Genomic DNA, 72,089 nt, shown 5'->3' with positions numbered 1-72,089 from the left:
GCCGAAGAAAAAAAGAGTGGCACAGCTAGCTGCCACTGGCGACCAGGCCGGCAGGGGCTGAAGAAAAGAAGAGAGGCACTGCCAGCCACCGCCGGAGACCAGGCTGGCAGGCTGAAGACGAGCTGTTCAGTTGGGGGCCTTTGTGTATGTGTGTATTTGAGATCGGAAGGATGTTTCTGTGTGTGGGTGGTGTATATGTGAGAAAGGGAGGGTGCTTCTGTGTGTGTGTATGTAGTGTGTATGTGAGAAACGGAGGGTGCTTCTGTGTGTGTGTATGTGAGAAAGGGAGGATGCTTCTGTGTGTGTTGAGTGGTGTGTATATGAGAAAGGGAGGGTGCTTCTGTGTGTGTGTGTGTGTGTATATGAGAGTGGAATGGTGCTTCTGTGTGTGAGACAGGGAAGGTGCTTCTGTGAGAGTGTAATGTGTATGTGAGAAAGGGATGGTGCTTCTATATGCGTGTGGTGTATATGTGAGTCAGGGAGGGTGCTTGTGTGTGTCAATGTGTGTGTGCAAAAGAGAGATGGAGCATGTTTTTGGCTGGCTGTGGCTATGAGAGAGAGGGGGCATGTATGTGATTGAGCCTGTTTGTAAGTGAGATTTATTTATTTATTTATTTTATTTATTTAACATTTTATATACCGGCATTCGTAGGACACATCATGTCGGTTCACAATTAACTGAGAAAGGAAATTACATTGAACAAGGGGGTTTAACTGGGAGAAATTGGATAATAATTGGATAAAAAGAACAAGGTAAAAAGCGAAGTACGAGAGAAAAGAGAAAGCAAGCATGGATAACTTAATTGGAAAGATATGGGTTTAAAATTACATATTACATATGTGAACATGTGTGTGATTGAAAGCCTGTGTATAAGTAAGAGAGAGTGAGAGCATTGTGTGATTGAGAAAGACTGGCCAGAGTGGTGACGTGTGTATGTGTGAGAAAGACTGATCAGGGAGATGACTGGTATGTGTGTGCTTGTGTATATGTGAGAGAGAGAAAGACTGGTTGGGGAGATGATTGGTATGTGAGAGACAGAAACTGGTCCTGAGGGTGTGACTGGTGTGTGTGTGTGTATGTGTGTGTGTGTGTGAGAGAGAGAAGAGACTGGTTGTGGTCCCTAAGGAAGAGGACCATGAGGACAGCTTCAGCAGCTACTGCTGCTTCTGGTGTGGCCTGCAAGGGAAAGGAGTAGGAGAACTGCTGGAAAGGGTAAGTAAAGGTAGCTTTTTAAGTTCATTTTTCTTGATTGTCTACCATTTTAATTATTGGATAATAAGTGATGTGTCTGCTATTTTGAAATATTTTTTTGGTGTTTGGTAAAGCTTTCAAAATTTGCATGAGTCTTTAATTATTGGATATTCTATTCATCAGCTGTTTTGAAATGATTTTATTAGTATGATTTTGCTATTATGATGATTTATATATCTTGATTTTATTGATTGTTTCATGAGAAATGGTGACATTTTTGTTTTTCCATTATTGCACTGTATAGAGTCTGGCGTGATATATTTTACAGTTTAGTTTTTGTCTGCACATTTCTATTTATACTTTATGTGGCTTTATTCTGTATTTGGTGAGGGTTTGTGTTCTGCATGCAAAGACTGAGATGAAGCATTCTTTTAACATGTGGTTTCTCTGTAGGGATCTGTAGTAGCTTGGCCTGTTCTGTTTTCCTGATAGGAGGCATATTGATATTTTAGATTCTGGTGTAATATTTGTGGTATTCTTTTTCATAGGTAGGGTTATTCTTTGAATGTTGGCAGATAGTACTGTGTTGATACGGAAGGACCATGCTGAAACATATCACAATAGGTATGATGCCATATGAATTCCAAGATGCAAAGTTTTCTTGTTGGCATCACAACAGTGCATGAAATTATCACAACAATGGGCCGGATTTTAAAAGGGTTACACACATAAGGTATGTGCCCCTGCGCGCGCCGAGCCTATTTTGCATAGGCTTCCGGCGTGTGCAAAGCCCCGGGACATGCGAAAGTCCCGGGGCTTTCCTGTGGGAGTGTGTCAGGGGGTGTGTCATGATCCGCTTGTCATCGGGGGCGTGTCGGGGGCATAGCGAGGCCGGCACGTCATCCGGGGTGGCGCCACGGGTGTGGTTTCAGCCCGAGGGCATTCCAGGGCATGGCTGCGGCATCCGGACCAGCCCCCGGACCAGAACATGGCGCTCGGCAGCCGGCCCGGCGCACACAAAGTTACGCCTGCCTTGAGCAGGCGTAACTTTCACGACAGAGGTAGGGGGGGTGGGTTAGGTAGGGGAAGGGAAGGTGGGGGGAGGCGGAAGAAAAGTTTCCTCCGAGGCCGCTCCGATTTTAGAGCAGCCTCGGAGGGAATGGAGGCAGGCTGCGCAGCTTGACGCACACAGGCTGCTGATTTTGGGCAGTCTTGCGCGCGCTGACCCAGGATTTTAATGGATACGCGCGTATCCATTGAAATCCTGTGTACTCTTGTTCGCACCTGGTGCGCGAACAAAAGTTCGCGTGTGCGCAAGTTTATGAAATCTACCCCAATGTGTATATTAATTTTACCTTAGAATGTCATTTTTCATGTAAAATATGTTATAAATGCATAATTTAAAATTGTGTATGGGGAGGTGGGGGGAGGGGGTGCCAGGCTGTAAAGTTTACCTAGGGTGCCCTTGCACCAGCCCTGGGAGAGGGGAAATGAGTGTGAGGGGATCTCTTTAAGTATAATTGAAATGCTTCCATAACTATATATAAGGTTTAGGTTGGTAGCTGCTTGAAGTCTATTTATTTATCTATTTATCTATTTATTTATTTATTTATTTATTTATTTATTTATTTATTGTGTTGGTTTTTTTGTATGCCGTCATTCGGTGTTGCCATCACAACGGTTAAAGCATGAGACATGCAATTTCTAGTACAAATAAAACAGTGCATAGTAAAAATAAAATACGATAACATTCATGATAAAAATAGGTTACAATTAAACACTAAAAGAAAAAATATATTAAAAACATAGAAAAAAGAATAAAATCTTGGGATGTTAGTGCAGGGTAGGTAGGACGGTGCGAGGATTATTATGAATCATGGTGTGTTAGCAAATAGCCAAGTCTTTAGCTCCTTCTTAAATGTTTTTAGTCTCGATTGTAGTCTTAATTCGGTGGGAAGTGTGTTCCATAATTTTGGACTGGCAAATATATTGATATCCTATGGCACTGGTAGCATGGCTACCAGAGATCTCATATACCATTAGCCTTTCATGAACTTTGACACTAAAAGATGACACTAAAAGATGAATGGATATTGGATTTCCATCCATTTGAATGTCGTATGTACTGAAGCAATGTCATATGTACTGAAGTAATTCCATTTGCTCACAAGTGAACTGATCCAGGGAGCTTTTGACACTAGAAAAAAAGTGTTTCCATTTAAAATTGTAAGCTCTTCTGGTTGAAGGCCTACTGGTGGAAACCAAAATGTCCTCAATTTACTTGGGTAGTAATAGCAAAGTGATTAGCAAGTGCTCAACATCCATTCTGTCAAGTTGAGAAAGGAAAGGTTAGGAAGACAGATAACACACTTCTTGTATTAATGCTGGATCAGATTTCAGATGTTTCAGAGGACATGGACAAATGGATGAGAAACAAGAACCATACTTATCTGGCCATGCTGGAACAATGAGTATCAAGCGAGCCCAATCCTTGAGCACTTTTTGCATTGTTCTGACTAGCAGTGGACAGGGTTGAAAGGTGTACCATCTACATCCCATTTGAGCAAAAAAGCACCCGGAGCAGATCTGAACTTGCTCTGAAGAATGGAGCAGATCTTTTTACTTTCCTGTGTATCTCAGATGCAAACAAATCGATCGAAAGGCATCCCCAAAGATCGAATAATCTATTTACCACTGTCTGATGCAGAAACCACTTATGAGGATTAAATACTCCGCTGAGGCAATCTGCCAATGTGTTGGAGATTCCAGGAAATTAGTCACTCCTTCATGCACATTGAGCAGCGCTAAGCAGGTGAGCACTGAGAGGAGAGGATCACCTTGCTGGTGGCTGAAAGGAATCAGTTTTTGCTTGGGAAATTTTCTTTTTTTAGAAGTATTGGGGCGAAGTTAACTATTTGGGAATATTATTTAGTGTGGTTGTACTTTTAATAGTCAGTAAGGCAGCGAATAAACAGAAGTTAGTGTGTTTATGTTTAATAGTCTGTAAGGCAGCTAATAAGCAGAAGTTAGAGTGTTTGTATATTAAAAAAAAAAAAGAAAGCTTTTATTATTAAAAGACCTAGGACTGCAGTAAAAGAAATATACATAAAGAGTTAACCATAGATAGATATGAATATAGATACACAGTCAAACCAATTTCCAGTGATACTTTGCCCTAGGGCAATAAACATATGTGGTCCCCTTCATCCTTTGGGATTAGCAGTAATGACAGAAGTAGCAAAGGATGGAATAGATTTTTTGAATAACAAAAAAATAAATGAGCCCTAATTCTAACAGATAAGAGGCAATGATAAAGCATTCAAAGAATTGAACTGCCATGTGCAAAGGGATGCTTTCTGTTCCCCATGGAGTACGGTAATGGAGCTGGGGATTGAATAATGAAAATAGGAAACAATAAAGAACTTGGGTATAACTGTAATCTGGTACAGATGAATAATTCTGCTTTTCTGGTGGTGGTGGATGTCACTGGAGTATAGTCTGATGGCTCACTGATTTCTGAAAAGGTCATGTACTCACACTTCCCAAACAACTCCTCTGAGTAGTGCTCTTCCTTCTGATTTATGGGCTTTTATCCTCCATGAGTAGGCTGCGACAAACAGTGCCCTGGACACAGATCACAGGGGGCCTGATGGCTGCTCTCTACAACAGGACTGACTCTGGTTCAGTACATAATTGGCAGTATAACTCCTAGTAAGTTACAGTCAATCTCTTTACAAGTCATGCATTATCTTCTGCCCATCTTAGGTGGGATGTTCACTGTGGGTAACTTGCAGGGGACAGCAGGCTTAACTGGGCAAGCAGCACATCAGCTTTTCTACTCTTTATCTCCAACTAAACTCAAAAGCCCAGTCAGAATTAAAATCATTATCCTCTCCAGTTTTCTGATAGACCAAATATTCCATTCCCACTGTCATTTAGAGTCAGGTGATTGGGGCATATTGCAGTCCCTTGAGAAAATGACAGGTTGAGGCAGCCATGTTGAGAAAGTCTGCAAATGCCCCAGAACAACAAGTCAACAGTGAAGTGAACTATTGATACAGGGATAAAAGTATAGGTGATTGAACAAAGAACAAGGTAAGAGACGTCTGTTGGTTGCAAATTTGGGCACTCTGCAGGTTCTTATGTTCCCATTGTTCCTCCTAGGGAAGGGAATTTGTGAAGGGAGGGCCTACAAGCACTTTGGAAAGTCTGAAAATTAACTTCAGCATATCTAATTTGCTAATCATATCTTTCTGCCCTTGTTAAAAATAAAGTATTGTCCCTGACAGGACAGTGCTCAGTCTTTTAATCCAAGAACATTTTCTTCAAACATTTTCCATATACTTAGGCAATTATGCAGTCAAGAAGTGAAGCTCTGCAATGTGTTTCCATGTTGAATTAGAAATTGACCATGTCATCAATCTTGCCCACTATGCCAGTGTGATTACAGAAAGGATCAAGAGGTGTCTTGGAAGGGTAAGATTTATTTATGAGGCTACAATACAACTAGAAGCTTAAAATGGGAGTAATGTGAACTCAAGGACTCTGAGATAATGGGAAAAGGTGGGAGAAACAGAGAGAGAAATGGTGTGGAACTTTAGTTCTACAAGTAGAAGAGTTAGCCGAGAAAATAATTTATGCAAATATGTGTTGGTAGGAGAAAGGAAATATTTTCTTTAATCTCTACTCTTAAATATTATTAACTATATATTTTATTACACCAAGGACACCATAAGCTAAGCACTATTTTATATTATTACAATCTATTACATTACATTGATCATTTGTCTATTATTTTGTTTAATCCTCATTTTCAAATGATCATTTTCATAATCTCTCAGATGATATATAAATGTATCAAAGAAATTTGCAGCACTCATCTAAGATTTCCAGCAATTGACAGCAAAAAACCCAACAATGTTGTTGCAGATTGACCTGGGGTGTGGAGTGTGGAAAGAAATGGCTGGGGAGGGGGAGCCAGTGCTTCAATTTTTACAAAGACAGATTTTTGTTTAAAACAAATGATATAAATTGGGATAATTTTCTCCCTAGAAATGTCCAGTATATTTTTGGAGCATGGAAATGGTAATTAAATTACTCATATCTCACAGAAAATAGAAGCTAATTAGTTTTATTAAAGATCTATTTAGGTGTTTTCAAATAAAATTGTTCTAAGGTGCTTGGTTCTCCAACTGAACTTTCTGTTCCATTATCTTTACCCATTCATTGTGAAAGTTGTTTATCTAGTAATGCTTTGGTTTCATTGCAGTCAGAGAAAATCTTTCACTTTCCTGGAAATTATTCTTAGGATCAGATTCATGGTGCGTTTTCTGATAGCCACAAAGGGCTGATTCATAGGGATCTGCAAAAGGAAAACATACATTTTGTTTAGTTATTTCATTACATGGGGGATCTCAATTTGTTTCATTTGTTTCAAAACAAAAAAAAATGTTTATTTATATGTTTTTCATTTGCCATTATGGACTCCAGAATTGGGATTTTCTCATCATTTCTCATGAAACTTGTTGGAAGAAATCATTTGCCATTAAAGTCAATAGGGAAGCAAGCATCACAGCCTATTATGGGCTCCAGAATTGGGGTTTTCTCATCAATTCTCATAAAACTTGTTGGAAGAAGTCATCAAAAAGGGGAAAGTACTTCCAAATACCTAGACTGTAGCAAAGTGGCACCAAAAGTGGCATGAATAGCCTAAGCCTCTGTAAGTGGGCATAGGAGTACCAGCAGTGGCATGAGTTTCTCTAAGGCACTGTCAAAATAGCAAAGATGCAACAAAAGTGGGAAGACCACACCAAAACTTTAAAAGAGGCACCAACAAGAATGACATGAATTTTCAAAGGCAGAATGAGAGACAAAGTGGCACCAAGCATGGCATCATACCCTAAGGAACCATGAAGGGGAAACAAAGCAGAAAAGGTGGCAGGAAAAAATCCAATGCACTAATAAATGTGAAAAGTAGCACAAAGAGTATGATCAACACACTAAAGCAACATGAGAGGTGCAAAGCAGTCCCCCTACCCCACCCAAAAGTGGCAGTAACACCTCAAGGTTTAAGGTCTGAGTATGATAACAAGGCAGAATAACTGAAAGAACTTCAAGGTGTAAAGTCTGGATACAGCAGGAAGGCTGAGTGGCACAAAACCCTCAATGTGTAGCATGAGAGGTATAGCAGCAAGGTATAGTGGCATATGAGATGTCAGTCATTCTGTTGAAGCAGCTGCCAATTGTCAGATTTAGTAGAAAAGAATGAACTGTGATAGCTTTCATTTTTATGACATACATTTTTATTATATTCCCTACTTTAACTTGATTAACCTGCTGGATAGAATTATGGACTTTTGTGAAATAGGCTTTTTGCATGAAACTTTTATCACATTCAGAATATGTAATTGGTTTCTAATCAGTGTTGCTTTCCTTTTAAAGCGTAAAGTCTGCTTTATTAATAAAGGTTTTCCCATATTCGGTAGCTGAATTCAAGCTGTTCAATTTCTTGATTTTCTGATTTTGCATGAGTTCTGTCTTTTATCACATTCTGAACATCAAATGTTTTCTCTTCAGGATATTTTCTCTTCTGCTTGTGCTTCTTTCTTCCTACTTAGGATATTTGTATGCTTTCTTTCTTCCTACTTAGGATATTTGTATGCTTTTCTCAGATTTAGCTGAACTTAGGCTGTTCCATTTCATGATTTTCTGGTTTTCTTGATTTTCTGGGACATGGCAGGTAGGCATGACGTTGCAAGTCATCTATTGTGGAATATGGAGCATGGCACATAAGCATGTGCCAGCAAGTCCCCTATGGTGAAATTAGGTTTATAGAAAGTAGGCATGTGCCTGCAAGTTCTCTATGGTGGAAATAGTTTTATGACAGATAGGTATGTTCCAGCAAGTCCCATACAGTGGAATAAGTGTATGGCAGGTAGGCATGAGGCAGGAAGGCCTCTAAGGTAGAATTTGGGGTATGGCAGGTAGACATGAGTCTGCAAGTCAAATAAGATGCATGGCAGGTAAGCATGTGCCAGCAAGTTCTCTATGGTAGCATAAGGGCATGGCAAATAGGCATTTTTATAGTAGAGTTATGGGTATGGTAGGTATTAATGAGAGAACAAGTCCCCTATGGTAGTATTAGGAGAATGGCAGGTAGGCAAGCAGAGAGATAGCATAAGGACCCCTAGGATTGTGTATCTGGGTCACGACAGGCAGACAGAATGGCAACAAAGCCTTCAAGGCATTTTCATTCATCTTGTCACTTGCATGGAAAATATGGAAACCCAAGCAAAGGTAGATTTATTTTTAAAAATATCAGCTTTTCCATCAACTATGGTACCAGCCTTAAGTGATAAGGGCTCACAATATCTCCTGACATCAAAAATACATGTCCACTGACACACTGGTTGCTGGGCAAGAAAGAAAGTGCATGCTACTTTGGCTAGATCTGGTCAGATGGTGGACTTGTATGCCCAATAAGCCAGTGCATTTATGTCAATTTCCTCAATAGACTCTGTGAGATAACATGTCACAGACTTTTGTGCTGAGCTCTTTTTTGCCAGCTGTGTTTGCTCTCGGTCTGTGCCAAGAAAGATGGTTCTTTGCTGGCAACATGGGTTTGGCATATTGTGTAGGATAAGTGCTAGCTGCCTGGGTGCTGCTCCTGATTGCACTACTCTCTGAGGTGGCCACTGTTTCCTCCTATGCTGCATCCCTACTCTGCCCATGCCTCTGGTGCTCCTGCTGATAGACTTTCCATTTCAGCATCTCCTTCATATGTGTTAGACACTGGGACTGGAGGGCAAGATGTAGTGCAGCAAGCATGAATACATTGTTTTCAATCAGAGGCTTCAAGCTCTCTTGCACCTGATGCTGCAAGAAGTGGACAAACTACAACCCCTCATCTTCTATTCTCTCATTCTGTGCTATTTTCAAAGGGCTTCAGGATTTCTATCAGCTGCCTCCTGACTGCTCAGACAAGATGCCCAGGGTGCAATTCACATTTGTCCCTATTTTCTGAGACTAGGGGTGTGCATACACATTTTTTTCATCCACGTTTCATTTTTGGGTCTGAGGAGGGTCATTTCGGTCCATTCCCTGGATTGGAAAACTTTTATCATGCTATTTCATGAAACAAAACAAAACAAAAACAAAAAAAATACCCCACCCCAACCCTTCAGATTTACTTAATTACAACCCCCCCACCCTCTCGACCCCCCCCCCCAAACTTTGTCTAAAGTCCCTGGTTGTCCAGCAGGGTCCCAGGAGTGATCTCCCACTCTCGGGCTGTCGGCTGCCAGTAAACAAAATGTCACCAGTGGCCCTTTGCCCTTATCATGTGACAGGGACTATCGGTGCCATTGGCCGGCCTCAGTCACATGATAGGAGCAATGAACGGCCAGCGCCATCTTAAAAAATGGCATGGGCCATCCATTGCTTCTATCATGTGACAGGGGCCAGCCAATGGCACCAATAGCTACTGTCACAAGGTAAGGGCAAAGGGCCATCGGCACCATTTTGATTAGTGGCAGCCGATGGCCCGAGAAGGGAGATCACTCCCAGGACCCCCGCTGGACCACCAGGGACTTTAGGCAAGTTTTGGGATGGTCGGGAGGGTAGGAGATTGTAATTAATTAAATATGAAGGGTTGGGATGAGCTTGGGTTTGGGTTTTTTTTTATGTGCCCTGTCTCCCCCCGCTGAAAATGATAAGAAAACCACACGAAATTTTGTGGGTTTCCTATCATTTTCGGGGACCCCTGAACCGCGACAAAATAGGAAATATCGTCTATATTTCCTATTTCATTGCAAATGAATGCACACCCCTATCTGAGACAGATAATGGAGAGGGTGTCTGCTGCTTCATTAACCTCTGGAGCAGCATGTAGGTAGAATTTCAGTTGGTGCCAGTATCATCAATGAGATGCTTGTAAGCCATCCTGAATTTCTCCTGCTTTTCCCAGAGAGGCTGTACCACCTTTACACTATTATGGGAGTGCCCTGCTATTTTCCTGCATTTCTCTAAAAGCTCCAGCAAGTATTCATTTTTGTGATCCTATAACCCCAGCCAGGTGCAGTGTGTGTGTAAAACATTGGATAACCTGAAATCCCCCATCATATATTGCCTTTATTATATTTGTGCCATTGTTTGTGACAAAAAAACCTTGCTCTGTGGTCTAGTTGCCAACCTTCCAGCATCTCTCTTATAGCTGATAGAATATTGGTTTAGGTATGGGGCTTATCCATTGACCGGGTGTGTAGCAATGCTCACCTACACCCTGATGCTCTTTCCCCACTAGAACTGCTGCTACTGTCCCTGACTCCACTAAGTTCCATCACTGTGCCTTCAGGGAGAGATAAGAGTGAATAGTGTTTGTGGAAACCCTGATTTTACTGGTGAAATTCATGCTACCCTCCTCTTCCTTAGCCAGTAGTGCCTGGATATGACTATGGCACTGGTTGTACAGACTGGGAATGACTTTCCTGCTAAAGGTGGTCCTGTAGGGGAATTTGTAATTTTCCACTACCACCTGTAGCAGATGCTTAAAGCCCATATTAACCACTACCTACAGGAGCTGTTCATCAAGGGCAATCATTTCCCCAATGCTCCTCTTTGCAACTTTTGTATGCTGCCTGCTTCTTACCCTGAGACACTGCTATTGAATGCCACCTCATTTCCTCCATGGTGGGTTGTCACTTCTGTCACATGGAAAAGGACTGCTGGTATGCCATCTGACTGCTAGAAGGGGCCAAGGGTTTGGAATCAGCTTTGGGAACACTTTTCCGTTTTCAACCACTTTCCTCTGCCTGGAAGAAGGGTGTCTTCTGGCTAATACTGCCACCCTACACAGATGCCAGTGCTAGTGGATGCTGCTGTTGCAGGTGAGCAGCATACCAGCATTTAAGATGCCTTACTTACTTCTCTCAGTTGATATCCTTGGCATAGTAAATACACTAAGCCAAATGAAGGTCCTCCCTGACTTTGAAAGTACCTCCCAATCACAGATTTCTTTCATGGTCCCTTCTCTGCATCCTTGGGGGTTGATGCTGGCACTGAGAAATAACACCAGGGGTATCCATCATGCTCACTACCTATGCTGCCTGCTCTTCCTCACCTCTGTCTTCTCCATTACTGAAATGATAGGTTGCTAATTTATTCTGATAGATCTCTAATTTATTCTTCAGAGAAACCCAAACAAGAAGATTTATTTTCGGAATCAGATGCAAATACTACTTAATTTGCTACCTCAACAGCATTAACTAAGGAAGAACATGCTGCTGGTTTTTTGCTTGCACTACTTCTATTTCTACTGCCCTATTATTATCTGCCTTGGATGGCTGTGCCACCTTTCCCCACCTCCAAGACAACAGGGAAAGAAACAGGTGGTATTGGCATATCTCTCCAAATTTTTGTTTCTTCTGGCTGGAGCTGCCTGTCTCTCCTTCCAATTTGCATATGAAAAAGTCCTTTTCAGTTTAGTTGAAGGACTCCTTGTCTTAGTGCCTCCTCTACCAACAACATTTTCCCCTTGGCCTCTGCCTTTCTCTGACATCATGGAACTTGAAGTTGTCACTGCCTACGGTGGAATCGGATAATACGATTATAATCTTTCTAAGTTGCTCTGAAACTGACTGTATGAATACCACTGACTACCACTCTGTATGTGAGTGTAGAGATAAGGCAGTGTCATTCTAGTGTATAGTAGTGCACAGCAGAGACTGCTCTGCTCACAGGCTGGACTCTCACTGAGGACTGCAGTGCTCACCTCACTGGACAAGACTGATGCAGCAATACCCACCCAGAGAGAAAAAAAACACTCTATACTGGTACCAATGGTTTGTTGTTACTCCACCCACTCTCTTCCACCTACATATAGACCCTGCTTGTGCCCTCCCCCAGGAAAGAAGAAAATCAGCAGCAAAGTGCCAATGCTGGCTGCCTGGCACTACTTTCCTTTCTCAGTGGATGAGGCCAGTGCAGCAGTACTGTAGCAGCTGTCAGCCAAAAATATTTTTTCTAAAGTTGAAGAATAAGTGAAGTTTAGTTTTGAACAAACACTTTATGAGAGCAGAGCTCAATACACATTCCTTCCAGAACAAAGTATCAGAAGAAATGCATAATACTCCTCACAGACACTCAAACTCCAGAAGCAGCATCACTGGATTCTAGAGATGTGATTCGGTTGAACCTTTCGGTTCGGTCTTCTTTATCGGCCCGCCATGGGAAATGTCATTTCCCGCGGTTCGGGCCGTTTTTTTTCTGCTGTCCTGAACTGAAAAAAAAAACCCCTCCCCAACCCTTAAGATTTAATTAAATACAATCCCCCACCCTCCTGACCTCCCAAAACTTGCCTAAAGTCCCTGGTGGTCCAGTGGGGTCCCGGGAGCGATCTCCTGCTCTCGGGCCATCAGCTGCCAGTAAACAAAATGGCGCCAGTGGCCCTTGGTTCTTACCTTGTGACAGGGGCTTTCGGTGCCATTGGCCAGCCTCTGTCACATGGTAGGAGCAATGGACAGCCGGTGCCATCTTAAAAAATGGCATGGGATATCCATTGCTCCTACCATGTTACAAGAGCCGGCCAATGGCACTGAGAGCCCCTGTCACATGGTAAGGGCAAAGGGCCATCAGCACCATTTTGATTAGTGGCAGCCGACAGCCCGAGAGGGGGAGATTGCTCCCGGGACCCTGCTGGACCACCAGGGACTTTCTGTAAGTTTTGTTGGGGGGTTCAGGCAAGTCTTGGGGGGTCGGGAGGGTGGGAGGTTGCAATTAATGAAATTTGAAAGGTTGGGATGGGTTTGGTTTGTTTTTTTTATGTGCCCTTTCTCCCCCCCAAAAAAAACAATAAGAAAACCACACGAAATTTCGTGAGTTTTCCTATCATTTCAGCGACCCCCCGAAATGCGACAAAATAGGAAATATCGTCTATATTTCCTATTTCATCGCAAACGAATACACATCCCTACTGGATTCAGAGAGCAGTGATAGGCTGAAATAGAAACATGCTTTACACTAATATGTTGTCTCTGTGATCTCCTTGCCAACAAGTCCCACCCAGTGCTCACCTTTCTATAATAAGGCTGCAAGGCGATACATAATTCACAGGGAAAGGCTAGTGGCTATGCCTATAAGGAAAATCTGGCTGGCTGCTTTAGTTGCAATAGCAATATTTTCTAACCTTAGTACACCTGTTGCCCAATTGATTCCTATGGCCCATAGTCTTCAGTTGCTCATAGAAGGGATTGGGGGATAAAACAAATGAAATTTATAGGTTATGTTTCATTTGTGGAAAGTCCCCATTTGTTTCATGGATCCTTTGAATTAAACAAATGGGACCCATTTGTTTTGGTTGTTGCATTCATTTTAAATGAATGCACATCCTTACTAATGGATTAAGTTAAACTTTGGCAGATTACTGTGGGTAACATTCCATATCAACCCAACTTGCTAAATTGATCTTTGGCACCCAGTTTATTTATATCATAGGCCCATTATGGCCACACTCAGATAACTTAGCTCCCCTTGTACCAACTTGCCGTGTCAAAAACCTGGCTAACATCAGTGACAAATTTAGATAAAGCAAGGGAATATCCCAGCCCTTATCAATAGATTAACTATTGTCCCTATGCAGGTAATTTCCAACTAACATAAAATACACTAAATAAAGTCCTTTACTTTAAATATCCCTACTCCTTTAGCAACCTTACAGGTCATTTATAAAAAAAAAAAAATTATGGTGTTAAGTACCCTTAATGCATGGTGTGATATATAAGAGAGAGAGAGAGAGAGAGAGAGAAAGAAAGAGAGAGACTAACCATAATACTTTTCTACAGATTAGGTATTTATATCTCTATGGGAGGCTAGGGATGTGCAGACCAAAAGTTTAAGTTCATAAGTCCATAAGTCGAAAGGGGGGGGTCATTTGCGGTCAATATGGACATATGGATAATTCCATAAGCTGAGTCTATGTCCATATGTGCAAATACAAATTTAAACCCCTCACCCGCCTTAATTCCCCCCCCCCCCAAGACTTACCAAAACTCCCTGGTGGTCCAGCGGGGTCAGGACGCCATTTCTGAACTCCTTTGCAAGGAGCACGTGACGTCGGCGTCACGTCGGAGTGACGCGGATGTCACGTGATTCCCCACGCGTCCGCTCCCGGACCCTCACGGAACTTTTGGCCAGCTTGGGGAGTTTTGGTAAGTCTTGGGGGGGGGGGATTAAGGAGGGTGAGGGGTTTAAATTTTTATTTAGATCAACAATCGTGATTTCCAACGTATTCAACATAGCTATGTTGAATAAGTTGGAAATCCGATCGTTTACGCCTCATCACTTTTTTAAGTTAAAAAAAAAATTAGTTGTGTTTTCCATTTAAGTTCAAAACGAATGCACACCCCTATGGGAGGCCCACCTAGTAACTCGAGGTGAGGTTTAGGTATTAGTGTAGGGGTTAGGAGCCACTTTAACATTCAAAGTAAGACGTACAAACAGAACAGTGCTCTCTTGTGAAGATTTGATGACCTTCGGAGTGAGGAAACTCACTCAAAGATGAGATTTGTGCAATGTTCTCTCAACCTAGCTTGATGTTACCTGGCCGTCCATTGCTCCTACCATGTGACAGGGGCCGGCCAAGATAGCCCCTGTCACATGGTAAGGGCAAAGGGCCATCGCGCCATTTTGTTTACTGGCAGCCGACAGCCCAAGAGCAGGAGATCGCTCCTGGGACCCCCGCTGGACCACCAGGTACTTTAGGAAAGCTTTAGGGGGGGGGGGGGGGGGTTGGGAGGGGGGGGTGTTTCTAAATAATTGGATTTAAAGAGGTTTTTTTTGTTCAGCTCGGGACAGCTGGAAAAAAGACGGTCAGAACCGCAGGAAACAAACATTTCCCGTGGTTCTACGAACACGATACCGGAAACGATTCCGGAAATGATTCACATCTCTAGTCCACTCCCTGCACTCTCTGTAACCTGTTACCTCAGATGGAAAACAAATGATGTTCTAACTGTGTTGTCCTTCCCGACACAGCCAGCTTGGTGAAACACGGGATCCGTGTCGGGGACCCTTGAATTGAATTGAGATATTATGCACTTAACAGTGGAGTTGCCATTTTAAAATCTTTGATATATGAAAAAGCTTTGGACCATCAGAGAATTCTTCTGCACTTGTCATGTATATTATTTGAAAGGTTTCATCAAGACATTGTCAAAATGGAGAAACGGTATCAAGGCAAGTAGAACCCCTCCATGCTGGACTCTCATCCATGAAGTATCGGACAGTGATTACAAATGAAATTCTGCGGCAAAACATTTTTAGTTTTGTTTTCTGGTGCCAACATTGCCATTATAGCTTATGCTGCTACAGACATGTAACAATACTTAATGTATATCGTACTTTTCTGGCAAATGGTACGTGATACAGACATAGTAAATGCATATTTGTGTTCTGCTTGTTAAAATCTACTTGTTTCACCGAAGGTTGTGGAGGAAACAAAATGTTCCCAGAAATTTGCTTACCAGTGTTATTCAACCATTTAAAAGGAATGTCTGGCAGTAAAATGGGCAGTAGAAAGCTTATGATACTACCTATGTGGAAGGAAATTCACATTAGTCACAAATCACACACCCCTCAAATGGTTGAATTTGATGAAAAATAGCAATGCCTGGCTGACAAAATGGTACTTGACATTAAAGGAATATAATTTTCAAGAAGTCCATAGAGCAGGGGGTGCAGACATTTTGTCCAGACAAATAGCAGACAGTGTGGAGAGTCATGGGTTTGACAAAAAGAGGGGGGGGGGGGGGGGGGGCTTGTCTGTGATGAAGCAAAACAGTACAGTTTAAACAAGTACAAGAAAAATGCCAACCCCCAACTAGGATGAGAAACACTTACTAAAAACCTGGTTAACCACACACTTAGGAAGGAGGAGAAGGCAGACAGACAGATGCCACCTTCTAGACTTACAGGAAGAGAATGGAATATGCAATGGGCTGGGAGGAGTCAGCCATCATGGAGAGAGAGAGAGGAGGGGGATACTGAAGTCCCCATGGAAACAGGAGTGATAAAGCAGGGAGGGTGAAAACAGGAAGGGGAGGAGGAGATGGAGTTCCTTCCAGCAGTAGTCATGAGGAAGGAGAGGAAGCCCAAACACAGAAAGAAGAGCATCCAGAGGAACTCATGGACACTGAGGAGTGCCATCAGGAGAATGCGGTTTGCAGAGGGAAGGAAGGAGGTCTGCAATAAGGCATATCAAAAATGATTAAATCAACCTTGTTTGCACGGGTGGTTGTGGTTTGTCCTGACACTGAAGACTAAGAGAGAGAGAGGTTTTAAGAATTAGATATACCAAAGAAGGGTGTAGGCAAACAACCCAGCTTCCATCAGGAATGGGTTAGTTGGGAATGCTGTGCATGGGCTCAGCAAGCCTGAGAGACTGAGGCGAGAAGCTTAATTATTCTTCCCTTGTGCTCTACTGCAGTACTTGGACACAGCCAGCTTCAGGAACTGAGGAGAGGAAAAATAATACCTGATTATGTTAAGATAGTTCATTGTTGAGTTTGTTTCAGTTGGATACCAGGGAACTAGCACTAGGCAAGCCCAGGAAGTAAACCAGGAAGGAAAGGTGATTTCCAGTGTGGTAGACAATTGAGGTTCACTTGTCATGTCTTCTTACCCTATGCCCAGCTGAACCACAAATGGGAAGGTCACAATCTTTCAGAGAGCTAATGGAACGATTTGTACTCTGTTCCTGGGAGAGCCAACATCAGATGAGTCTGAGATTTGGAGGCACGACAGCCACCTTTGCATCTGCAGCCACTGCCAGCTTCATACGGGGTCCCATATGCAACCCCGGCATCAAGTTAAGCAACCAGCTGTCACCTCCACAGGCTTAGGCAATTCATGCACCATCTCCCTGACATCATCTGGCTCTACCTTACCTAATCAGCATTTTCAAGCCTGGTCTTGGCATGCTGTCACCAACACCACCACCAGGTCTGGTCATGCCGCCACCATCGCAGCTGCCCATACAGCCGGTAGCATCACCTTCTGTAAGACCATCATGCAGCCATATTGTCATGCCTGAGCTCCCAGGTCCTGTGCCCTCTGAAGGCAGTGTCAGCATTGACAGGACTCCGCTGTGGAGGAGCTCACACATTCAGCAGACAAAGGCTTCTGCACATGCCTCACTCCTGAAAAAAAGAGGTCCAAAGAGGCATTCATTTTCTTTATGTAAAGAACTTCACAATTCACAATGTACTGTATGTAAATAAATGCAGCTTTACCAGTGAAAATATCTTTGTATCAGAATGTTCCTTGCCTGCCTAGCCTGCCTTTCACGGTGGCAATGTTTTTCTTGCAATTTCTCCTGACTGAGATTTTGTTCCTCCTCCTTTTCTCTTCATCTGTTTTCTCATCCATTCCCTCTGGAGGAGACGTGTATGGTTTTGTTCAAGTTATGTAGCATACCGAAGGTTAGAACGATCTTACAGACTTTAGGTGAGTTGTAGAAGAGGCATCCCCCAGATCTGTCCAGACAGCAGAAGAATGTTTTGAGTAGGCCAAATGTTCTCTTGATTGCTTTGGTCATTCATTGGACACTGTAAGGGAGAAGGCAGAGGAGAACATTACAATAGGCTTTCAGGTTGAACAGCACATTAGGGGATTAGGCTGGGTCTGAGCTGCCCTCTTGGGCAGGCAGTACAGCTAATGATGAGAGACACACAATAAAGAGGTTAGCTGAGATGTGGTGCTAGCGTTGGATGCATGCCAACCTGAAAGCCAGCCTCTGGTGATATGGCTTTCCTGGAAATGGTCATGAATTCCTGATTGAAAGAGGATATAGGTATGAGTGGATACAAAAAACATAAGCAAAATATCCAGGATGAGGGCCCTGGTTTCACAGACCACCTGCATATTGAGGGAGTGGAAGCCCTTGAGGTTGCAGTAGGTTTCCTCATCTCCTCCTGGTGTCCTTATGGGGATGAATGTACAATCCTTAGCACCCTTCAATATGTGTCTGATACTCACCCTCTAATCCCCTCCCCTGCCGCCATGGCCCTTTAGGTCTCTGTTTGCATCAATATGTTCCTCGAAACCCCAGTTAAATGCAGAAGGATACATGTAGCAACCTGATTGCCCTGGTCTATCCCTGGTAATCTCGCAGCATTCTCCCATCTCACCCTGGCTGCCCCTTTTCCCATGATGAACTGACAAAGCTTTACCAGTGTCCTCCAGTTGGTTCCAGCCCTCACCGGAAGGCCTCCCTCCCATTGGGCAGTTCCTACTTCAACTCCATGGAAGAAGGTCATCTGACAAACACTGCTGCAAATGAAAAGTCTCTCTGGCAGCTGTAGCAAATGACTGTGCCTACGGGTGAGCACCTCAGCATGTAGACCACTTTTAAAATATGGCATTATGCATGGTATATATAGTCACACTCAGGTCAGGCCCCTAGCACGCCCCCTTTTCTACACGTGTTAGGGGCATGTTAGGTCCCTGTATCTTGTGCAAATGTATGCATGCACGTAATTTGCAGGTTTTAAAATAAGAGTTACTCACGCTTGGCCCAGATGGTAATTGGCTTTGCGACTAGCTTGGAAAATGTGGTCAAACAAATATTTATCAATAAATAAATAAATAAAATAGATATGGAACAATTTTGTACAGTAAATTGGCAGCATAAAAATTCTTCCCATGTAGGACAACTTTTTGAATAGAAGGAATTTATTTTATGAATTGATTATTCCACTAATTACATATTATAGATACACATTCAGTTTCAATATGACTGTGATCCATCAATATACATTGTTTTTCATCCATACTCAATTGATTGTATATAGCATGGTCATTAGTGTGTTTGATAATATGTGTTAGCTCATGCACTAATGACAATGCACTTTAATGAAAACAACTCTTCAGTGCATATAGCTCTTAATTTAGCTGGATACAAGTTAGCAAATTATTTTTCCCTGCAAGCAAAGGATAAGCTTTGCAGGGATGAAAATTTAAACTCAACTAGGTATCTGGGAGGCAACAATCAGAAGTACAGATTGGATAGCTGATGAAACAGTTAATGGAAAAATAAGCAGAGCACAAAAGGCAATGAAGATAAAGTGTGACAGAGTAATGTGTTCCAATGCTAAAGTACTTGTTAACAAAATTATAGACCTAGAGGTGATGATGGCAGAGGAAGACTTGCATGTGGTTGGAATTACAGCCTTGGGAATCAGGATATTGAATGATGTGATCATCTGAGGACATAATCCTTTCAGAACAGATAAATTAAGGAAAAGGAAGGAGGCGTGGCTCTTTACATTATGAGCAGAACAGTCCATCACTGATATCCACTGACAGCAGGGAGATGTTGAATTATTATGTGCTGTTCTGGACCCCCCCCCCCCCCAACCCATAAAGATAGATTTTAAAAGCGTTGCGCATGAAAAAAAATGGTCACATGTGCGCGTATGTGGGCCACGTGCAATTATCACGAATTTTAAGAAGCGTAGATATCTGTGTGCGCATCAAGAATAAAGAGGCAGAAAAGGGGCAGTGCATGGGTGTTCTGGGGTGTGACCAAGACTTACGCATGTAACCCCAGTCATGGCACATGTTGGCATGTTACCTGCATAACTTTACTGCTGGTCCTGAAGAGGAGCAAGTCTGGAGATTTTGAGAATTTCGGGGAGGAGGGGAGGGGAGAGTGAGAGTGAGAGTGAGTGTGAGAGTGAGTGAGAGAGAGAGAGAAAATCTGACATGCTATATATATCTCCCACAGTAGGAGGGGCACTTTGAACTCAGGGTGGGATTTGGGGGTGCAGTGTTACAAGGATCTAAGACACTTGTGCCCTAGGCAGGCCAATGTAACACCACCCCCCAAAACCCACCTTGAGTTGAAAGTGCCCCTCTTACTGTAGGAGATATATAGAGTGTCAGATTGTTCTCTCTCTCTCTCTCCCTTCCCATACAGTCACGAGTGAGTATACGTGTACAGGCTGCACACATATGCATGGCAGGGATTTTTAAATGATACATGTGTACTTGTACGTACAGTATAAAATTAAGCGCATCTCTGCTCGTGTGCCAATTCACGCGTTTATGGGCGAAGTGCGTTTCTTTTAAAATTAGCCAGTAAAATTTCTGCTTACATGCAAGTAATATACAGACCATTATTACAAGGAAAAGGGGTAGATTCAGAAATGCCGGGCAAGCACATAAAGCAGAGATGCCGCCTAGGTAATGCCAGTCTACAAGTTTGTGAGCCTACCTACTGCTGCATAATTTAGGAATAAGGGTATATAAGGGCAATTTGTCAGACAGCAATTTGAAGGACCCATTAAAAGGGAGGCTATACAAAATCTCATCCACAAAGTAGAGATAGCATCACTGCCTTATAGGGCGATTCAGTAAAGTCCGCGGGAGAGCGGGCGAATGCCCGCTCTCCCAGCGCGCGCACAGGCCACTCGCCTGTGCACGCGATACAGTATTTAAATGAGGCCCGGTGGTAGAAACGGACAAAAGGAGGCGCTAGGGACTCTAGCGCGTCCCTAGTGCCTCCTTTTGACAGGAGCGGTGGGTTTGACAGCCAACGCTTAATTCTGCCGGCGTCGGTTCTCGAGCCCGCTGACAGCCACAGGCTCGGAAACCGGACGCCGGCAAAATTGAGCGTCCGGTTTTCGACCCGACAGCCGCCGGACGATTTCCAATTTTTTTCTTTTTTTTTAAACTTTTTTTACTCTTCGGGACCCCCGATTTAATATCACCATGATATTAAGTCAGAGGGTGCACTTTCCCGGTGCCGGAATAAATTAGCGCCGACCTTTGGGTAGGCGCTAATTTCTGAAAGTAAAATCTGCAGCTTGGCTGCAGGTTTTACTTTCTGAATCACGCGCGAATACCTTATAGGGCCATCAACATGCATTTGCATGTTGAGGGCGCTATTAGGTTCGGCGGATTGGACGCACGTTTTCCGCCTCTTACTGAATAAGAGGTAAGGGAAAATGCATGTCCAATGGCAGGTTAACAGTGCGCTCCGTCGGAGCGCACTTTACTGTATCGGCCTGATAGAAAGGAAAAACTAAAGTCTAGTGATTATTATTTCCACTGGTTCAATATTAAAACTCAGACCTGAAGTGAACAATACTAGGACAAGTCAAGGGTTGACCCTGGTTTGAGTCTCTGTGGTATCTCGAGAGGTAGCAGCTTGGGAACAGCCAGAGGGACAAAGGAGGTAGACTCAGGCTGTTGCTCAAGTATAGTTTATTGTAGTGCACAGTAAAACCAAACAACTTAAGCAGCTCACGTTGGCTTCAGGTATCTCCCAAATTACAAAGGATAATGCAAAACTAAAATAAAGTCTTCGAGGCAAACCTGACTTCAGACAAGTCCCAAACTTAAATAATAATGCCAGTCTCAAACTTAAATAATAATATCAGTCTCAAACCTTAAACATACCAGGTCTTCTCATATGGTGGGACTCTGTCTCTTCCCCAGAGCCAGCTTAACCCTTCTAGTCTCTGAGATCTTATACTCTGGTGATGTGTTCTTCCCTTCACCCAGGAATCCCTGTGGGTTTAAATCTTAAGAAGGACCAGGAGAGATAGCTTTGCCCAGTTGTTTAAGGTACTCTGAAGGAGTTTTCTGTGTTCTCCCTAAATACCTTCTTCCTCAGCTCAGCCTTGCTGGGATAAGCATCTGCCTGCACAAAGGGCATCTTATAGTTGTAGGGCTGTACGGCTGTATGGCCAGGAACTATCTCATCACCTTTGCATTGTGCTTCTTGTTCATATTTATTCATTGGAGTGGTTGGTTGTCTGTTATAAGTTTGTCCTGCTATCCCAGTAAGTAATAGCGCAAGAACCCTATAAGACTCATATGACCGCCAAGGCCTCTTTTTCCACTGCTAAATAATGTTTTTCTCGTGGCATCAACTTTTTGCGAATGTATACCACTGCATGTTCTTGACCATCCCTCTCTTGGACTAAGACGGATCCAAGCTGACCTCAACTGCTGTGCCTGTCTGTCCAGCCCTTATGCCAATACAAGGGTCTGACCTCAACCGTTGTCCCTTTCTGTCCGGCCTTTACCTCGCTACAAGGGCCTGACCTCAACTGCTGTGCCTGTCTGTCCAGCCCTTAAGTCTATACAAGGGCCTGACCTCAACCGCTGTGCCTGTCTATCCAGCCCTTAAGTCTATACAAGGGCCTGAACTCAACTGCTGTGCCTTTCAGCCCAGCCCTTAAGTCAATACAAGGGCCTGACCTCAACCGCTGTGCCTGTCTATCAAGCCCTTACGTCACTACAAGGGCCTGACCTCAACTGCTGTGCCTTTCTGCCCAGCCCTTAAGTCTATACAAGGGCCTGACATCAACTGCTGTGCCTGTCTATCCAACCCTTACGTCACTACAAGGGCCTGACCTCAACTGCTGTGCCTTTCTGCCCAGCCCTTAAATCAATACAAGGGCCTGACCTCAACCGCTGTGCCTGTCTATCAAGCCCTTACGTCAATACAAGGGTCTGACCTCAACCGCTGTGCCTGTCTATCAAGCCCTTACGTCAATACAAGGGTCTGACCTCAACCACTGTGCCTGTCTGTCTGGCCCTTGCCTCACTACAATGGCCTGACCTCAACTGCTGTACCTGTCTGTCCAGCCCTTAAGTCACTACAAGGGCATGACCTCAACCGCTGTGCCTGTCTGTCCAGCCTTTAAGTCACTACAAGGGCCTGACCTCAACCTCTGTGCCTGTCTGTCCAGCCCTTAAATGCATCAGTTATACATCAATAATGTTTTTGCATTATTGATGTATAACTGATGTGTTAAAGCAGGGGTCAGGAACCTATGGCTCGCGAGCCAGATGTGGCTCTTTTGATGGCTGCATCTGGCTCACAGACAAATCTTTAATAAAAAAGTAAAAATCTAACAAAACCCCCACCCTCCTGACGCCCCCCAAGACCTCCAAAATTAATTTACTACAACCCCCCACCCTCCTGACCCCCCAAGACCTGCCAAAAGTCCCTGGTGGTCCAGCGGGGGTCCGGGAGCGATCTCCTAGACTTGGGCTGTCGGCTGCCAGTAGTCAAAATGGCGCCGACGGCCCTTTGCCCTCACTATGTCACTGGGGTCGACCAATGGCGGCAGTAGCCCCTGTGACATAGTAAGGGCAAAGGGCCATCGGCTGCCAGTAATCAAAATGGCATAGACGGCCCTTTGCCCTTACTATGTCACATGGGCTACCGCCTCCATTGGTCGACCCCAATGACATAGTGAGGGAAAGGGCCATCGGCGCCATTTTGACTACTGGCAGCCGACAGCCCAAGTCCAGGAGATTGCTCCTGGACCCCCGCTGTACCACCAGGGACTTTTGGCAGGTCTTGAGGGGTCAGGAGGGTGGGGGGTTGTAGTAAATTAATTTTGGAGGTCTTGGGTGGCGTCAGGAGGGTGGGGGTTTTGTTAGATTTTTACTTTTTTATTAAAGATTTGTCAAAATGGCATCGACGGCCCTTTGCCCTTACTATGTCACAGGGGCTACCGCCTCCATTGGTCGACCCCAGTGACATAGTGAAGGCAAAGGGCCATCGGCGCCATTTTGACTACTGGCAGCCGACAGCCCAAGTCCAGGAGATTGCTCCTGGACCCCCGCTGGACCACCAGGGACTTTTGGCAGGTCTTGGGGGGTCAGGAGAGTAGGGGGTTGTAGTAAATTAATTTGGTAGGTCAAATCTTAAATATAGCAGGTCTTCTCATATGGTGGGACTGCATCTTTGTCAGAATCCGCTTAATCCTTCTAGACTCTGAATTCTTATACTCTGGTGATGGATTCCTCCCTTCACCCAGGATTCCCTGTGGGTCTCAATCTTAAGGAGGACCAAGTGAGACAGTTGTGCCTGGTCCTTTAAGGTAATCTGAGGGAGTTTTCTGTACACTCCCTCACAGTCCCCATCACCCTAACAGGCTTCTTCTCCAAAAATAGGGCAAACGTCCATGAGCCAACCACTTGCAGGTCTTACAGCTTCTACCCTGACACAACTGTTCCTTTGGTCTCAGTATACCTTTCTCCTCTCGTTCTCTTTTTTTTTTTCCTACAGAATTCTGGGTGTCACTACATTATACAACTGGAATAAACCCTTCAAGTACCTCCCATGGTGCTTTGTTCATTATACCTACACTATCCAACCACAATATATCCATTTTGTGAGAACCAAATTCATTTGTAATGATCCAGAGGGTCCTTACATGTATATGCATATTTTCTACCTAATTTTGAAAGGAAAACTACCCAGGTAAGTTCCCTTTGAAAACTAGTTACAGGTACACTAAATACTTACAAAGTGCCCACGTACATTTCTTACTGCTCTTTCTGTGGGTGGTGGACCATAGTAGACAATAACAAATAAAGAACAAATTGTCCCATCCAGTCTGCCCAGCAAGACCTAGAAAGTCACATAAAAAATGGGCCATCACTTTCTTTTCAGGATATAATCTAGTTTGGATGCAATGGTGTAAAATTCAGACAGGATTGACCCTTCCAGGTTGAGATATATGACCAGTTTGCAATGGAAAAAAAAAGAGATTGGAAGAGCAATTTTCAAAGTTTTTATGTAAGTAGCTAACTGGGTAAAAATCTAGCACTGAACTTGTCTTCCCTCTCTGTGGGTGGAAGTACCACTGCTGCTTCACAGAGGGCAAGGCTGACAATGAACACATAAGGACTTCATTTTGAAATGTTGGGCCTGCCTGGCCATAGGCACAAATAGCAGGTGCAAAGTATGGGGAGGCTTTTGAAGTGCATACTTTGCACTTCCTAATTTTCAAAGAGAAGTAGTCTGGGTTGTCTCCCTATGAAAGAAGTGGTTTAATGTATGCTGGCTAAAACAGCCACATGTTTTCCGCAAACCAGGCTGTTGGGAATTGCTGCTTTTAGCTGTGCCTCTAGAGGTGTAAAAAGGAATTTCTGAAACTAGCACATCTCACTTTGGCAATCATTCTTACAACTGATGTTTCTATTGTCTGGAATTGCATGCTAGCGGGTACTTATTAGAGGGCATTTACTTGACCAAAAGATAATGCATCAGATGTTACATGTAAGAGCACTAGAAGAGTCTACAGATTTAAAGCAGTCCAATTCCAGTACGTCATTTCAGCTCAAACAAAAGGATGTGTTATGCTGTCGCATCACTGATAGATGATTCTTTTACACCGGATTCTATCTAGAGCAACGGAATCGCTCAAGGCATCAACTGATTTTAAAACAAATTTGCATAGGTATTAATTTTGAGATGTTCAATTTTGTATTGAGGGTCAACTGAATATATCAGAGCACTGGTTGAGCTTTTGAGATCACAGAAGCCCCTTCTTAAGATGTAACTCTCTCTTAATCTCCCAGTGACACACATGAACATTGAAACTTTTTTGGAGTGGTAGAATTAAAAGTAGGGTCATTGTTATATCCAAACTGAGTGATAACCTCTCCGAAAGAGGGATAGATGCTTCTCAAGGTGGATCATTGTTCTGGGGGTGGGATGGGAGACAGGAGGTTTAATTGTATCTGAACTTTGGTAATGAGGGTATTTTAACATCTACTCTGAAACAAATCATTCTTATAGATGCCAGCACTTATAAAATATCTACAGGGTAACAGACTGCAAAAGTGGAGACAATGGAGATGGACAATGGGGTGGAATACCGCATTTGTAAAGGAAAGTTCTCCTTTCTAAAAATGGATGAGAGATACTCGACCTCATTCAGTAATGGAGAGTGTGGATGCTACATGTTTCACAGGGAGATTTACTGTGGAATTCAGGATATATTTGATGCACTTGATGTCTAAAAGAATTGTTTGTGTTGCAACTTTGTAATGTGGCATAGGCAGAATTGTGCAAACTTAGGTGAGTGAAGGGGAAAATGCTGTCAAAATGCTGTCAAATATGGAAATTAAATATATTCTCTTAGAATACTCTTCCTTCTTGAAGAAGAATGTTTCGTTACATTTCAAAACATTCCAAACTCACTCCAAAACACATATAAATAATATTAACACATTTATAGCTTCAAAATCATAAGAATGTTAAGAAATGCCTTGCTGGGTCAGACCAGTAGTTCACTGCGCCCAGCATCTTGTCTCCAACAGTGACCAAACTTGATCAATTGGAAGCACCCGGCAGGTCTTTATGGGGAGGTCCATTACCTGTTGCTTCATAGCTGTTTTTAGAAGACATATTTTATTGGGGTCCAGAAATCCATATACTTTTGTGAAGAAATGTTACCTCTTATATTCATAACAAGCAAAGACTGAAGCAATTTGAAAGCTAGTAGACATTTCTTTTAGAGATTAGCTAATTTAACATTTGTAATCTATGAATCATGACCTATAAACTTCTGGGTAGTACCCTGTAATTTGTTCAGGTTTTTCAGATTTCATCCTGTGGTTTGCGATTTACATTATCATTTCTGGGGACTTTCATGTGGTTAATTTATTCAGCAGCAGACATTCTAGACTTGGTTAAAATAAATATAAGGATAATAAAAGCAAGGTGGTGAAAATACCACTCATTCTGAATCCTGGCAGTTATTTGACCATTCAGGATGCAAACCAGAATCTGTGATTTAAAGGTCATGGTGTGCTAAACTGCCTATTATTGATCTGCATTGACTTTCAACTCAACAACCCAGTGATTTGAGAAAAAATATGACACTCATATCATGGTTGAAAGGAAGATTAACATGGATTTATCTAGCTCATCTCTAGGTCTGTTATATTTGTGCCTATCATATTTGTATTTGGGGTTTGTGTCATTAAAGGCTGATTCATTAAACTGTGCAGGCATTCAGGTATACATTACCATTTACATTCACTAAAGCCTTTTCATAGCACATTTGCTACAGCAAAATGCTCCACAAGTGGTATATTATAATTAGGAATAAGCTATGCAAATGATCAGTTCTGCATGCCTTACAAAGTTGCATGGTTTTCACTAAAGTTCACAAACTTGTACAACAACGAACATGGACGCATTTCCTTCCTAAACTTTGCTCTGCCAAGGGACTTCATATTAGAAGGGGAAGACCACTGCTTCCTGCTTGCCTGGCCATGGAAAACAATATTTTACATTGCTTCAAAAGGGAGGATTCTGCAGTTACCTAGTTTTCCAGAATAGAAACATCTTTTGGGATCAGGAATTCATTCTGGCAGATGACAGAAAATTGGTCAAGGAGGTGGAAGAACCGACATGGTCAACACTGAAGAAGGAGAAAGAGTCACTGTACATCATACACATACCTGAGAAGGAAGAACTTTCAGCTTCTAAATCCTGGAAAGGTCTCAGTTACCCAAACATACTCAAGAAGTCCATTACCTGCTTAGAAACATAGAAACATAGAAATGATGGCAGAAGGCCAAATGGCCCATCCAGTCTGCCCAGCAAGCTTTCACACTTTTTTTTTCTCTCACATACTTATCTGTTTCTCTTGGCTCTTAGTAACCTTTTTTATTCTATTTCCCTTCCACCCCCGCCATTAATGTAGAGAGCAGTATAGGAACTGCATCTAAGTGAATAGCTTAATTAGTTAGGGGTATTAACCATTGCAATAAGCAAGCTACACCCATGCTTATCTGTTTATCCAGACTATGTAATTCAGTCCTTGTTGGTTGTTGCCTGATTATAGATCCACCTTTCTTCATTCCCCCCTGCCGTTGAAGCAGAGAGCTATGCTGGATATGCATTGAAAGTGAAGTATCAGTCTTGCTCCCCTGCCATTGAAGCAGAGAGCTATGCTGGATATGCGTGAATATGATATGCTGGATATGATGGATATGCTGGATATGCGTGACTTAGAAAATAGCCACTGTTATTACTAGCATCGGTAACATGGAATAGACCAGTTTTTGGGTACTTGCCAGGTTCTTATGGCCTGGATTGGCCACTGTTGGAAACAGGATACTGGGCTTGATGGACCCTTGGTCTGACCCAGTATGGCATGTTCTTAAGTTTTTAAGAACAACCAACACCTGAAATCTCAAACCAAAAATATATCTTCTTATTAGAATGCCTGAAAAAAGTATCAGTCTTACAATGTACTAACATTAGAGGCCACAATGTACAGGAAAACAATGATAAACAATAAAAATTAAATAAAGAATCCAAAAGTTGTAAATATGCAGATTTTTGGAAGAAATCTACATAGATGGTACAGACTACCCCAACATACAATGGATAGAAGTGACTAAACAGTCCAAAATTTATAGGCCAAGGATCATGCCCAATTCCTTACCAGGCAGCATCTCTGATATAAGGGAATAGCTCTGGGTACAAGAAGCCACAAACAGGATCCTCAATCATCGAAGTACTCATCAACTGTGCTTTCTGCCATCCTTTTTTTTTTTTTTTAGTTGATTCAAAGGTTACTTTCTGCCATTTTCATTCTTATACCCTTTAACCTGATCCAATTTTCTTCCTTGAATCTGCTGTCCATGTTGTTGCTGATTGTAGTGGGGTATGGCGATGTTAATCCTAGACTTCATCGTAATGGAAAAAGATGTTTGTGATCTAAGTAAATTAATGCCTTTCTGCAATATATGGACTATGTTACTCAGCATAAAACTGAATCTCTACAGCAATGCAGTTTGTGCATTACACAATGAATGTTTGCAGATTTTGTATCCTCTTTTAATTAGGTGCTGGATATCTTGGCAAAGACGAAACATCTCCTTGCATAGGTCCATAAAGACTGCACAGAATGTTTGGTACAAACTTTGCTGACGAAGGACGATGGAGTGCTTTGCCAAAGGGGGTGAAGACACCTGATTGATATGGTTGAAACAATAGTGGCAGATTGGGGCATGGGCTGGAGAATTCCACTAGAGTGTTTCTGACTTCCAATGTTAAATCTGCCCCTGAAGCTCCATTGCTGGCTTTCCTGCTGGGATCAATTCATCCACTTCAGCCTTGTGAAACTTCAGTTCCTCCAGAAGTCTGGATGTAGCTTGTATCTTTTCTGTTCTGCTGAGAGATCCAAAGGCAGGAGAATGGCATAAACAGATACTTAGGATGTCATGGGTGATATTTCTTAATTACGAAAAAGTCTAGCTAGAAAATGAAAGTATGTATTTTGAACTGGGGAAACCTCATAAAGTGCCAATATTGGGCTATATGAAGATGCCTCTTATGGCTACTTAATCCAACTCCAATGTACAGGTTGTTGGAGAAAGGTTATAATCATTGGAAAACCCCAGCAGTCCAGTGTAACTTAAGTGGTATACAGCTGAATGATGTTATACCACTTCACAACTCACAGTTCTGTCGCAAAGATGCTGAATCGAAAGTTTCATGCAATAAGTCTTTTAATCCCAACACTGCAATGTTTCGAGTGGACTCTCTTCATCAGGGAATGACTTTTAAGCATGGATGGTATCCATATGTCTAGGCTGTGAGAATTCACCAATGGAATGTTGTGCTTACGCTGAAATTGTGGCAATGCTATTTTTCTGGGTCAAAAAGATTCTTCTTCACTCAGAATGCGCGATGTGTGCTGTATTCTTATCACTGCTATGGCTGGGGTTTTCCAATGATTATAACCTTTCTCCAACAACCTGTACATTGGAGTTGGATTAAGTAGCCATAAGAGGCATCTTCATATAGCCCAATATTGGCACTTTATGAGGTTTCCCCAGTTCAAAATACATACTTTCATTTTCTAGCTAGACTTTTTCGTAATTTAGCATTTATCACATAAGTGTCTGGCACCATCTGGATTTATTATTTTGAGTATGGGTGATATTTCTGCAGGGTCAGCATCCTTCTGCATGTCACTCAAACCTGTACATCAGACAGAACACAGAGAAAGATGGACTCCTGGCATCCAGCATTGCTCTGATGCTAACAGTAATCAGGGCTACACTGGACTCTAGGCTGATAGAAAGTAAAAATGAGTTCTCTATCAAACTCAACTTTGAGGCATTTCTGTGTCTGGGGGATGGGGTCAAGAGCTGTTTCAGAGCAACCTAAAAACCTGTATTTTTGTTCTTTGCTTCTGTTTTAGCTAGGCATCATATGCTAACTATGTTGTGCTTTGGGATATTGATAGGATTGCCTTAGCTGTGGGAAGGTCTGTATTTAGGTCGAGGATGTTGGGATATGGGAGTATGGTAGGATTATGTTCATGCTAGGCTTTTTATTTTACATTCTCCCCATTTGCATTTAGATATATTATTAATTTTTGATTTATCCTAACTTTGGTTTGTTTAAATTCAGGATATTTAATATTAGAGATGTGCAAAGCCCGAACCTATTGGTTCAGGTTTCGGCCCGCTGCAGGAAATTTCATTTTTCCCATGGTTTGGGCTTTTTTTTTTTTAGGGAACCCGAAATTTGGAGATAACTCTGCGTTAGTACGTGCTAACTTTTAAAGTTTTAAAGTTAGCACGCACTAACGGGGAGTTAGTGCGTGCTAACTTGAAAAACAAATTTTTCAGAAATTTCGGAAAAATTATGTTCGTTTTTTGGGTTCCCGAAACAGAACAAATTAGGCAATTTTGTTGAAATTCCCTAATTCATCCACAACGAACGCACATCCCTATTTAAGATGTATTAATATGCTGTAATGATCTCAGATGCCTATGATATTACATATTTGATTTAGACGTGCATTTAGAATGTTTTTTTTTTGTGTGAAGTAATCTTCTTTGTATGAAGCAAAGTTTGAAAATGTAGAATATAATTGTTAAAATTACAATTAAATTAAAACTTGCATTTATGATCTGGTTAGTATGAAAGGGGATAGGGGAATTGGTGAACCAATGTCTGAATCATATCTCTTCTGTCTCATTTCCCTTCGGGGGAATACATATTAAGTTCTTTCAGGGTCATCTAATAAGGCTCTCCATACAAACCCTGCACTATTTTGGTTGCCCTTCTCTGGACCGTCTACAGACTTTCTATATCCTTTCTTAGATATGGAGAAGAAATGGCTTGAGGGGAGGGAGGGAGGGTATGATAGAGTCTACAAAATCATGAAAGGACTCGAGATGGAGCTCTTTCTCCAGCTGGTCCGAAAATATGGAATACATTGCCTCTAGACATAAGGCTAGATTCACATACACAATCATTTAAGAAAAAATTGAAGTCATGGATATTTGAGCAAGCTTTCGACCAGGCTTCAGCCTAAACAGACCCAGCCCCTGCTCTTTTCTTTTTCATATTTCTGATTTCTTACTGAGTTCATTCTATTTTACCTTGTATGTTTTTTTTTTGTTTCAATTTGTTTATTGTTCAAAGACAACATACAGTATATGTTACAGTGTCAGAAGGAGGTAAAACAAAGAAAAACTTATAAACAGTTACATTCACTGTATATACATAAAGAGAGAAAGAAAAATGCCTTTGAAAGAATAATTATGTGGAAAAAGAAAAGGAGAGGAAAGCAAGAAAGAAATATGTAGAAGAGTAGGAAAGGGAGATGAGAAAGATGAGAGCAGTGGAGAAGAGCAGGAATACATGGAATGATTAGTGAGTGCTTGTATTCTAAGAAGAGGAAGTCAATAAACCTTATATGAGATATTACATTACTAATGGATTCAACACCAGTCATTTGATGACCTTAGTAACATGTAGTCGTTGAGTGGTTTCCACACCCTACCCCAGGAAGCTAGTCTATTAAATTTAATAGTTTCCGCTTGTTCATATTTGCTATAAAGGCATACAGAATTCCACCATAGGTGTTCAGAAAGCAATTCACTGCATTTCCAATTGGATAAAATATTATGTACAGCCATAGTCAATAAAAAATCAAGCAGTTTAAGGAAGAGAGAGTAAGGTTAAGAGAAGGATCAGCTCCTTTAAGAATGACTATGGAATATGTAAGAGGTTGTGACAGACCTAATATTAAGGAGATTGAATGCCAGACATGGTCCCAAAATGAGAGAACCAAAGGACAGTGAAAAAGCATATGAGAGAGTGTACCATTACCAGAGTTGCAATACCAACACAGAGGAGAGGGAAGCAGGCCAGCCCGGTGTAATTTCCAAGGAGTCCATACTGCCCTGTGCATAACAAAAAGGCGGTTTGGGTTAGACTGGAGGACAGTGAAATACGAATAGAAGTCTTCCATATATATATCCATGTTGCAGGGGTCAATGTGCAAGTGAGTTCAGTTGACCACACTGAGCATAAGCCAGTGAGGGCGTGGGATTATATAGAAGAAGTTTTAAGAATTTTATAAAAACGGGACACTAAATGACCAAAGGTACCATATGTATGATATAGTTTTGGAAGTGTCAGGGACTGCCATGTAGAAGAGGTGATGGTGGAAGAGTTGATTAAAGCATGCCTGAGTTGTAACCAAGCGTAGTATTGTGATGATGGTAGGGCAAAAAGGTGTTGCAACTTTTCAAAGGGCACCATTGTTATGGGAGTCTCTGTTTAGTGGACCCTTGGGCCGACCTGCTGGAGATGGGGAAAGATGGTCAAAGTCTCTAGTGAGTAGTATGCCGGGAGGCAGATGTTCAGGCAGGATGTAGATGCTCTTCACCCTGGAAGCTGGTACTCCCCTGGGAGGAGCCCGTAGGAGCCCAACCGCTGGGACTTAGGTGGCTTTACCCTTGGAAGCTGAAGCCCCCCCAGGAGGAGCCCGTAGGGACCTGGCCGCTGGAACTTAGGCGGGTTGTGGATCAGGACAGGTAACTGGAACCAGACTAAGACAATAGCAATACTGTAACTGGTTTCGGGTTCTGGAACCAGACAGGAACTGTAGCGAGACCCGGGTACTGGAACCAGGCAGGAACTGTGGCAGGATTCGGGTACTGGGACCAGGCAGGAACAGCAGCAGGCACCGGGTACTGGGACCAGGCAGGGGCTGCACCAGGATTCAGGTACTGGAACCAGGCAAGAACTGTAGCAGGCGGACTGGGACCAACCGAGTACTGTAGCAGGCTGGCAGGAACCAAACCGGTACTGAGCAGACAGGCACAAACCAGCAGGTACTGTAGCAAGCAAGCAAGAACCAGCAGGTACTGTAGCAAGAGAGCAGGAACCAGCAGGTACTGTAGCAAGCAAGCAGGGACCAGCAGGTACTATAGCAGGCAGGCAGGAACCAAGCAGGTACTGTAGCAGGAATGGAGCGACGAAGCGAGGCGAGTCACTCCGGGGCACAGCGCAACAGGAAACCAGGAAGCTAACCCGTTGCAAGGCAAATACTGGATGGCTGTGGCCGGCTTATCAAGGCCGCGGCGTCTGACGTCAGAAGTTGGACGGAGTCGCCACTGGAGGGAAGGCCTAGAAAAGTGCCGAAGTGGCGTGTGCGCACGCCTAGGAGCCGGGTGTCCATGGAAGGGCTTGCAGCGGCACAGCCCCAGCGGTGCTCGCGGCCAGAACCACAACAGTACCTCCCCTCTTACCGTGTTTACTTGGGTGGTGCAAATGGAACTGCCATAATAAGACCTTGTCGAGGATGTTACGGGCCGGTTCCCAAGAATTATCCTCGGATCCGAAACCCTCCCAGGCAAGCAAGTATTCCCATCGGCGTTGATGAAACCGGACATCCAAAACTTCACGCACTTGATACGTGACCTCGTCTGGTACAGAAGGATCCAATGGTTCAGGAGCCCGGGAGTGGTACCTGGATAACACAAGAGGCTTCAGCAATGACACATGGAAGACGTCATGCGCATGGAGGGGGGTAGGTGCAGATGGTAAGAGACTGCTCCCACACGCTTGGCAACTCAAAAAGGCCCACAGAATTTCGGTGCTAGTCATCTGAACGGGATTCATAGCTGTAGATTTCTTGTGCTAAGCCAGACACGGTCTCCTGGAAGGAAGATGGGTGCTGGCTGACAATGCCTATCTGCCTACTTCTTAGCAAACAGGGCGGCCTTCCGGATTTTTTCCTGGGTAGAGATCCACAAAGAACAAAGCTGGCGAGCTGAGAGTTGCACTACCGGGAGTACACTAGGTTCAAGTGAGCTTCCAGTAGCAGCTTGCGTGTGTTTATTATACGAGAACTCCACCCATGGCGGTAGCTTAGCCCAATTATCTTGAGGTTCGTTCACAAAGGCACGAAGGGAAGTCTTCAAGGTTTGATTGGTTTGCCCTGTTTGCCCATTAAGTTGAGGATGGAACGCTAATGAAAGACTAAGTTGCAACAGACCCCTGGGCTTCCCGATGGGTGGATTTTGTACCGCACAAGTAGGGCATGAGCCCACAAAAGCTTGGACGTCCCGTCTCACCGTTGACCACCAGTAGAAATGGTTTAACAAATCTAAAGTCCCTTTCCTACCCGCATGACCCACAGGGAGGGAGTCATGGACCCAGGTGAGAACTGCTCTCCGAGAGCGACGTGGAACGACGGCATCCCTTGGGAGGACACGAAGGTTACAGCAAGATTTACTTTCTCGGGATTTAAAATGTATTGGGGTGTATCAGGAGTCTCTTCGACCTCAGAGGGGTGCGAGAGCGCATCAGCTCGAACGTTCTTCAAGCCGGACCGGTGGCATAACGTAAGGTCAAATCCGTCAAAAAACAGTGACCACCGGGCTTGTCTTGGATTCAGGTATTGGGTTTGCTTTAACAATGCTAGGTTCTTATGAATGGTATAAATCGTAACCGGATGGTTGGCTCCTTCCAACCACTGTCTCCATTCCTCCAGGGCAAGTTTCACGGCTAGCAACTCTTTGTCCCCTACACAGTAGTTGCTCTCTGCCGGGGAGAGTTTCCTTGAAAAATATGAACAGGGCAACAGCTGTCCGGAATCAGAGTACTGACTCAGTACAGCCCCGATGGCCGCACTGGAGGCATCAACTTCTACCATGAAGGGCCGGCTGGGATCCGGATGATGAAGGCAGGTATCCAACGAGAAGTTTTCTTTAAGGACCTCAAAAGCTTGACAGGCAGAAGCAGGCCAATCCACTGCGTTAGCCCCCTTATGGGTGAGGGCAGTTAACGGGGCCACAATACAAGAGTAATTGGAAATAAAGTGACGGTAAACATTAGAAAAGCCGAGGAAGCATAGCAATGCTTGATCACCCTTTGGCCGAGGACAATTCTTAATATCCACCACTTTCTCAGGATCCATTCGAAAGCCAGCTGCAGAGACTATGTAGCCTAGGAACGGCAAGGACGCCTTCTCAAAGCTACATCTTTCCAGCTTCGCATACAGGCCATGCTCCCTAAATACCTGGAGCACTTGACGGACATGCTGCTGGTGCGATGACCGGACCTGGGGGTACATTAAGACATCGTCGAGGTAAACCATTACACAGGTGTTCAGAAGGTCCCGCAACACCTCATTTCCGGGACGGGTTCTGACTGAATTGTATGCTCCTCACAAGTCCAATCTTGTGAAAATCCTCGCTACACGAAGCCGATCAAGGAGCTCCAGGATCGATGGGCGCGGGCAACGGTCTCGGTTGGTAATAGAATTTAGGCCTCGATAGCCCATGCACGGGCTCACTGAGCCGTCCTTCTTGCTAGATATGGGTAAGGGATCAGCCCTTCCTCGGGGGGGGGGGGGGGGGGCATAGTACCAGACAGCAAGTCCAAAGCACCGTCATATGGACGGTGCTGCGGGAGAAACTCCGCCTTGGTCTTGAAGAATACATCCGTAAAGTCCTCAATAGGTGCCAGAGGATTCATGGCAGCGTGCATCAAAGGTAGTGCAGGAGTCTTGCGCCCTGTCATACAATTATCTAGGCAAAAAGGACTCCATTTGACAATCTGTAGTGTATCCCACTGAATCGTGGGCGAATGTTTCTGCAACCACGGCAACCCTAGCACCACAGGATGGACAGCCTTTTCCAATACTAGGAAGGATATATCCTCCGAATGGATCACCCCGGTGCGGACCGGGGTGATCCATTCGGTGTTATGGGTGCTGTGGAAATCTGGACAGGTCCTGGAAGAAGCATCCCCTGGATAGAGGTAATTCGTATCGGGGCCTCCTGTCTACCGTGTTTCCCCTAAGACATCCCCCAAAAATAAGACCTAGTAGAGATTTTGCCGAATTCTTAAATATAAGACCTCCCCCGAAAGTAAGGTATCCCTTGTAAACAGGGGCGGATTGACCTATCGGGGGATCGGGCTTCCCCCGGTGGGCCGGTCAATCCTGTGACATCATTTAAAAATTTTTTTTTTTTTTAAATAAAGTTTCCAAAGTATTAGGGGCAGACGCGAGCAGTGGTATCCCAAGGGGAGCCAATGCCCCCGGGCACAAGGAGGCTCAAGCGGCCGCTGAGCCTCTTTCCCGAAGAAAAAGATCACGTTCAAATGCTCTGATGCTCTTTCTCCTTCCTGCCTATGCGGCCCCGGAAGTAAACGTTGCCGGAGCCGCGTGGGCAGGAAGAAGAAAGAGCATCAGCGCGTGCAGAAGAGGAGCCGCTGTGGGCTGCTGCGAATCCCAAGTCGCAGCGGCCCAAGAAGAGGAAGAGGCCCGGTAGCGAGGAAGAGGCCTGAGAAGTTCAGGGCCGCTGCAGAGCCCATCCTGCAGCGACCTGCGAAGAGGAGGCCTGCAGTGGTTTCCCGAGGGGAGCCGATGCGCCCGGGCGCAAGGAGGCTCATGCAGCCGCTGAGCCTCCTTGCCCGAAGAAAAAGATTGCGTTCAAACGCGTTGATGCTCTTCCTCCTTCCTGCCCGTGCGGCCCGGAAATAAACGTTGCCGGAGCCGCATGGGCAGGAAGGAGAAAGAGCATCAGCGCGTGCAGAAGAGGAGCTGCCATGGGCTGCTGCGAATCCCAAGTCGCAGCGGCCCAAGAAGAGGAAGAGGCCTGGTAGCAGGGCCGAGGAAGAGGCCCGAGAAGTTCAGGGCCGCGGCAGAGCCCATCCTGCGGCGACCCGCGAAGAGATGGCCCAGAGGTGAGAGAGAGGCTGAGGGTCTGTAGAGGGTGTGTGCGTGCGTGTATGAGATGAGTTGAGAGATTGTGTGTGGGAGTGAGGATCTGAATGTTTGCAGAGGCAGCAAGTGAGAGCCTCTGTGTGTGTGAGAGAGACAGCGTGTGACGGTGAGAGCCTATGCTTGAGCAAGACAGCATGTGGGAGTGAGAGAGAGCTGTGTGTATCAGCGTCAGACAGCAGGTGCCAGTGAGAGACTGTGTGTATGAATGATTGTATGAGAGACAGCATGTGACAGTGAGAGCCTGTGTGTGTGTGAGAGAGAGAAAAGCATGTGAGAATGAGAACCTGACTGTGCTTGAGGGAAGAAGACAGAAAGAAAAGAAATACGGAAGAAAAAAGGACAATATAAAAGGAATTGGCAAAAAAATAAGAAAGGGAAGGTGAAAAAAAAAAGCCTGTGACCAACCGATTAGAAAACTAACATCAGCCAGCAAAGGTAAAAAAAAAATAAATTACTTTTTAGTGATTGGCACATGTAATCTTTGGGAATGTGCAAGAATAGCACTTTCTCTATGCGGATCTCACAATGTACGAGATCAGCATGGAGAAAGTGGAAGCCCACGGGGCCTGCACAGAGAAGGCAGCAGAATGGGCTTCAGTGTCAATAGCAGCAATCGGCGCCTCCCCAATAGCCATGTGGCAGCAGTGGCAGTGGCATCAAGATTACAGACATCTGGGGATGGTGGCAGTACCAGTCGGGGGACCCCTTCCAAGCAGTGTGCAGAGGTTCAAAAGCAGCAGAGTCAGCCCAAGCTGACTACCATGAATGCTGCACACTCCTACCTCTCTCTGACAGCACACTGGTGAGGCATGGCTGATGCAGGGGCAGCCAGCAGCTCAACGGTATTAGACATCCCCTGAAAATAAGGCCTAGTGCATCTTTGGTAGCAAAAATTAATATAAGACACTGTCTTATTTTCGGGGAAACAGGGTATGCGTAAGGATTCGCAACTGGGAGACTAATTCCTGCAGGATGAAATTACTTCCGGCTCCGGAATCCAGGAACACCATCGACTCAAAGGAGCCTCCGGGATACTCCAAGGTAACAGGGACAGTACATTGAGGAGCTATAGTACACCCTAGGAGGAGCTCCTCCCGACCTCCTAGGCTCTCTGTGTTTTCCGCATGCTCCTGGCAGCGTGCCAAGAAGTGGCCCTTCTGGCCACAATACAAGCATAACTTCAGCAAACGGCGACGTTGCCTTTCTTCAGTGGAAAGCGGGGCCTGTCCCAGCTGCATAGGTTCGCAGGTGGGAGCATCTGGACGAGAACTCTCGGGCGAAGGCACCCGCCTAGGCCTTCAAGCCGGACTATGGCGGGAGGAGCATTGCTCCTTGGCCCGTTGTTGTAGGCGGCGATCATGCGGCCATCCATCTCAATCAAGGCATTGAGGTCCCCCGGCAGGTCTCGAGCAGCAATTTCATCCTTTATGCGTCCGGAGAGGCCTTCCAGAAAGATGGCCTTGAGGCTACCATCTTGCCAACCTACTTCTTGGGCTAAAGTCCGAAACTCCATTGCATGATCTGCCAAGGAGTGAGCCCCCTGACGAAGTTGCAGCAGGTCAGACGTAGCTGTGGTTACTCGGGCGGGCTCAAAGGCCTGGCGAAAGTTCGTGATGAACAGTTGTAAGTCCATTAGCGAAGAATCATTGTTTTCCCAGAGGGGAGAAGCCCAAATCAAGGCTTTCCCATCAAGCAGGGACAGGATATATGCCACTTTCACCGCATCCGAGAGGAACTGCCGAGGAAACAAGGAGAACCGTACAAAACATTGGTTCAAGAAGCCGCGGCAGGTCCTTAAATCCCCAGCGTAACAAGAGGGTGCGGGCAGCTAGGTCACTGACGAGTCCTGGGCCTCGAGTCCTGGTTCTGGGGCAGATGAAGCCCTGGCATCCAACCGGGCAGACAATTCCCCTACCGAACCGGCAAGGACCTCGAGGTACTGTTGTTGATACTGCAGCTGCTGGGCCAACCCCGGCAGGTCCAAGGGAGCAGGTGCATCCACCGAGTCCATGGCCTTGCAATCTGTTTGGGAGTCTCTGTTTAGTGGACCCTTGGGCCGACCTGCTGGAGATGGGGAAAGATGGTCAAAGTCTCTAGTGAGTAGCGAAGGATTTTGAATATGAGAAGTCACGGATATTGTGAGCCATGCAGTGGTTTTGAAGGTACTCGGTGGGCCCTTTCGATCTCAAACGGGTGAGTGACCTTACCTTCAAGCAGGTTGGGATAAGCCGTTCCAGAAAAGCCAACGCATCCGAGCCTTCGGCAGCCTCCGGAATTCCCAAGATCCTTAAATTGTTCCTGCGGTTCAGATTTGAGAGATCCTCAATGTCTTTTTGCAGCTGCACCATATCGTCGTTTATTTTTGAGATGGCCGCTACTGAGATTAGCAGAGAGGAAGCTTGTGATTCGACGTCTTCTAGCCGGGTCTGAAATGTAGTTACCTGCTGAGATAAACCTTGTAAGTCGGAGCAGATTGCAGTAGTGGCTTCCATATTGTGTTGGATAAGATCCTTTAGTTGTTTTAGTTCATCCAATACAATTTCGGCCGACGCCATATTTTTTAAAGCCACTGCCTTCTCCGGTGTCGGAGCGTCTTGTTTGGCACGTTTTGTTCCGGCCGCGGCCGCAAATGTGGCTTCTATTTTATTAGATTTTGTAGAGGACATCTCCCGTCCGGTGATGAACTGATACTTTGGGACCCACCCCCAGATTATTCAGTTTGTTAATGAACCTCCTATGCAGGATGTGTCCCAAAATAGTAGCCTGGATTAGAAACTGATTGAATAATAGAAGACAGAGGGTAATAGTAAATGGAATTCACTATGAAGAAAGAAGGGTGATAAGTGAAATACTATGGGTATTCGTCCTAGGGCTGGTGATAGTCAATATCTTTGTTAGCAATATTGTGGATGAGTTAGAGGGAAACATTTGCCTTTTTGAGGATAAAACTAAGATCTGTAACAGAGTGGACACATCTGAGGGAGTAGACAGAATGAAAAGTGATCTAAAAAAAGCATGAAGAGTGATCTAATACATGGCAGTTAAGATTCAATAATATGCAGGAAAGATGAGTGTAGCAATTTTGAATGTCCACTAAAATCATTTAAAGCAAGTCTTTAAATAGTGAATATATATATTTTTTAGAGCATCAAAATTATTTTTTCAGACAGTAAGCATGGCACTGCATATATTCTAGCTACCAGTATCTCCTTCATGTATGTTGGACACTGACACTGAAGAACAATACTCCATTTCACCCCAAAATGAATGCAGGGGTCTCACTAATAAAACAAATATTATGTGTCTCATATATTTGTTTCAAATTCATTTATATGGGCCTTTGAATTTAGTGGCATTACTTTATGGTAAAATCAATATAAGTAACTATAACAACCAGCCCTTCCCTTTATGACCTCATCACATTGTCAGAGTTGAGTCAGAGAACCTTAGCAAGGAAACTACACACATGACAAATTGAAGTGAAGCATTTTTCTAAATTAGCCTATTGCTGCTATCTGGATCAAATGATACTGGCCAGCAGAAGGTCTTAGTTTATACAAGAAGCACTGTTTTCCCTCTCTAACTTGGTCAGAAAAGGACATACTTGGAGAGAGCTCTCACTGAATTTTAAAATCATTAAGCTATCTGGATTTTTAGCACTGGTGGGCTACTTCTTATCTTCTCTGTGCTACACTGGTGATGCTCACTCTACCAGTCATCAGGGAAAGACAGACAGTGGCACTTGCTGTTCATATTTCTCTTCACGTTTGGATTGTGTGGGCTTTGTGTGATAGACAGTGTGGGCAGCAGTGCTAGTGGGTTTGTTTGTCTGCCTGTGGCCCCCATACCAGTGCAGTGACTGATAATTGCACAGAAACTGAAATAAAGAGTCTATACCAGTCTGTCATTCTTTTTTATTTGTGTGCGGATTATGTGTTAGCACTAGAGGCATGCTTGCATGGCACTGCATGAAGAACAGGGCATATACATGTAGTGTCTATGTGTGAGGTTTGTGACAGATGGATCTCAACACAAACACACACATAGTTACAGTAATTTACAGTACCAATACATAAAAAATAATTTGTAACATCCAAACCCCCAATAGACAGTGCACTAACATGACTAAATTCCATCAAGTCAGGAAAAGGAAGAGGACTTGGCAGGGGCAGCATAAGAAAGGCAGTAAAGGGGACTAAATTGAAGAGGGACTTTTTAAAATCCAGAATGGCAGGAAAGGAAGGCAGCTCCAACCAGAAGAAATTCAAATTTGGAGAGGATGTGCTACTGCTTCCTGTTCCTCTCTCTGTTGTTATGGAACAGAGGAAAAAGGAGGGAAAGATATCCAAGGCAGATAGTTGCAGGGCAGCAGAAGTAGGAGATGTGCAGTGCCCAGAACCATCAGCACACTCTTCTTTAGTTACACCAACCTGTGTACCCAATGAAGGTATCTTCTTAATGGCAGGGGAAATCATGAGTTCTCATTGTTCAAAGCTGATGTCAAACTTGATGGAACATTTTCTGTTTTTTAATTTGCTGGGCTTTCTAGAATTTCCATATAAGTGGCAAGATGGCTGAAAGTACTTGCAAGTCCTGCTGCCACTCTGCCTACTTTCCATGCTACAAATTTACCAATTTGGGAGTCTTACTCCCAATATGCCTACCTGAAATGGCCCAGATATCCCATCTTGGAGTGTGTGCCACTATGCGTAACTACCATGCCACAGATATACCACTTTGGGGGTCTTGCTTCTACTATGCCTACCTGCCATATCCCTGATGTACCACTTTGGGACTTTTACTGCCACTATGCCTATCTGCCATGCCTCAGATATTCCATCTTGGGGTTCTTGTTGCTACTATTCCTGGCTGCCAAGTTCCAGATCTACCATCTTGGGGGTCTTGCTGATACTACCTACTATGCCCCTGATGTACCACCTGAAACTCTGACTGGCTGCCATGCCCAAGATATATAACCTTGGGGTCTCAATGCCTCTATGTCTATGTGACATGCCCCAGATATACAACCTTAGAATCTTGCTGCTATTATGCCTACCTGCTATGCCCTGATGTACCTAGCTTGATGGACTCTCTACCTGGGTAACATCAAGCTAGGTTGAGAGAATATTGTACAAATCTCATCTTTCTGTGAGTTTCCTCACTCTGAAGGACATCAAATCTTCACAAGAGTGTACTGTTATGCTCATATATCTCACTCTGCATGCAAAAGTGACCTCTGATCCCTACACTACTACCTAAACCTCACCTTGAGTTACTAGGTGGGCCTCCTAAGATAGAATAAATAGCTGCTTACTATGCTATTATCTCAGAGTCTCTCTCTCTCTCTCTCTCTCTCTCTCTCTCTCTCTCTCTCTCTCTCTCTCAACAAATTGCATCATGGGCTTATAACACAGCTTAAAGTTATTTTTAGCATTGATATTGTGTGTTATGGCTTCACGAAGCCAGCCCACTTTTTCAGAAATCTCACCTCAGACTCCTACCCTTTTAAAAATTTGCATCGCACCGTGCGTTATGGTGCTTATTGTGTGCATTGAGGCATATTTGCATGCGTTAAGACATTTTTTGCATGCAAAAGTTCCATAATGCGATTTGAAAAATGACCCTATAAGCCTAATTGCCCCACCCTACTTCTATTTTAAATTAATAGGAGATTAGCTACTATGTATTTTTGTGAGACCTTAGCTACTATGTATTTTTGTGGGACCTTGGTAAAAATACCATGACCCTGTGAGGAGAGGTCCCACAAAAATACATAGTAGCTAATCTCCTATTAATTTAAAATAGATGAACAGGTGTACCTATTATTTAATATTTTGTTGACAGTCATAAGAACATAAGAAGTTGCCATACTGGGTCAAACCGAGGGTCCTTCAAGCACATCATCCTGTTTACAACAGTGGCCAATCCAGCTTACAAGTACCTGGTAATAATATTTACAATTTTCATTGTAAATATTAGTACCCTTAACATACGGCTTGGAAAAACCTGCATGGAGCGGCAGTTGCTGCCCTTGATAGAGGGCTTAGGGTGTTCTGCATAGAGCGCCAGTTGCCACTATGTATAGCTTGCTGGGAAGACTGGATGAACCATTCTGTCTTGTTCTGGTGACGGTTACTATGATACTATGGGCTAGATTTTAAAAGCCCTGCGCGCGTAAATCCTGTCGAATTTATGCGCGCAGGGCACTCGCATGCCGGCGCGCCTATTTTGCATAGGCCGCCGGTGTGCGCAAAGCCCTGGGACGCATGTAAGTCCCGGGGCTTCGTAAAAGGGGCACGAGGGGGCGAGTCCGGGGGGCATGTTGGCAGGCCGGGGGTGTGTCCGGGGGCATGTCCAGGGTCGGGGCAGTCCGGGGCGGTTCCGGGGGCGTGGTGACGGTTCGGGGGCGGGCCAGGAGGGCGGTCCCAAGTCCCCCGGCACTGCGGCCTGTGCCGGGGATGCCGAGGCAGCGTGCGCAAGTTACGCCTGCCTCAAGCAGGCATAACTTGCACAACAAAGGTAGATGGCGGAATTTAGGTAGGGCTGGGGGGTGGGTTGCATAGGGGAAGGGAGGGGAAGGTGGGGGGATGCAGAAGGAAAGTTCCCTCCGAGGCCGTTCCGATTTCAGAGCGGCCTCAGGGGGAACGGAGGCAGGCTGCGCGGCTCGACGCGCGCAGGCTGCCAATTTTGCACAGCTTTGCGCGCGCCGACTCCGGATTTTTGTTTGCTCCGGTTGCGCGAACAAAAGTACGCACGCGCGTACTTTTTTAAGATCTACCTCTATGTTTGCAATTCCCTGAACTATGCCATAGGGGTCAAGTCCCTCCACATAGTAATGCATAGCACTTGACTCAGATTCACCAGGTCAGTCCTTATTTTTTACTCTGATTTTTCTGTCTCATTGACTTCTTGAGTTTCTCATGCTCTGGAACCCTGTCCTCTCATCCTTATCTGCATGAAAATGCTCTGGAACCCAGCTCTCTCATCTTTATCTGCATGAAAATGTTTACTTTCCTTATTTGATTGGCCTCTAAACCTTAGCACATATTTCTGAGTTTATTTCTCTACTGCCCCACATAACTGAAGCATAAGTTGGCATTTCTCATACTTTTTCTTTTATTTATTTATTTATTTATTTAAGTTTTTTTATATACCAACTTTCAAGACGATAGTCCCATCATGCTGGTTCACAAGAAACAGGGGTGCGATTATAATAAACTTTACAATTTGAACAATAGTGCAGAAAAGCAGTTACATGTAACAAGGAAATCAATAACTTGGAGTAAGAAGGGAAATGTAGATCAGATAATTATATAAATATAACAACATTCTAAGAGGAGGCTATTAATGCTAATGCTAGCGAAGTGTGTTGATTGATGGAAGTTAAATAATGTTGGAGTTAGGAAAGGCCTGTGTGAACAGCCACGTCTTGAGTCTTTTCTTGAAGATTGAGATGCTGGGTTCCATTCTAAGATCTGGGGGAATGGAGTTCCATATAGTTGGACCGGCTGTGGAGAAGGCCCGATCTCTAAGCGTGATGTGTCTGGTAGTTTTAGCTGGAGGTACTTGAAGTGTTCCTTTGTAAGCTTCTCTTGTCGGTCTTGTTGAGTTGTGTAATCGTAGTGGGATATGGAGATCAATTGGGGCTAATTGATGGATGTTTTTGAAAATGGTGAGAATGGCCTTGTAGATTATTCTGAAGTGGATGGGCAGCCAGTGGAGGCCCATCAGGATAGGGGTTATGTGTTCTCTTCTCCTGGTGTTAGTGAGTATATGGGCGGAGGCATTTTGGACCATTTGCAGTGGTTTGGTGTGTGATGAAGGGAGACCAAGCAAGGTGGTGTTACAATAGTCCAGCTATTTTTGTTAAGATCTTCTTGTTTTCCCTATCTCTTTCCCTCTTGGCTGCAGTTAACACAAATGTGTCCTTAGTGGGCCTGCCACTGCATGGCTATCTCTGCTTACAGCACTGTTTTTTTGTTTGTTTGTTTCATCTGCTGCTGCAGCAAGGGCCTAGCCTTCATGCCTTTCCTAGTACAGTCTCGGATGTTTCCTCTACCTCTTCCTATGTTTAGTTTAGTTTATTGAGTTTTATATACCGTCGTATCAGATATACCATCACAACGGTTTACAATATAATAAGAATAATAAAATACAATTACAGGTATAAAATCAATAAAACAGTTTTAAAGCAGATATATAATCTACAATAGTAACAAATAAATAGAAATTAATAAAAAAAAATTTTAAGCAATAAAAATAATAGAAAAATAAAAGATAAAAGACCTCTCAATAGTAAAACCAAGAGTTAGGCTGGCCATTCTCAATTGGGTTCTGCATAAGCACGGCTGAATAAACATGTTTTAAGCTCTGTCTTTAATTTTTTAGTATCGGTTTGTAGTCTCAAGTCCACTGGCAATGTGTTCCAGAATTCGGGGCCTGCTAAAGATATTGCTCGTTCTCTTACTTGACTTAGATGTGCTGCGTTCACCGAATGAATTGTTAATAGGACCTTCTTGGCCAACCTAAGGTTTCTTTGGGGGTATGTAGTCGGATAGCCGCGTTTAACCAGTCAGTTTGTTCACCGTAAATAGTTCTATGTAGGATGCAGGCTGTTTTGTATTGTATACGATATTTGACAGGTAACCAGTGTAACAAAATTAAAATGGGCGTTATGTGATCACATTTTCTGCTACCAGTTAAAACTCTGGCGGCTGCATTCTATTTGGTCTTCCTTTATCCACAATTTGCCCTCTACACAATTTGTACAGGGCAAATTGTGGATAAAGGAAGACCAAATAGAAGGGAATTATGTTTTCAATCTCCAACAGAGCTTCTACACCTCAGCAGGCCTGGCTTTATAATTGTTTGCTGCACATAAGGCTTTCACATTATGTTTTGAATTTGAGTCTTATTTTTTTGTTTAGCTTAACTGATTTTTTTCTGAAGAAGGAAAATGATTTTTGTTCCCAAGTTTTTTTCTTTGCATTTATCCCTCACAGCCATGCCAATCAGTCTGTATCCTCTTTTCCTCACAGCCCTTCCAAAAATGCACTACTTCCATTATATGCAAATCTATATCATACAGTTTCATTGTGGATATCTTGAAAACCTGACTAGCTAGGTGTGCTCCAAGGACTGTGTTGAGAAGCACTTGTTTAGTGATTGCCATGTCCTAGCAAAATATAAAATATTTCCCTCCCCTGTCCCAGGATAGGATTCTAAAAGAAAATAGTTTACTGGGGTATGTAGTGCAGATGAAGGAAACCGTACCAAATAAACCAGCAGATGGTGTCCTATGATAAAAAGCAATCTATTAAAAAAAAAAAAAAAAAATCCAAAAACAGCACACAATCTATTAAACAGTCACAAATATCTTGTGCACTAGGAAATTCTTTCCTCCAAATCCCTTTCAGTGTACTCTTTAGAAATTATATAGGGAAATTAATTAATTGCAACTCCCACCCTCCCAACCCGCCCCCCCCCCCCCCTGAGACTTGCCCGACCCCCTCCCCAAGACTTACCGAAAGTCCCTAGTGGTCCAGTGGGGTCCCGGGAGCGATCTCCCCCTCTCGGGCCATCGGCTGCCACAAATCAAAATGGCGCCGATGGCCCTTTGCCCTTACTATGTGACTGGGCTATTGGTGTCATTGGCCGGCCACTGTCATATGGTAGGAGCAATGGATGGCCCGCACCATTTTGATTAGTGGCAGCCGACGGCCCGAGAGGGGGAGATTGCTCTCAAGACCCCGCTGGACTACCAGGGACTTTCGGTAAGTTTTGGGGGGCATCAGGCAAGTCTTGGGGGGGTCGGGAGCGTGGGGAGTTGCAATTAATTAAATTTTAAGGTGGGTTTGGGCTTTTATTTTTTAATCTGAAGGGTTGGGGCGGGTTCCGGGAATCATTTCGGGGGGCAGACAAAATAAAATTGGCCCGAACCGCGGGAAAACACAATTTCCCACGGCGGGCCGATAACGAAGGACAAACTGAAAGGTTCGGCTGAATCACATCTCTAGTACAGAGTAGGATATTTTTTTATCTGAGTGGGTACTGCAGCACATGCCTGACTGCCTGCCATGCCCCTAATTCTACCATAGGGGGCTTCCTAGTACACCCTTCTTGCTATACCCCTAATACAACCATAGTGAACTTGCTGCCACATGTTTACATGCCATACCCTTAATACCACCTTAGGGGGCTTACTGTTACATGCCCACCTGCCATGACTATTATTCCTCCCTAGGGTACTTACTGCCACATGCGTACCTGCTATACCCCTAATGCCATTATAAAGTACTTTCTGCTTCATGCCTACCTGCTATACTCCTAATACCACCATAGGGGACTTGCTGGCACATGCCATACCCATAATACCATATTAAAAAAAACCCTCAACAGCAGAAAATATTAACTATCAAAAATAAAAAATTCTGTTCACATCTTGCTGAAACAAAAATGAATCACAGTTAAATGATCCTAATAATACTAAGACACAGACTGCAGAAAAATGTGACTGATGTCTTTTCATGTGCGTCAATTGGTATAATCTTTGGTCATTTTTGAGGTCTTTTGAATTTGCAAATAAAGTATCTTTTTAATGAATGTCTTCAATTACCTTTTTTTAAATAGTGTTTTCCTTGTAGTTCAATAATGAAGATGCAGTTCTAAGGCCTGACACATCAGTGTTTTGAAAATCAGTATCTGCAAAAGGGGCACAAGGATAACAAAAATCAGCAAACAATTCAGGAACAAGGTGGAATAAATATCACAAAGAAAAGTGGACTTCTTGATTTGAACACACAAGGAGAAACTGCATAGTTTTACGAGGTGCAAAAAACTTTAAGAAATGGAGAGCCTGATGTTTGAATAGTACCTTATAGAGAAAATATAAACTGAATGTGTACATGGATATATAATACATAACAAGTTAAAAATAATTTCAGGTTTATATAACAAGATGAATCATCCATGCTTACTAGTTGGTCTGTGCAGACAAGCACATCAACATCCTGGAATTGAGCAAGATTGTTTCTTTCTTGGTGTCTGAAACATGGATGCCATTTTTAAAGATGCAATTTAGATAGTAGAAAAGCAACCAATCAAAATGCAGAAAATTAATTTGTCATGCATATGACCAATATGATATACAGAATCTGCACTATTCACTATAGTGTTCCACTCCATTAAGACCTTGATGGGAGACCTTGTTAAGTGAATAGATCCAATACTGTTCCTGTCTGTTCAAGATGTTTAGTGTATCACACCCTCTCAAAGAAAGCTTTATAACTTGCAAGACCATTTCATTTGAGCAAAGTATTTCATTTGAAGATAATGTACCATAGGGACAGTGATTTTAGCAGTATTAGTGCAACTATGATATTCTATGAATCTCACTTAAATAGGTCTGCTGGTCCTATGCACATAGGGCCGGATTTTAAAAGGGTTACGCGCGTAACCAGCCTTATGTGCGCCGGGACTATTTTCAAAAGGCACGGCGATGCACGTAATGCCCCAGGACGTGTGTAAGTCCCGGGGCTTTACAAAAGGGGCAGTCCGGGGGCAGAGGTGAGGGTGGGACAGGGTAGTCCGGGGAGGGGCGGGGCCGGAGGCCTCCGACAGCGTGGCCATTGCCATTGTGTCGGAGGATCTCATGCCAGCAGCTTGCCGGTGCGTGCAACTAGTGCCTGCCCAGAGGCAGGCGCAAAAGGTAAGACAAAGGAAGGGGGGGTTAGAGTAGGTCTAGGGGGCAGAAAGGTTAGGGGAAGGGGTGGGAAGGTCAGGTTAGGGGGAAGGGAATGGGGGAAGGCAGCGTGGCTCGGCGCACATAAGGTGCATAATTGTGTACCCCCTTGCACGCGCCAACCCCTGATTTAATAACATGCTCGCGCCTGCACATGCATGTTATAAAATCAGGCGTACATGTGCGCGTGCCGGGTAGTGCACGCACATTTAGGCTGCACACGCTTCTTTTAAAATCCGGCCCCATAGGGCCGGATTTTAAAAAGGTTTCGCAAGCCGGGCCTATTTTAAAAAGGCCCAGCGATGCGTGTAAGTCCCAGGGCTTCACAAAAGGGGCAGGGAGGGGGCAGGGCTGGGCGGTCTGGGAGCAGTACAGGGGCAAGGCTAGAGGCCTCCGACAGAGCGGCCATTGCCGCTTTGTTGGTGGATCGCGCGCCGGCAGCGCAACATGCGCCTGCCCAGAGGCAGGTGCAAAAGGTAAGAAAAGGATGGGGTGGTTAAAGTAGGGCTGGGGGGGGGGGGGGAAGGTTAGGGGAAGGGGTGGGAAGGTGGGGGGAGGGGAACGGAGAAAGGCAGCGCGCCTTGGTGCGCAAGGTGCACAATTCTGCACCCCCTTGCATGTGCCGGGTAGCGCGTGCACATGTAGGCCGTGTACGCTTCTTTTAAAATCTACCCCACAGGGCCGGATTTTAAAAAGGTTACGCGTGCCCAGAGGCAGGCACAAAAGGTAAGACAAAGGACAGGGTGGGTTAGAGTAGGGCTAGGGGGGAGAAGGTTAGGGGAAGGGATGGGAAGGTCAGGCTAGGGGGAAGGGAACGGGGAAAGCCAGCTTGGCTCAGCATGCGCAAGGTGCATAATTGTGCACTCCCTTCTCGCACCGACCCCCTGCGCACGCATGTTATTAAATCAGGCGTACATGTGCATGCGCCAGGTAGCGCACGACATGTAGGCCTTGCGTGCTTCTTTTAAAATCTATGTTAATGTTTATTGGTTTTTATATACTGCTGCCTCAGTAGAGACCTTCACAATGGTTTACAAATCAATGGAAGCAGGGAAGTACAATAATTCGGTTAAAATTGTTACATATTATAAATAATATATAGTTATGAATTAGTCGATACATAAAATATAAAATAAAACATAAAATATAAAGTACTTAAAAACTAGTTATTAGAAAGTGAACATAAAAGCATAAATAGGGTAATAAGATACAAAAGTTTAGATACCGTAAAACATAAATACCATAAAACACAATGATCGATATTTAGTTAGTTCTGCATATATACATTTGTAATAGAATAAAAAGAAACATGAAGGACATTAATTAGTTGTGTTTGCATTCTGTAATATCTGTAATGGACGTAGTGCGGAGAGAGGAAGACCTAGAAGTAACAAATTGTAGTAATCGATATTCGAAAAAATTAATGACTGAAGAACTGTCCTAAAGTTTTAACCTTCGTAATGTGAGTAATTTAAAATAACCATCTTTTAACTTAGTGGAAACATTTTTTCAGGCTCAGTTCAGAGTCTAATATTACCCTAAATCTTTTACAAAATGTTTGGGTTATATTGTTATTTTATTTTTGAATAGAAAAGGGGGAATATCCTCATCTCTGCATTTTCTCTCTAAGATCAATATTTCAGTTTTGTCCATATTCATCACTAGTTTCAAGTGTAAAAGGAGTTGCTTTATGGCATTTAAATATATTTCAATCAGTTATAGGTATTTTCAATGGTGTCATTTATGGGCACAACAAACTGAATGTCGTCAGCATAAATATAATTCAGGCCCCCAAACCCCTTACAACTGTGGACAGGGCCATTGTTACATATATACAACATTTTTTGTGATATATTTTGAAAAACATTTTCAATATAGAATATAGTCAATGGTTGAGTGTTGCCTCTGTCTGCCTTTTAGTGCAGTACTACATATATAGATCAATCACAAGTGTAATTGCTGAGCGATGGAATGGGCTCTTTGGTACAATAGGAAGAGCAGTTTATGCTATATATTTTCTAAAATTTTGACCTCAGATATATGAAATACAAAGAGGCATAGAAAAACCTGTGTGGCATTGTCAGTATATGCAAGTGCTTTTTGATAATTCCCACCACTTTGTAAGCCACATTTGAAATTTTTGATGCACAATTAATCCTGTCAGATGGAATTTCTTTATATTGTAATATAAGTTAGTATAGTTAAAGGCTATATTTATATAGTATAGTTATATACTTATAACTATACTATATAAATATAGTATATAGTATAGTATATAAATATAGTATATATATTTATATACTATAGTATAGTTAAAGGATATATTTCCTTTTTGGCCTAATTTTTTTATTCCTTTTTTTATATATACATTAGCTACTCTCCGCGAGCAGGCCTCACCACCCACCTGTTTCCTGATGCGGCAGGGGACGCCGCCAGCTGAGCCTCGTCCCGCGGCAGGAAGCCGCCGACCCCGTCTCCTGCGGCCCGGAGGCCGCAGTGGTTCCTGTCCTGCTCGGCAGGGCCGGCCCCGCTGAGCAGCCACCTCTCCCGATGCCCATGCTAGGTCCCATGCGGCAGGGCCGCTGCCGGCGCCATCTTGCCGTGGACCTGAGCTGCCGCCGAGACCCGTGGTCTGGAAGCCGGGCCTGTCCGCCTCTTTGTGCATTAATTAAGGGATGTGCATGCTGAGTGGATTTTAAAAGCCTCTTGAATATGCACATATCTCCCACGGTGTGCATATCTCTGATGTTTTCAAAAAGGGGTGGGGTGGGGGGTGGGTGTGGTCTGAGCAGGGCAAGGGCTGCGTCATTGGGCGTGGGTTGACGGATGTGCATCCATCCTCCAATTTGAAAGTTATCACCCCAGTGTGTTTGTGTGATACAGACTACAGAGCAAAAACCTATATCCTTCCACCCACTATACTTATGCATTGGTTTCTAAAGAATTTTATCCTACTGCTACCAAACTGTAATATTGTTAGGTCATGATTACTTTATCCATCCTTTATTTTGTCTTATCATCTCTTCTTCAGCCTCTGCTCCAGAGGGAGTGAAGGAAAGTTTGATTCAATACCTCAGTCTCCTTATACTCTTCATGCTATTGTTGTAGAATATGAAATCTGATAAGGATCAATAGTCCTGTCCAGACCATCCCACGTCACTCCCATAGAACTCAGATGATCTCTTCTTCACCTACATAACACTAGGGAGCTTCTGTGGTTTTCTTTTTTTTATTATTTCATTACTTCTTTTGTCACCTCCACCAAAAGTCAATTCATCCACCATCTTTTTTTGTGATGAAGACTTCCAGTGTGTGCTGGTAGTATAGAGTAACAGTGGAATTGTATTTTCTCTGACTTTTCGTAGACTGAATTCAAACTGGCTAGGACCCAGCAAATATCATGGTCCTGTTTGGGGGTTGAAGATGGGAATTCTTCCTTCTAGATACCAGGAAGAAGAGACTCTAGCCTGCTGTAGTGATTGTAGAAAGGTCCCAAGGTATATGCCAAGCTGGGAGTTCAATTGTGATAGGTCACCTTTGACTACCCTGACTATAATCCTTTGCATGTGTCTTGCCTCCTCTTATGGTAGCTTCTGTGTGTCTGGTTGTAAGTGTTCTTTCTTTTTTTTTTTTTTAACTTATATTTTATTAATTCCAATGAATACATCAAATACAAATTTCACATTTGACAAAGAAAAAAGTGCAAAACAATAAGAAATAAGTACAAGCAAAGTAAAACAAAACAAGAAATTATATGCACTAATACAGACTAGGGATGTGCACTGATTAATTTTTTTATGTCGTTTTCGTTTCATTTTTTTGTGTTTAATTTCATTTTTTAAATGATTTGGAGGTGGGTTTTTTTCATATTTCTCTAATTTTAGACTTAGTTTAATGTGCAACATTCAATTAGCATGCACTAAATCCCCGTTAGTGTGCAGTAAGTCCCATTACTGCACACTAACTCAAAATACTAATTATATGAAATTTTGACTTTTTTTTGTTTCGGAGTGCTCCCGAAACAAGATGAAATAGACAATTTTGTTGCCATTGTTTATTTTGTCTAAAACAAATGCCCATCCCTTATACAGACCACTATAATGGGAGGGAGAGCAATAAACACCCGAGACAGGGCCCAAAAATACAATATCAATAATACATAAGGAAATAGAAGAAGCATAAACAAGACCCCCTTTGTATATACATAACATGCCCCCCCAAAAGGATAATTAGGGGACCTAAGAGGTAACATTACCCCTGGCATCCAAACAGCCCCACCACCGGAGAGGATCAAAAGAAAAGATATTTAACAACATTCTAAAAAATCAAACATTTACAGGGAAATATATCACAGGTAGTACCTAAAGCTTGTTCTTCAGATCTCATACTAAGAAATTTCTTTCTTCGATCCTGTGTTGTTTTAGATAAATCTAGAAAAATCCATAACGTTTGGCCCATAAAAAGAGCACCTCTATGATGAAAAACAGCCATAGAATGTGATTTCCAGCTTGTAAAAAGAGAAATTAAACTAAAAGCATTGCTCTAAATGTGATATTGTCTTCTGAACTTTCAAGAAAATTAGAAAGATTAGGTAAATTCTAGGAAGCGCCCCATCTGTTGATTCCTAGAAGATGGAAGGTGATATAACTTAGCAATTGGGGGCAAAGGTTCCTCAGGAATATCCAAAACATCTTTCATGTAAAGTTTAAACAGTTCAGATGATTAAATAAGTTGAATTTTAGCAAAATTAATTGCTTGCAGATTCATAGTTTTTGAGACCATTTTCCAAGTTCTCAAGTCCATATAAAGATAAAGTGCATGATCTTTAATGATCTCAGATTGCACTGCTTCCACTTGTCTAACAGAAGACTCCAGATCAGATATCTTTTTCTCACATTGCTGCAATCTAGAGTATTAAGCGGACACCTTAGTATGTATATCTATTGGTGAGAACCGTGAAAGAGGAAACAGCATTATCCATAGAATCCATAACCTGCCATAGGGCATCAAGAGACACACAAGGTGACTTAACCAAAACAGGTCTAACCTGAATGCCTGAAATGGCAGTCTGTAATAATTGCAAATTGACTCCATTCCAGAATGGTTCCCAACCATTCTTCTGACTCCAGAATCGGTGTGGAAGCCTGTAGTTCAGAACAGAGATTCCCTCCTCCAAGCTGTATTGAGGAAATGCTGTCAGAGGTGCTGAAACCTGTTCCTTGTTGCAGCGACAGACCCTCCACACTGGTGGCGCTACTGGGAAGCCGTGGAGCTGAATGGACCTCGGGGATGAGAAAGGCTTCAGCCAATGGCGAGCTGGACACCTCAGTTCCACCCGAGCCATTCACTGGGATGGAAGTTGAAGGAGTACAGCCGTACTCAGGCATTGTTGTTTGCAGTGATGCTCCCTTATCAGGAAAGCACCACACTGGTCCATTTCTCTTCTCCATATTCGAAGAGGTACACAGCAAAAAAGCACCAAGGTATAAAAGGGGAATTAAGGGAGACCTCAGGCATGCAAGTCTGGTTCAGGAGCCATCTTGACTCCCTTGTAAGTGTTCTTTCATAATGACAAACTAGTGTGGCAGATGCAACTTAGCAATAGGGTTTGTATTTCAGCATGTGCCTCAGGTCAGCTTCCTATACAGTGCATACCCCATGTTGGTGTAACCCACTGTTACTAAACCCCAGTGGTGTAATCCAGTCATCCTTAGATGGAAGACAAATTTTAGTCCAGTCTGAGCAAACTGGGCATGCTTCTGCTGAGAATGTGAGTCATTCTGTGAGAACGAGCGGAAGAGGAAAGAAGCTGCTGCTGATGTTATCAGTGAAATGGCTGCTGAGTTTATTTCCAGCCCAGCTCTCTGATAGTTTCCAACTGCTCTCAGAGAGGATCATGCACAACATTATGTGAACTTCCAGGTGGAGGGATCTCAGCTGAGGAATACATTTTATGTGAGTATTCACAAGCGAGGCTGAAGAGAGTTAATGCTGTGAATTGACTTTTGGACAGCTCTGCTAAAACCTGGAATGTTGTGCAAACTGCTTGTGAGATTAAAATCAGAAATGGGAGAATGAAACCTTATAGAATCCTCGTCAAGTTATCAACTGTTTTGAATGTCAAGGAGTGCCCGGTGCCCAGGCCTCAAATGTCTTGGGTCTCTTCTTCTTTTCTCATAGACACAAAATAGCACAAATTAACTGCCATACATCAAAATGGCACCCTCCACCAAGCGGATAGGATCATTTAGACAGGACTGAAGACCTCCAAGGACTGGGCGCTGGGCCTGTGTCTGACCCTGGGCCGAGGATCGGGTGTCAGGATCCAGCCTCGATGCTGGGCCTCAGCATTAGGACTGAGACCAGGCCCGTGCCTAGGCTGAGGCCCAGGCTATGGGACTCAACCTCTAGGTTGGGCCCTAACATGAGACTTGGGTCTGGGCCAAGTCCTTGTTTCTGGACCGGGACCGGGACCGGGTTACGGTGTTGGGCATGGGTGCGTGTTGCTGACATTGCCTATGTTAAAAAAAATGAAAGCACATCCGTAAATGCTATATAGTGCTATAGGAGGCAATAAATTACTCGTAGTCTGGCAAACCCCAGAGCTGGTTTGTTTTCTGCAAGTTTCACCACAATAATCAAAGCAAAGCTACATGGGTAGATTTGCTTTCATTATTGCCCTCTCAAAAGTATCCACACAAATTTTCACTTGGTTTTAATGTGGGTTCTCTTTTTTTTAAGCAAGAGAACACACAAGATTTGAATTATCCAAAACTAAAAATTGACTGTAGTTAACTCCCCTGATCTAACCATACTCTGGGAATGCCTATATTAGTATGCAGGTAAAGGTATGTGTCTTGTTGACATATACTTATACTTTCATCTGCATCACAGGGTGCGCTATAAACAAACAACCCATTTCTATGGGTCACAACATTTTACCCATGGAAATGTCTTTCATTGCCTTCCCAATATTTAATAATTATTAGGGATGTGAATCGTGTCCTCGATCGTCTTAACGATCGATTTCGGCTGGGAGGGGGAGGGAATCGTATTGTTGCCGTTTGGGGGGGTAAAATATCGTGAAAAATCGTGAAAAATCGTGAAAAATCTAAAAATCTAAAAATCGCAAAACCGGCACATTAAACCCCCCTAAAACCCCCCCCCGACCCTTTAAATTAAATCCCCCACCCTCCCGAACCCCCCCCCCCAAATGACTTAAATAACCTGCGGGTCCAGCGGCGGTCCAGAACGGCAGCGGTCCGGAATGGGCTCCTGCTCCTCAATCTTGTTGTCTTCAGCCGGCGCCATTTTCCAAAATGGCGGCGAAAAATGGCGGCGGCCATAGACGAACACGATTGGACGGCAGGAGGTCCTTCCGGACCCCCGCTGGACTTTTGGCAAGTCACGTGGGGGTCAGGAGGCCCCCCACAAGCTGGCCAAAAGTTCCTGGAGGTCCAGCGGGGGTCAGGGAGCGATTTCCCGCCGCGAATCGTTTTCGTACGGAAAATGGCGCCGGCAGGAGATCGACTGCAGGAGGTCGTTCAGCGAGGCGCCGGAACCCTCGCTGAACGACCTCCTGCAGTCGATCTCCTGCCGGCGCCATTTTCCGTACGAAAACGATTCACGGCGGGAAATCGCTCCCTGACCCCCGCTGGACCTCCAGGAACTTTTGGCCAGCTTGTGGGGGGCCTCCTTACCCCCACGAGACTTGCCAAAAGTCCAGCGGGGGTCCGGAAGGACCTCCTGCCGTCCAATCGTGTTCGTCTATGGCCGCTGCCATTTTTCGCCGCCATTTTGGAAAATGGCGCCGGCTGAAGACAACAAGATTGAGGAGCAGGAGCCCGTTCCGGACCGCTGCCGTTCCGGACCGCCGCTGGACCCGCAGGTTATTTAACTCATTTGGGGGGGGTTCGGGAGGGTGGGGGATTTAATTTAAAGGGTCGGGGGTGGGTTTTAGGGGGTTTTAGTGTGCCGGCTCACGATTCTAACGATTTATAACGATAAATCGTTAGAATCTCTATTGTATTGTGTTCCATAACGGTTTAAGACGATATTAAAATTATCGGACGATAATTTTAATCGTCCTAAAACGATTCACATCCCTAATAATTATATAGCCTTGCATGTACATTGAAGGTCATCGTGGCCCTAGTGCTTTTCTCTGCATAGGATCTAGAGATCTCTTTGAGGCATGCTAAGTGTAAGACTGTGTGTGAGTAGAAATGGTGGCTATCTGTGAATGAGTATGTGTGTGAGAGAAAACAAGTAAAGTAAGGAAGGGATGGAGTGGAATATGTAGTGACAGTATCAGGATGTTTGTTTAGTTTCTAGAATCAGGCCCAGTCAGGCCCGGCGTGACCGGGTATGCAAGCCGTGCAATTGCATGGAGCGGCACACCCGGGGAGGCAGCGGGCGGGTAGGTGGGCGGGAAAGCAGCGGGCAGCAGCAGCAGGAGAGCGAGCCGATGCTGGAAGAGGATATGCTCTTCTTCCGACACTGGCGCACTCTCCTTCTTCAGCCGCCGGAAGAGTATGTGAGCTGAAGAAGTTCCCGGCTGTAGTGGTGGGGTGGGGCGGTGCATGGTGCTGGAGGGGGGTGGTGCCGGAGGGGGTGATGGTGCACAATCATCCGCACAGGGTGGCAGAATTGCTAGTGCCAGCCCTGAGCCCAGTAGTTTTGAAAAGAAAATAGCTACAATTTCCCTTTTAGAAAATGCAACATTTGTTTAAAAGGTGCTCTTGATATAAGAAGGTGTAGTCATAGGTTTTACAAAGAAGATTTAGCTATATTTCCCTCTCATGATTTAATAGAATAAAATGTTATGGGTCATTTAAGATAGACTTCATGGTTAGGCCATAAGAAGAAAAGAAAATAAAAGTGACAAAAGCCCATTGCCTATAATGACACCTACACAGGTGCAGCAAAGACCTTTTGGAGATATTCCCATCCCAGACAGGAGTAAATTTATACAGATGTGAAGGACTCAGGCACATATATTTATTGGTAAATAACTCTTGGAGGAGTAGTATGGTTGAAGTGGAGTGCAGGATGTGAATGAAATATTTGCAGCTGCTCCTCCTCCTATGTGTCATAATGAATATCTTTTGAACCAGTACAAACTTCCCTTTCTACAACAAATGCTGTTTGGGATAATCTGAACAAAGAAAGATATTTGCCTTCCTAAACATGAAACCAGTGAATCAAGCGCAGTGTTCAGTGGTCTTCTGAGTATCCGGGATGATAACTTTCGTTTTTAAAGATTTGTGCACCTGCTGATATTATGTTCACTTGAGCTCATGACTATTTTAACTGCTTCTACGGGTCATACCTATATTACAAGACTTCCCAAATCTATGCATGAGGTAACTTTGCATATGCAGGGTATCTAATGCATGCAGATTTATCTCATGTGTATTCATTGTGGATATCCTGAAAACAAGACTGGCTATATGGAGTCCCCAGGACAAGTTTGGAAAGTCATGCTCTATTAGATTTGATGGTAGAGTATTTCAGACATCATCTAGATCAGGGGTGGGCAAGTCCGGTCCTCGAGGGCTGCAAACCAGTCAGGTTTTCAGGATACCCCTAATGAATATGCATGAAATACATTTGCATACAACTGAAGCAGTGTCTATGCAGGTCTCTCTCATGCATATTCATTAAGGATATCCTGAAAACCTGACTGGTTTGCAGCCCTCGAGGACCGGAATTGCCCACCCCTGATCTAGATCATGAACATATTTCCTTTGATTTAAAAAAATCAGATTCACTTTGCTTAATTTCAGCATATTCCTTCTGATTCTAGTTTCTTCACCTACCTTGAGTGGTGCCATGCATATATTTCTGTACACGAGCCTCTAAAAACTTGTGTATTACCATAATCCACTACATCTGAAGAAGAGACCAGGAAGGGCTTTCTTGCTCGTGTACTAAAATAGAATTTTTGTTGGTTCTTAAAAAGTATCATTACCTACAAAGTCTCCAATTTTCTCCAACACGAATACTAGAACTCAACACTACATAATCTATGTTCAATTTCTTAGATTCCAAGAACTTCCATTTTATCAGATATACATGTTCCAGTATGCTTTATGGTGCACTCTCATAAATCCTATTATGAACTTTAAGAGTTCTATTAATAATTACAGATAACTATGGAACAGAACTTAATGTAAGAAGGATAAGTTAATTTGCATGTCACTCAAGACCTTTCAAAGAGTAAAGACATTCAGTCTAAATCAATCTAAGATGGATTTGACCAGTTATTGACCTAGGGATAAGGGGACTTGTATCCCTAAATCAGTCAATGCCCTTTATAAATTTTTTTACCTCCAGAAGCAGTGCCATATCACCCGCCGGCATACATTTCAACTTTTGTAGCCGCCTGTCACTCTGCTTGAAAATTTGCTTTGCAGGAAAAATTCTCAGCAAGTGCAGAACATGTCATGTTTAAGAACTTAAAGTATGCTGAAGTGGGAATATTGCTTCCTAGCTAAAGGTCAGCAGATGCCTGAAAACAAACAAGAGTCTGTCTGTATGGCAGCCTAATCCTTTCATTAACATCTCAGGCCAAAACAATTTCATATTAAAACAAAATCTATATGAAACTGTTTCCAACTGATGAGTTATTAAATAAAAATCACCCTCCAGCATATGCAGCTCTCAGTTAGTGACCTTTTAACTTTACCATATACTTCCTGGCCACTTTCCCAGTATGTAGCTGATTGAGATATAGTTTCTCCACTGGGAAATAAAATGTATTACTTAAATGCATATTAGTTCATTAAAACTGAAGCTTTGATTTATTGGCATTCTTTTATGGATGGACACCTTTGTTGTCTTAGGAAGTATTGCTTAAAGCAATTTACTTTTAATAAATTATAAAGTTATCCACAATTCTGTTCCTCTCTGTCTTCTTTGTTTCAGGTCTTCTCTATCTTTGCAGCTTATTTATGGAACAAACTCCCTCTTGACATCTGGGAGTGGCATCAAATTGATTGCCTTTAAATCGAAGTTAAAAGATCAATTGGTTTCAAGCTTACTTTTGAGTAATTCAATACTTAGCTCCACTCGCGCTCCGACACGTGTGTTTATGGGCGCTCGCGCGTTCCTTTTAAAACTAGCCAGTTAGTGGTTTTGGACACCAGTTCTATTAACAGGATTATCTGCTATATGTGTGAACTTTAATGTCTTGTAGCAAGGTGCCATGGTTAAGAATTCCTTCTAAATGTGGAAATAAGGAAAGAGCTACTTGCTTCATTTGGAAACCATGACCATGATGGTGTGGAGGAGTAGTCTAGTGGTTATTCAGTGTGCCTACATTCCCCAGTTGGTGCTAAATCCTCTTTAAAGCAACACTAAAGCTATTAGACATTAAACTGAAAAAAAAAATGTCCTGTGCAGCCTGATCCTTTACCTACCTTCTTCCCTCTCAGCTGCTTAAATTATAAAAGATGGTCTATCACAGTAGAACTCCTTCAACTCTCCTTCTCAATCCTTGGTGTCAGCATGACCCTTTGCCTGCCTCTCTTCCAACCCTTGAAAATGTAAAAAATGGTCCATGGCAGCAGAACCCTTTGTCTGCCTCTCTTTTGATTAGTAGAAAATGACCCACAGACTGTAGTATCTCTTCCCTCCTTGCTGTCTATGATTGAAAATACGGCACTGTGAAAGGGAGATCCCTGGCCCCTCCCCCAATCTACCTCCACCAAAAAGAGTGTGCAACTGAAGATTCCCCCTCATTCTCTTCTTCCCTCCAGCCAGCCCAATTGAACGACCAACCTCAGGAAGACAATCCTCCCCATTCCCCATTTCCCTTCCCTAACACCAGAATCCCCCCCCCCACTCTTTAAACAGAGCTGAGAGGAGGACTGAGGCTTAGATCCTCCTCCTCCCAGCTCCAGGAGGGCATTTCAGCACTGTCAGTGGCTGGAACAGCTTACTGGCATTCATTCATTCATTCACTGTCAATAAAGGAATCAATCTGCATTCAGAGCTAGGGTCAATTCCTGTCTTTTACCTGGTTCTGACCATGGCTTGGTCCCCTAGTTCTGAATAGGGATTGGTCCCATCAATGATTGTGCCATACATAAAAGAATAATAAGTGCCAGCAGGCAATCCCAGTTTCCAACAGCACCAAATATACACTGCTAGAGTTGATAGTGTTGCGCCGGAGGTGGACCCTTGGGCTGAGGTGGGGTTGACGCTACCCTTAGGAGGGATCCTACAGGTCCCCACCGTCGGCAGGCAGAGAGGGCTGATGGACGAAGGCCGGCTGGTGCTTCACCAATACCAGCCCTCGTTCCCCGCGGATTGAGCCTTTGGGTGTCGGGGCCGGCTGGACTTAGGTGGCCTCCGTCAGTGGTCGTTGATGGGTGGATCGAGGTCAGCCCAAAGGCAGCAATTAGTGTAGGTATCAGTCTGTACTGGACGAGGCAGAGTCCCGGAGACCCGGGCGCCAATAGCAACACAGTCTGACAGGGGGCGCCCGAGCAAGAGCAGGCCGAAGCCTGAATGAACCACGTCCAGGACAAAAGCTGAAGAGGCATCTTTAAGCAAGCTGGGATCAGGGCTGGTGGCAATCAGCAAGCAATGCTGAGGTCTAGATGAAGAGAGAGTCAAAAGGATGGTCAGATGAAGCAGAAGTCCAGGGCTGGAGAGAAGCAATGGTGTAGTCAAGCAATGCAGAGGTCCGGGGCTGGAGAGAGGCAATGGAGTAGTCAGGCGATGCCGAGGTCCGGGGCTGGAGAGAGGCAACAGAGTAGTCAGGCAATGCAAAGGTCAAACCAGGACAGCAATCCGAAGGAGAGACGAAGGAACAGGAAAACAGGAACAAGGAAACAGGAACGAAGGCTATCAGGATCGGGAACCAGGAACTGAAGAGGCAACGAGTACTCAATTAGCGAGGGGACCTGTTGCAAAGGCTATTTGAGAGAGCGGAGCCCTGGCTTATATACCTGAGCTCTGCCAACGTCATCATCCAGAGCTGTGGCCAGGTTCCCACCGCGGGCCCTATTTAAAGACTAGCTGTGCGTGCGCGCATGCCTAGGGAGGGGCGTGGCACTGGTTGGGACGGCGTCTCTCCGCGGGCCACGTGAAGAGGCCCGACGCGGAGCATCAGGAGCTGCAGCAGAGCCAGAGGCACCAGGGGCGGCCCGAGGACGGAGCCGGTGGCCCACAGCTGCCAGAGACGAGGGACCAGATGCTGGATCACTTTGAAAGAGGTGAGGGGGCCGAGCTGTGGATCTGATGCGTAACAATATATATACTGTATATACTTCTATACTTCGTTTAACAAATGTCTCAACCACTTAAATATAACAAAATTCTAGAATAAAAATAGACATATAAAATAAATATAGGAAAGTACAAACATTATAACATTATATAGTGCAAAATTTAAATGCTTAATATATCATTTATAGAATGTTTCAGAATGCACTATCCTTTAACAAGAAACCTGTGAGTTTGAGAACATTTTCTGTTTTCAGTGGACTAGCAGGTGGCAGCAGAATAACAATGCAGTGTTCCACAGTCACCAGCAGTGCGAACAGAAGGGTTAAATCCCAGTGCCGGAAAAGCTGCTGCCAGAGTTTATATTTATTTATTTGAAAAGTTTTAGAGCCCTCCTGTAACCTGCTGAGCTAAGTGGGTTACAGCATATATAAAAATTACATAAACATCAGATAAAAGCAGCATTAAACAGTAAAACATTTTACATTGTTATCTGTTAAATATAAACTCTGTCTAGAGGTTACATAAACTGCGAGCATTTTACCTACGCTTGCAATCGTCTCCAAAAACTTATTTAAAATGCAAGGTCTTCATCTGTTTTCTAAAAATCTTTATATCAAAAATAGCTTGAATTGATGCGGGTAGCGCATTCCACATTTTATGGCCAATGACTGAGAAAGCCCGGCTTCTAGATTCTTTCAAACATAATGGACATTCCAAATACAGTCTTCTGAGCTAAAAATATAATTTAAAATAATATTAATTTTATATTATAGTTTCATGTACTGCTGTGGTGCCAACCAAAAAACCCTGCAAAAAAGGCAAAAAAGTCACTCAGAACCCATGTACAATTAGACTATAATAATGCATGTTGGATGTGGCCCTCATAAAGCTATGAATAAACAATTTCAATTACAATCTAATAAACCTTCCATACCAAAACAACATTAACTGCCAACTCTTAAACAGTAAAAATCCTACCTCAGAAAAGGCAGCACTGCAAATATTACACCAGGCCCTAAAACACCAATAAACCTCTTAATAGGAAAACAGAAAAATTCAGGCAGCTCTAGATCTCTACATAGAAACTACATGTTAGCACAGTGGTTCTCAACCTTTTTACCATTATGATAAACCTGATTGACAATGCTCACATGTGTTACACACTGCTTAATATAATCCACGGCAGAAATTTAAAAAAAGGCCCAGAATTACTTTTATTGTTAAGAATGACACAAGGGAAAGATAAGTACTCTTTCTGAACAGAAATTACATAAATAGTAAAACTCCCATACCAGAACAGCACCAATTTCCAGCACTCAAACAGTAACCACCTTACCTAAGAAAAGGCAACACTGAAAATATTACACTAGGCCTTAAGATATAATATACTTTCTATTAGAGATGTGAATCGGAACTGGAATCGGTTCGGATTCCGGTTCCGATTCACATGTGGGGTTTTTTCCATCGGGCCCGATCGCGATTTTGTTTATCGGCTGCGCCCGAGCCGATAAACAAAAAACCCACCCGACCCTTTAAAACTAATCCCTTTGCTTCCCCCACCCTCCCGACCCCCCAAAAAACATTTTATAGGTACGTGGTAGTCCAGTGGGGGTCCTGGGAGCGATCTCCTGCTCTCGGGCCGTCGGCTGCCACTAATAAAAATGATGCCGATGGCCTTTGCCCTTACCATGTGACAGGGTATCCGTGCCATTGGCCGGCCCCTGTCACATGGAGGGAGCACTGGATAGCAAAAGTAGTGCCGGCGCCATTCTGAATATTGGCAATACGGCCCGAGTGCAGGAGGTCGCTCCCGGACCCCCGCTGGACTTTTGGCAAGTCTTGTGGGGGTCAGGAGGCCCCCCAAGCTGGCCAAAGGTCCCTGGGGGTCCAGCGGGTGTGCCGGTTTTCCCGCCCTCCCCCGATTTACGATTTTTTAACAAAAAAAACCATGACGATCAGATTTCCCTCCCCCCCAGCCAAAATCGATCGTTAAGATGATCGATCACACGATTCACATCCCTATTACCTACATTCTGTCTCACACACAAAGGATCTCAATTACACAGGTTCTCAGTCACACACACATGTTCTCAATCACACGCACCTACAGAATCTCAATCACTCACATATATGCTGTCTCTCTCTCTCTCTTTCTCTCTCTCTCTCACACACACACACACACAGGGTCTCAAACACATATGCTCACTCACTCACTCTCTCTCTCGCCCCCCACTGAAGAGCAACTAGTGGCAGCAAAAGCCTCCTCCTCTTCCAGCCCTCTTGGCCTCAAGAAAGGAGTCTCATCGGCCATGGGGGCTGATGTTGCTCCTCTTTCTGCTCCGGGCCATGCTGCTCTTCTCCTTCAGGCTTATGCTGCATGCTGTTGTACCTAACATGGTCTCTTCTTCCCATGCACGCAGCCGCTGCACACTACTTTCTTTTCTGAGCCATAGGGGCAGAAAGAATAAATCATGCTGCTAGTATCTCTGAGTGCTTTTTCCAGCTCTTCTGCCACGTTCTGCCCAAGCAATCAGCATTTTAAGCCCAGGTGGAAGAAGAGTTTGCACCTTGCTGAGGCAGGGGGAGCAGTGGGCCAACGGGAAACCAGGAACTTTGATGACACACTGGTGCACCAGTTGAGAACCACTGCATTAGCAGAATACCTCCCCTCAGTCACATATACTGAATACAGACAAATCCTCACCGAATATCGAATAAAGTGATCATAAACAATGAACTGAAACCTGTAGACAAACTGAACTGGAAACCACAGCCAGACTCTGTATGTAGTCAACAATGGAATAAATAAACAGCGCCATTCCTCATAAAGTATCAAACAATAAAATCAAAAAAATATAAAACCTCAGTCATAATAGTAACACTATACTAATCAAAAGAATAATTCAAAACAGATGATAACTCTCACTTTCTCTAATACACACCCATGCTTTCACACCCACTCCCTCTCTCATACAGACACACACACACACACACACACACACACACACACACACATGCAGGCTTTGATGCTCTATCATGTACTCACACTCTCAGGTCCTCCTCCTCTCTTCGGGTCAAGGGGAGGATGGGCTCAGCTGTTGCCCTGAAAAACCTTTGGACATGGTGGAATAGATTCTGCCATAACCCTCTTCTTTTGTTGGGCTTCCAGGGGCAGGCGATATGAGCAGAAGATGAGGAGAGGAAACCATTTGACCATCCAGCCCACCAGGTGTTACCTGATCCTCCGATAAGTTTATCTGCCCCTGGTGGCTGGCCTTCCTTAAAGAGGGGAGCACTGGTTAGCTAAATCTAAGCCTCCTATTGCAGTGCCTAGATTTGGCCAGCCAAGTGAGGTGGTTGACACAGAAATCAGCACTAGCATCCTAAACATCTCTCCCGTCCTAATTATGCCCTCAATCCCACCCAGAATTTTAACTGGCTAGATTTAGCCTCCTAGTGAAATTTAGGTGGATTAATTAAGCAGGTTAGCATGGTCAGTTTTCAAAGTCCTTACATAGCTGACTAGATCCCTATGAATATTAACCTTTCAGTGTGTATCTCGTGCTTCTTGAATTCTGCTATAATATTTGCTCCTACCACTCCCTTTGATTTCCTTGCTGAGAACTTCTTTTCCACTGGAAAATGATTGCTTCTTGTGCATCATGTATGCAACCCCACCACGGTGTGCAGAGATCCAGCATAGGTGAGGTCATCATTTATACTCTTCAGGGCAGGAACCTGACTAGCTCTTCGATCTCCCTCACTTCCCTGGGTGCGGATTCTGTGACTAGGGGTAGAATGGAGTCCTCTCAGGTCCCAGCGTGGGGTGACTAATTTCCCAGGCTGAATTTCCTGTGTTGGGTGAATTTTCTCATTGTGTTAGTTGCTGCGTGCCAGATACCAAAGGAAACATAGGGAAAACTGAGTTAGTGTCCAAAATAATGCTTTACTGTAAAATGTTTGGTTTGGTGGCATGAATAAATATGATCTTTTCAGCTCCACAGTTATGGCTCGTTTCCTTTACTTTACAAATCCTGTGTCCTCTATCTATGCGAGAGTCTTAGGTAAGGCCAGGAATGCAGCGTCTCTCCTGGGTTAGATGCATCAGGGTTCCCCTCAGGTTAGGCCTCCTTTAGTGGATGGAAACCCCTCTCAAGGCGCAACAAAAATCTGTATTGGGAGAGAGAGAGTTAATGTCTCTGTCTCCCCGGGATTTCAGAGACTCCAGATGGGTGTCCTCCTGTTAGATCTGATATTTACTCAGAGTTAGTTGTCCTTTCTCTGGATGAGGATCTTGATGGAAGGGATCCGGGATGGAACTGCAGGTCCACTGATGGGTAGGAAGAGGGGCAGAAAATCACTTCCTTCCAGGTCTTGAAAACAACTTCTTTGATGTCCTCTGTAATGGGTCACCACCACCCCTGGGGCAGGTCTTCCTTAAACCTGGACATCTTCAACTCAAGGTTCCTCAATCCCTGAGTCCAGGTAATGCCCAGGCCTTCAGCAAGGCCCCTACTAATCAAACATCGAAAAATACAAATCAATTCCTGAGCAACCACTCTGCACCTTGTGTTGAGAGAACAGCAGTAGGGCCCTGACCTTCCCTGGAGGGGTCTCAGAAGGTTTCTAAGGCTCCAGGTAGGCCCAAAAAGTAACTCAGAAAAAACCTCCAACCTTCCTCTCTAACTTCCAACTTAGACTGCCTCCGGAGCCCTTTTCAGAGCTCTGCTATAAAACCTCCTGCCAGGGATATCCAGTACAGCCCCGCCGTGGGAGAGCTGCCACTGAACTTTTATTTCTCTAATTGCACTAACAGGTCTATTCCCAGGGCGAAATGGTAACCCGGAAAGGTGCCCGGATTACATGTATACCTGTGTGAGGCAATGCAATGTCTCTGTCTTAGCCTTCCTCTCTCTCCTTTTCTCTGGGCTATATATATTTAGACCCTTAAGTCTTGTTTAATAGGGCTTATGGTCCAGACAGTGCACCATTTTGGCAGCCTTTCTCTGGGCTGCCTCACTCTGGGGAAGAAACCTCCAAGGGAAGTACGAGGCAGAAAAAGATGAAGGGCTGACCGATATGTTTTTATGGTTTAATAAAAGACTTTAAGTGCAATGTATCAGTGGTTATTGACATTATGCCTGGGTAATGGGTATGCTTTCTTTTAAGCTGACAGCAAGTTTGGTTAAATGAGCTAATGTACTTCTTTACAGCACCGTAGTTCAATAATGTTTGCTGAATGTGAACAGAACACACTCATGTTCCTTTTAAGTGTTCAGGAAACGCTCGCCTCCCAGCCTTCTGAGTTGTACCTGGCAAGTTAGATTTCTGCATTGCACGCTACGCGTAAAACATTTTGCTACTAAAAGTGTAATACAATTGTGTTTTATCAGATAAATATCCTTTTGATCGAAGTGGTATGCCATATATCATAAGGAAGCATGCCTGAGGCTGTAAATGTCTCTCATAAGTTTGATATATACTATGACTGGAAAAGATATTAGTAAGTGTATGCTGCACCACAGTACAGCGGTTATTATCCTTCCAGTCATTTTTTTTTCAATTTAATTAAAAAGTGTTTTGTTTTTTTTTACTCCTTGTGTATTTCTTTGATATCAAAATATTAATGATTCAGGAATTAATAACTGTCAGTTGTACAGGGCGACAACTGAAAAGCAGAACGGTAATAATGAACATAGAATATCATGTAAATGTAGAAATAAAGGAAATTTATGGGGACTGTATCACCAGAGGCTTTGCAAATTTGAAAAGCCGCGCCTGGGGTGAAAATGTGCCAGCAATTATTTATGAGTCAGAGAAACATGTCATATAGTGGAGGTGAAGAAATTAACAGTAAGTAACAAACCGGGAGAGGTTATGAAACTTAGTTAACCCTTTGGGTGCCTACTCAGAAGCCCATTCCCCAGTGAGGTTTTCAGCCTTTCCTTGGGTGACTAACAGTAGATATCTGGGTTTTCCCAAAGAGCAACTGTCCTAAAGAGGGTCGACCAAACAGATATTCATGGCACTTGGATAAAGATCTTCTGTTGAGCAGATGGACCATAAAACAACTCGGTACCAGTCGGCCCTGAGTCTAGGGATGTGAATCGTGTCCTCGATCGTCTTAACGATCGATTTCGGCTGGGAGGGGGAGGAAATCGTATTGTTGCCGTTTGGGGGGGTAAAATATCGTGAAAAATCGTTAAAAATCGTTAAAAATCGAAAAATCGAAAAACCGGCACATTAAAACCCCCTAAAACCCACCCCCGACCCTTTAAATTAAATCCCCCACCCTCCCGAACCCCTCCCCAAATAACTTAAATAACCTGCGGGTCCAGCGGCGGTCCGGAACGGGCTCCTGCTCCTGAATCTTGTCGTCTTCAGCCGGCGCCATTTTCCAAAATGGCGCTGAAAAATGGCGGCGGCCATAGACGAAAAAGATTGGACGGCAGGAGGTCCTTCCGGACCCCCGCTGGACTTTTGGCAAGTCTCGTGGGGGTCAGGAGGCCCCCCACAAGCTGGCCAAAAGTTCCTGGAGGTCCAGCGGGGGTCAGGGAGCGATTTCCCGCCGCGAATCGTTTTCGTACGGAAAATGGCGCCGGCAGGAGATCGACTGCAGGAGGTCGTTCAGCGAGGCGCCGGAACCCTCGCTGAACGACCTCCTGCAGTCGATCTCCTGCCGGCGCCATTTTCCGTACGAAAACGATTCGCGGCGGGAAATCGCTCCCTGACCCCCGCTGGACCTCCAGGAACTTTTGGCCAGCTTGTGGGGGGCCTCCTGACCCCCACGAGACTTGCCAAAAGTCCAGCGGGGGTCCGGAAGGACCTCCTGCCGTCCAATCTTTTTCGTCTATGGCCGCCGCCATTTTTCGGCGCCATTTTGGAAAATGGCGCCGGCTGAAGACGACAAGATTCAGGAGCAGGAGCCCATTCCGGACCGCTGCCGTTCCGGACCGCCGCTGGACCCGCAGGTTATTTAAGTTATTGGGGGGGGGTTCGGGAGGGTGGGGGATTTAATTTAAAGGGTCGGGGGTGGGTTTTAGGGGGTTTTAGTGTGCCGGCTCACGATTCTAACGATTTATAACGATAAATCGTTAGAATCTGTATTGTATTGTGTTCCATAACGGTTTAAGACGATATTAAAATTATTGGACGATAATTTTAATCGTCCTAAAACGATTCACATCCCTACTGAGTGCTGGCAGGGCAGGAGTGATGGGGACTGCTTTTGCCCCCTTCAGCATCCGAGAGCTGCGTAAGGGGTGGGGGGGGGGGGGGAGGATTGGTGTCGATTTTTTTTTTCCTTGCCAAAATGAGCTTTACCTGAAAATCCTAGGGTTCTATTGGAAGGCACCACTCTGTTCTTTGAAATGACACAAACGAAACAGAAAATGGGCTTTCTCAGTTCATATTCCACTTTGGTTTCAAACAAATGCACCCCCCTAACAGAAGAAAGTCTTTCTGGGCTTCCCTTTGGTCTCGCAGCACCTGTTAGGTTCTGCGGGAGTTAATTTGCTCAAATTATTTTATTTTCCTTCCCCTGAAAAAATGATGTGATCAGTGGCATGGCATCTTCTGTCCTTTTACTCATTTGTGTTTCATTCACATAGAATATGAATGAAGATTCAGGACAGAAGATCTCTAAGGTACTAGCTCGGCGGCCTTTTTCACCATTTTAATACAGATAGCACCTCTTTTCCTGCCAGAGATCATTTATTTAAAATCGCTGTAGAAGACTCTATCCAGCACACAAGCAGTGTATCAGTCTCACTAGCCACACATACTCTTCCCTTTCATTCATATATCATCTTCATCTCCTCTCTCACGTTTATGTATTACTATCCCTGCATTGCAGACATAAACCCATTCTCTTATTCTCATACCCATCAATCGTTCACATGCCATTAAGAGGGCTCTTTTCAAAGGCTTAACTGGATTGAACATCAGTGTAATTGGGATTATGTACACAGTTTTTGTTAATCTATTGGCATGCATAGTCTACTCATTATCTTAATTACCAGGGGTATGCAGCCAAATCATTTCAAATTGTTTTTTTCATTTCGTTTATACTTTCCCATGTTTGTTTGTTTTTCTCTCTTTTTGTTTTTTACTCTCTTTTTGTTCTTAGTGCTCACTGATTTTGAATTAGTGTGCACTAATTCGCATTAGTATGCACTAACAAAATTAGTATGCCCTAAAAACAAAATGAAATAAACCACTGCACATCCTTACTAATTACTCTCACTTAAGTGCTTTATGCCCTGCTTGGGTGAGAACCTGTTTCTTCTGCCCAGCATATACTTACTCTCTGTTCTCCATGGATCATTGTAGCTATAGCTTAAGACCTGGGCAAGGAATCCCATGTCTTATCCTCAAACTCCTGTGAAGCAACATTATTGTGTAGCTAAATAAATCATAATTGAAAAGACTTTTGGTATCTTAAAATTTGATTTAGAGGTGTTATTCGGCTAAACATTAGCTGGATATCTCATTATCTCGCTAAAATTTGGCCAGATAACATAGGAAGTTCCGGGGACATTTCTGGGAGAGGTTAGATGAGTCAAATAAGTTAATCGGCTAACTCTAATATTTAGAGTTAGCTTATAACATATCTGACTAACTCTAGTCATGGTATAGAGCAGTTCTAAAGTTAAATATATTCAGGTATCTTTAACATAGCCATCTGTATTCAATAGTATGACTGCACCACTGAATATCCATCCAAAGTTAGCCAGATAAGGCCTAGATTTATCAAAATGAACTAAATATCACATGCAATAGGAAAAGGGGCATATTTTATGGTAATAGGCTGTTTATCACAAAGTGCACTATCTTAGCGTTTTGCATAGGTATTAGCACAAACTGCAATAACTTTTTCATACTTTGCGATGTGCCAAATTGTTGTATTTCCTACCTACAATGAGAGTGAGAGAGAGTGTGAGAGAGAGAGAGAGTGAGAGAGAGTGTGAGAGAGAGAGTGTGAGAGAGAGAACCTAGCTATAAGGCCCCTCATATTAGGTAGGTATTTATACCTCTATAGGAGGCCCACCCAGCTACTCAAGGTGATGTTTAGGTATTAATGTAGGGATTAAGGGTCACTTTGACATGCAGAGTGTGATGTACGAACAGAACAGTGCACTCTTGTGAAGATTTGATGCTCTTCGGAGTGAGGAAGCTCACCCAAAGATGAGATTTGTGCAATGTTCTCTCAACCTAGCTTGATGTTACCCAGGTAGAGAGTCCATAAGGTGAGGTCTGTTTGAAAGGCTCAGGAGGTTGTGGTTAAAGATTTTACCTTTCTCTAATAAACTGGAAAATATTGAGAACCTTGTTAGGAGAACTTAAGATTTATTAAGTTCCCTAAGTTGTCAATTGTACTGCCTAGGGATACATTCAGCAGATATTTGCTTAAAAGTCTTAAGATACCAAAACAGTCTGTTCTGCCTATTTCCTGGGAAATTTACTCCCTATATCTAAAAGAGATGAAAATGTTTTGGAAAGGCTGCAAAAATCTCCTAATATGGATCAAGCTCTTGATGTTTCTGCGCTATTGGAGACTTCAGACACTGTGTTGGCCATAGCTTCTACTTTGATAATCTCTGTGGCATTGGAATCGGACAGAGACTGATTCCTAAAAATGTATTTTAGGCTTGAAGGTGAGACTTTTTTGGTAATATAGTATTCTGGTATTTCTAGATGTGTCCTAAAAAACTCAAAAGAAACATAAAGTTTTTGTTAATGCATCCCTGGGAGTTACAGCAAGGGGCTTTATTTTTCCTTAAATCCCCAATTAACTGCTGTATTAAGTACAGAGGTGTTCCCTATGTCTTCTCAGCTTACTTTTCTTCTGAGTGATAAGATTATACAGAGTTTGCCAAGGCCTTTATCTCCTCCCTTAGCTTGAATTCAATGATCTCTTTAAATATTGCCCTGGAAGCATACTGCCCTGCTTGTTTTCATGACACTTTGATTTTTGGTGGATTGTGAATTTCAATTCCCCTTCCAATGTTCAACTTAAAACTGAGCTGTAATGGATTCTTTT

The sequence above is a fragment of the Rhinatrema bivittatum genome, chromosome 3 (assembly GCF_901001135.1).
Source record: "Rhinatrema bivittatum chromosome 3, aRhiBiv1.1, whole genome shotgun sequence".
Taxonomy (NCBI): Eukaryota; Metazoa; Chordata; class Amphibia; order Gymnophiona; family Rhinatrematidae; genus Rhinatrema; species Rhinatrema bivittatum.
The sequence above is the reverse complement of the archived record's forward strand: the minus strand, read 5'-3'. Positions refer to the sequence as shown.